We start from the raw sequence: 66,613 nt of genomic DNA, 5'->3' as shown, positions 1-66,613 counted from the left end.
GAAAAATTTCGAACTCAGGACGTATGGATGAAAACGTAACACCCATTACTTTATCTACTAGGATATTGCACCACATGCAAGACTTTGGCTCTTGTGGTTCGACACAAAAAGGATTATTCTATCTAATTTGTAGAGAAAATGTTAGCCTTGTCACTTCCTTTTAGTTTAATTGATTCACAATATATAGGAACTTCTCTTTCAAGAGGGAATGGTGACAATAAGACAAACTAATTGAATCAATTGTCCTAGTGGTTATAGCTTTCTTTTTAATTCAATTTTATATGTGTTGGAGTTTTTGTTCTCTCTTAATACAGTTTAAGTTAAAACTATCGCTTGTAAGTTGTAAATAAAAGAAAAGTAATCATTTTCTTAGGTTGATTTTTGTTTTCAAGCTTATTTTAGTTGCATCCAAGGCTGTTCATTTCATTTTATAATTAGCATTTTATGTACAAAATAATTTCCTTCTCTTCTATCTTTATGCATTGCACTTGAATAATTATAGAGGTCGATTTGCTGGTGAGTTTGTAATTGTAAACTTGTGTTGTTCCTTTTAGCATGTATAACATACTAATTATGTTTAACATGTCTCTCCTATGTACAGTTTTTATCCTTAAAAATAGTTTCACTTGATTATAAAAAATATAATATCAATTTATCAGTAATCAATTTGTTAACAGGAAATACGAGCATACTAATTTATGTGTTAGAAAATGTTGCACAATCAAGCAAAAATTAGATGTGTGTTCCCGATACTTTGAAAAATTTCTCTTATGACTGCCGCTTTGAAGAAATTACTTATTCAAAATCTGCGGAAGGAGTTAAGCAAAATGATAGAAATCATGCCAAGCTCTTAAAATAATTTAGTGTTAGATGCTCAATTATTAATGGTCAAAATCCAACTGCTAAATTGTCTTCTTCTTTTATTCATTTGGTATGTAAGATTGCTAAATTTAAACAATGTTATCCAATTTTTTTACGAAGCACTATTATACTCCAAATTATTTTAATGTACGAAAAAAAGAATTCAGACTCAGACGTAGGCATCTAAAACAAAACCCACATCAACTCATGAAGGTGTAATTGGTAAAACTAATTAGACCTAGGAAGTTTCATTGACCAACAGATTAGTGGGTGATTATAAAACCCGACATGGAGCATTTATAACTTTCAAATCAAGATATCACTAAAAAAACACTTTTGATCAACCATGTCAAAACGATGAGAATTAAAATAAGGTGTACTGCAGATTTAGTCTATAAATTATCACCTCAGTAAAAATTAGATTTTTAAATTCATTAAAAATTATTAATTTCATCTGTAATATTATATTCAAAGCTATTTTATCCAATTTCTTCGTCAACTTAAGTCACATGACACATTTTCGAGGATATTACCGTCATTTTCTTGCCTATAAGCCCTAAATGCTGCAAATAGGTTGCAAATCTAACGTCTAATTTACCTTTCAAATTTAACTTCATACACTATTTCTTCGAAAAAATAAATGTCCTTAAACTATGAAGAACTACCAATCTACTCTCTAAAGTGTATCACATGCAAGTCATATGACTTGAATTGACAAAAAATTGAACGAAACTGCTTCGAATCTAACATTAGAGAAGTAGTTGCCAAATTTTATTAAGGACTAGTTTAGGCAATAAATCGAAAATTCGCTCTTAAAATTACGTGTTTCATTAAAAATAGATCAAGAAAGATTGTCGCTGATCTTAGTTTGTTTCTCTAACAACTTGGGTTCTGTCCACGAGTAGACAGCAGAAGAATATTCTGATTCGTTTCACTATAATTAAGAGAGAGAGAGAGAGAGAAGAAGATTCTGATCATTTCATTGCACTAATCAATCTTAAGTAACTGTAACAACTACTAATTAACCACTCATATACGCACGACATGCTGGTCCCAGACAGTAAATATTGATGAGACACAATTTGAACAAATACATTAGCTTAGACTTTGAGGGTTCTCGCTTTCAACCCGCCTACGATGTTGAAAGATAAAACGTAATCAAATTCCTACAAATTATCATGGTTAATTAGGATCCACACAAATAATTAAGCATGGTATTAGGGTTCCCACATTGACACTTGTGTGTCGACCACTAACCTCTCATACCTTCGAATGTCTGTTAATCTTTTTGTAGGGGCCAAACATATCTAACAACTAGTATTAAGGAAACTTTGATATCATCCACCTAATAACGTATGTGTTTAACCAAATTTGGTTATTAGAGTTTTCAGCATGTGACAATCATTTTCTCTTCCAGGAATGCTAGGTAGACTAACTTTTAGACCACATTTGTAAATCATGTAATGTGTCACTAATAAAAAAATAAACAAATTAATTAAATATTTAAGTAATAATTCAATTATTAACAACTACGTTTTGGTTTAGACTCCCTTTCGATTGTAAATCATCAACAACACGTTAATTAACAACATTTGTAAATCAAATGATATCGCTAACATTACTCTTTCAATGAAAAATGGTATTTCGGACGCAAACGGGCAAAGTTAGTTATAGTCTATCGTAAATTAAATTGCATTAGATAGTATTTTATACTTGAAGAAAAAGTTAGACCCCCTCCTTCTCATGTGATTTTCTTTTCGTTAACATGTAGATATGATTCGTTGTTATATTACGAAATTCACATGATCGTGAAATGATTATTATTTTTTTTTTCGGTTTTTTGACAATTTATTGAATGAAATTTGAACTTAGAATTTAATTTAACAAAATCAATATGAAAATTTTAAAATGTGAATATCAAATTCAAAACTAATTGAATATAAATAAAAGAGACTTAAAATATTCAAAAATATATTTGTTTATTTGACATGTGATCCACCCTATAACGTAAAGACTTTTAGATTAAATAGTGAATAAATTTTTCAATGTGCCCAAAATATAAATTGACATACCACATATCTTTAAAAAAATGAAGAAAAACTTAAAAAGTAAAATTTTCTTTCACTTATATAACCTTGTAAAATGAATGTCTTATGCAATTGGCTCGTACAAAAGTTCGCCGTGTTTTAGCACCTCTAACCACAAGTAAAAATTAAAATAAGTAGAAGGATAAAGGAAAAAAAAAAAACAAAACTTTTGGGTGCTATTTACTATTTTGTTTGTTTTAAAATTCGACTCGGCTTACCTGCGGTGCGGACTGCGTCTGCTTTTTGGCATTTTACACATGCCAAATAACGTGTAATTTTGAAGAAGATTTTCATTGGTTTAACTTTACCTACCTAACATGTGTGCACCACATATCCTACTTAATATGGACGCTGCACATATCCTGTCATATGAAATCGCCCCTTCATATACTGTTTGGCATACGTACTGTTATATTTCCTTAACTTTCAAGCAAGAAACCCTAGCTTCGGTTCTCAGTAAAGTAATTGGTTACAGTTCCTATAAATGAGATTTTTTTTTTCTTGTTAGATCTTTGACGAATGATACAATGATCAAGATTTAATGGCTAAAAACTCCTGAGTGTACGATACCTGGCCCCAAAACACAACATAACGACAATAGTAATATTTGATTCAATTGTATAGTCAATTCAAACTAATTTTGTTTTGAGTGGAACATGAAGTAAGCTTATAACAACCAAAATAAGAACATGAAGTGAGCACATACAAGGTTTTTGCAATGGGATGGACTCAATACCTAACCGTAGGTTTACGTCACGTTTTTCATCATTGGATTGTTGACTCCCCGACCAGTGCGACCGCTTTGCAACTAGGGATGGTATTGGTACGATTACCGTACCAAAACCTATGTACCAATTACCATACCAAATTTTTGGTATGACAAAATCTATTACTATTGTCGTATCAAAATTTCGGCACGCCAAATAGTTCGGTTGACATAGTATGGTAATGGTAATTACCACTTTATTTTGAGCCATTCTTTTGGGCCAAAATTTGATTTTTTTTTTTCCAACCCAATTCAAGGCCCAAAAGTGTTTTGGCCGCTCCCCTTGGATATCTAATTTTTTTTTTTTAAATTTAATTATGAGAATTTTATAGAGATTCATTTAAGAAACAAGAAGTAAATAGATGGAAGAATTGTTGAAAGAACCCAATATCCCTAAAAAAAATAGTACAAAGATTCCTAAATTCTATTTCTACATACTTTAAAATTGTACAAAAATTAACTTGATAGACGAAGCCAAGGAGAAAGACATCCCAATTTGATGAAGGAGAAGATGAGATGGACCCCGGAGAGAGAGAGAGTCGCCGAAACTGGAGCAACAGAGATGAAGTCGGTGGCTAGATGAGTGAAAAGATAAAAAGTTGCAGCGCAAGAAGGTTTAGGTTTTTTTATTGGGAAAGTAGAGGTTAGAGGGTGAGATGATTGAATAAATGACTAGGAAAAAAATATAAAGTGCATATATAATGATAATAATACCTAATTATATATAAATGAATAAATAAATGATATAATATTAATATGAGTGGTATGGTACGGTATACCACTGGTAATTGTTTTGAATATCATTACCGTATCAAAAATGTATGGTACGGTACAAATACCGTACCATTACCAATGATACAAATTTTTTGGCACAACTTTAGTATGGTACGGTTGGTATGGTAATTTGAAAAAAAATTCCTCCCTAATTTGCAACAACCCTTGGGTCTCTTATGCCATCGTGTGGTTTTCTCTTCCATTATTTTCTTTTAATTTGGTTTTTGAGTTTCGTCAGATTTGATTGAACTTTATGATGGTCTACTAGAGAGAGAGATAGGTGTGTGCGCTATAATTTATGGGTAGAACAAGATTAAAGTTATATATGATTACAAATAATATTAATACTCTAAGTTACATTTGGAGGAAGAGTTGAATTTGGGATGCATTACATTGAAGAAAAATACTCCGTCTACTGGGACAATCCACCACTTATATTAAAACTATATATGATGAGTTCTCTAGTATAAGTGCACCAATTACAGCGAAATAATCGGATATCCATAGCAACTCCGTGAAATGAAGTGGGATTTAGGGTGCATGTTGATCGTTTACTTTTTTATACAAATTATCTATCATGAATTAATAAAATTATGGAAAGAGTAATTTAAATTTAAATGCAGATGTGAAGAGTAATTTAAATTTAAATGCAAATGAAAAACACATCGTTCTAGCTATATGGCTAGATACAGGTGTACAATCTTCAGTTTTTGATAATTAAGTAACGTGTCTATGCATATGGAATATAAAACCATATCTTAGGAGTTAGGAATGTGGAGCAAGTATATATATCTAGATAAGCATATGACCTAATTAAAAAATTTGGTTTAGCGACTAGCATCTCATGGGCATGAATCATATTGTCTCGTTATTGTCCCTACCACAACGTGTCTTCATGATTATCACCTCATATACACACGATATAATTTATATTTATATATATATATATATATATATATATTTTTTTTAAATCTCAACAGTATGATTTTTTTTTATTGATATAAAAAGAAGCTTACACTTAGTCAGAAGGGATATAAATCTAACTCTTCATAATACAAGAAAATATGATAAAAAAATACATGAATATGAAAGGGACATAAACCGAACTCCTCATAATACATGAAAAAAAGATTAAAAAATACATGAAAATGAGGGGGGATATAAACGTCACCCTTTTAGAAACAAAAACAACAAAGATACAAGAAAAAAAGGGGGGACATGAAACCTAACCCCTCTAAAGCAGAACCTAAAAGTCTAAACCTGCAAAATTGAACAAGGAACATCACAAGGTTAAGAAAGAAAAAAACAAGAAAGTGAGACAAACATGTATGCCGAGATGCATATTAATTTGAAAAACGGAAGCCATGAAAGCCAACATAGTTTGAAAACAAAGCGGCACAAACCGCCATCGAAGGGGAAGCATGACATACCAAAGTTGGAGAAGACAAGACCATGTTAGCAAAATTGTCTGCAACTACATTTCCTTGCGATATATGTGAGAGGCATAGAAAGTCATCTTCTAAATACGGTCCAATCAAATAGACCATTGCGTACGAGGAGGCCAAGAAAGATCAAAATCAGTCGATTAGAGAGCAGAAATAACACTAGAAGAGTCACTTTCCAGCCAAAGACAATGTCAGCCCCACTAATATGCAAACTCTACACCAATAATAACTGCTGATAATTCTGCATAGAAAAAGTTGCGATGACCAATCTCTTGGCAGAAACCACCAAGAAGCTGGCTATAGGAATCCTGAAAAACTCCTCCACAAACAACAAGACTAAGATTTCCTTTAGACAAACCATATGTATTAAGTTTAATCCAAGGAAACCAAGGAGAAGACCAAAGCACAGGAAGAATAGTTGGCACCTTGCGAGGGATAGGTTGGATCCCTAGAAAAGAAATGGTACAAACGTCAAAACCCTGAAAATAACTAGGAATAAACTTCCCACCATGAATGATCCCAAAATTGATAGACATGCAAAGACGATGAAAATAGATTAGGCGACCCTCAAAAAGTAAACTTATTTCGAGCTTTTCAAATAGCCCAAATAGTAGAAAGACTACAAAAATCTAGAGATTGTGCAACTGTTGGGAAAATGGCTTACATACGTAGGCATCCCAAAAAAAAAGCCAGGGAGTTTGAAAAAGACAAAAATGTACTAAATTGACATGCTAACCACCTCCAAAGCTGCCTAGATATCCGACACCCGAAGAAAAGATGAAAAGTAGATTTCTCATAACTACGTGTATATCATATGGCCACCATTTTATGTGCGTGTGTGTGTGTGTGTGTGTGTGTTGATAAGTTGATTATTGATTAGCTATGTGTATATCATATGGCCACCATTTTATCAGCTTATGCATTGCGCTGGCTACTTGAAGAAAGTAGGTATAATTGTTCAGATATCCTCTCACTTATTGATTTTAGACCCAGAATTTTTTTTCTTCATTTTTCTTATGCTAATTTTTTCTTGTATTGATGCAACTTTTGCTCTAATTTGATAACTTCTATTGCGCTAACATTTACCATAAATAAATGGTACCAAAACAGAAAACTTAAGATACCAAAACTGCCTTGCCTTCGTTTTGTTGTAGTCTTGTACGTTCTAGTATGTGCATGGACTCATGGTCAATATCGTAAGCGCGTTTCTGAGCAATGAATTTTGTGGTCCTCTCCCATATGTATCTCAATTCCATGGGAAGAAAGGGGACCATATTTGTACAAATCCTTTTCATCCATGCTTAGAAATACGTATGGACGTACTTACATATGTATGAATGGATGGTTCAATGAAATATTGTATATAATCACACCTCATACAAACTATGACTCTTTTCATTAATATTAGAGCTTGGTTCAAAGTGCTTTTAAAATAGTTGAAAATATTTTTGGTGAAAATATTTTTGAAGCAGACCTTTATCAATAAAAACGTAAGTGAATCTTAGAAAAATAATTTACCACCTTTATAATAAAATAAAAATTAAATATTCACTACATACACAATCCCTAAAACAAATTACAAATTGAAAAACTAAAAGAGCTAGGTTTCTACGAATCATTTTGTTTTCTTTTTCGTTTTTTCCCCTTAAAAATGAACTAGGTTTTCTTAAATAATTAAATAAATAAATAAATGTAAAAAGACTTATTATATTAACACCCCACAAATTGTTGAATAAACCCTACATACTTAATACACCCCACATTTACTTTTTCACTTAAAAATTATCTTAATACACCCCACATATATTTCCATTATACCCCCACGCCCCACATTCTCAATATACACCTTATATTTTGTACATACACCCCACATTTTCTATACACCCCACATTTCTCAAATCTTAATACACCCCACATTTCTCAAATCTTAATACCCCCCACATTTGCTTTTTCACTTAAAAATTATCTCAATACACCCACATACTTTTCTATAATACCCCCACACCCCACATTCTCAATATACACCTTATATTTTGTACATACATCCCACATTTTCTATACGCCCCACATTTCTCAAATCTTATAACACTCATTTTTAATTTTTAGGGACTAAATCTAACCATTTGAAAGTTTAGTTTGCCGAAAGATTACAAACATTCTGAACATTTAGTTTGCCGAATGATTTCAAAATGATGATTTGCTAGGTAGGGTAACATTAACAATGGCTTCATTGTTAGGTTTAACTTCATGGTACGCAATTTTTGTTTTGAGTTTCACGAACTTCATTTTTGCAGAGTGGAGCACTTGGAAAACATTGGTATCCATTACTTCCAAACACTGAGAAATTGGAGAAAAATTTTCTTGGACAAACAAAGGTAAGGAGATTTCATGTAAACTCTCATTGTGATCCCTAAAAGATGAATATGAATATAGAAGTTTAAATAACACAACAAATGTAAAATTAAATAATTATCGATGTCATCGAAATCACTAAAACAAAGAAAAATATGAAGTCTTACCTCATGTGGAGCTTCCGAAACATCGATTTCGTGTTCCATTTGTCAAAAATAATTTTTCTCAATCAACATGTTTGTAGTTTCATTGGTTAGGGTTGGTGGGAGGATTTTGATAGCTGAGAAGATAAATAATATGCTAAAAGTGATTTGGGGTGTATTTAAATTTTTTTTTATTTTTTTAAAACCTAATAAGATCAAAATTATCATTACATATTAGAGTAAATAAGTAATTTAATATTAAATTTTGACGTGGGGTGCTCAATTTTTTGTCTCCCACTTGATTTATGGTAATGGTTCCGTGGGTGGTTAATAGTCTTTGGTCATTATTTTGGAAGTTGACCAATATGAACATGTTCGTATATGCCATAAGCACATTGGAGTGGACTGATTGGAGTTGAGAGAATGGTGGGGTGACTTTCAGTTGTCACGTGTGAGAATAGTGATCCTGGACTATAAGATATTTTTAATTAATTATTACTTTTAGATATAACATAATGAGTATCTTCTTCAGATCATTTTTGTGATGATTCCAAAAATTTTTCAATCGTGTCTATTCATCATACATTATGGGATCAATTTTTATCAGGTATTATTTATATTTAATTTTAAATAAAAGAATTTATAATGATTTATGATCACACGATATACGATGAATGAACACAATTATTAAAAGATCTCTAGAATCCTCGAGGATTTAGAGAAAATCCTTATTCGATCCAACAATCCGATTGAAGCACTTTTTCACAAATATTATTTATGATTTGGATGGCTTGACTTTGTTAATGTTCCATTCATCTTGCATTTTATAAATAAACCTTTTTTTTTATATAATATAATGAGGAAAATTGTACTAATTGTCTCTCAACTTTAATCAAATTAAAGTAATAGTCCTTCAACTAAAAATTCATGACAATTGGTTTCTTAACTCATCAAAACGTGCAATTATGATTATTTTTATAAACTATGTTAAAATTCCGTTAAAATGAGTTATGTCTGAAGAACCATTGCTACAATCAAGTAAAAGTTGAGGAACAATTGCTCCGATTGAATTAAAGTTGAGAGACCATTTCTTCAATCGGGTTAAAGTTGGTGGACCATTGCTACAATTTTTCTGATTTGGTTTTCTATATTTGTCCCTTGATCATAACTCATTTTAGGGGAAGTTTAAACGGAGCTGACGAAAAGGACTATAGCTGAACGTTTAAATAAGTTAAGAGATCAATGATCATGAATTTTTAATTGAAGGAGCATTAGGTTAAAGTTGAGAGATTATTTCTACAATTTCCATTAATATAATTGACACGAAAATAATAGAATAAGCATTACAATTTAGATGAAAAGCAAACATGGTGCCTATGCCTAATATCAGTAACCGACTCCAAGACAGTGCTCAATTCTAACATAACATTGTGAAAATATAAGGGTAAAGTTTTAAATCGGTGACGGATCAAACCATGCAAGAGATTATAAGAGGTTGAGTTATTCTCCTATTACCAAGTAATTTTATGGTAGAACTCCAACTTTTTATAAGCTTTTTTATGAATTTGTCCGTTACCGACATAAAACTTTGTTCTCATATTCTTACAAATATCATATCAAATATGAATGCAAAACTAACATGATCGGAAGAAAATCACGCACAAGCAGCAGAAAAAAAAAAAAAAAAACAAGATTAGGGAAAATTTAATGGATACTAACAATATAGAAGGGGTGTGATACTCACACATCCCCTTTTTACTTCTCACACATTTTTTTAATTTTCGACTGTTGGATCGGATAAATTGAAGAAGATCCATGAACAGAAATCAACTAGAGATGTATAAGAAGTAAAAAGAAGTATGTGGATAGCACACAACATATAGAATTGCTCTTACAAAGTAGATCATGATTTTTAAACGCAAACAAACTGGTGCCAAGGTTTAATTTAAGTAAATCAAACTAATTTTGTCCCATGCTAACCCTAATCAAAATGTAATGTGGCATAGGTTTTCGTTGACACGTGGAGTTTGATTCTTTCCCATTTCCTCTTTTTATTAATAAGCATATTATGTGAATATTCACAAGTGAGCCGTGCATGCATTGTCTTTTCCAATATTACAAGTGATGTTCGGGCTGTATCATAATTTTACCCGCACGCACGAAGGAGCGCATGCTGATATTTTCAAGTGTTGATAACAATTTTTTTAATAATAACATCGACATCCAATGATATATTTTAGTTTTAGGAGAAATGGTAATGATACTATCTTGAAGTATAATTCTTTCTGTACTATTTGTCACCTCACAGTTTAACGTTTAATTATTGTGTCAACATTATAAAATATTATGCTAAAAACATGAGTGACAGACAGTCAATAGAAAATCTCACTTTTGAAATAATTTCTTTAGCTTTTATCTGGTTCCAATAATGTATGTTTATTTTTTACGCAGCCTAAGATTGAGTTCTATATATGCCGCGTCATTAAGTTTAAACAAAAAAACATACGGTCAAATAGATGAAGAGCCGAAATGATACGATTTTAAAACCTCAAGATATAACGTGAAGAAAATTAAATTGAAAACGGGAAAGGAGAAAGGTGTACAATATAATCGGCCAAAGATTTGATTTGATATCCCCTTATCTCTTATGAAAAAATTAAAGTTGGGCTAAAAATAAGAGGTCCATTCATGTGGACCCGATATAAGGTAATGGTCCCGTTGAAGAGTCGAGTTACGCGGAAAGGCTGCTAATGTAATTTCGCACGTCTGACTTGCCGAAACAACGACCTCCAGAAGTTGTTCCTTAAACTCCAAACCAGAAAAAGTTAGAAACTTGGGTCAGCAGAGGGAGAAAGCAATGGAGTCGCCATTCAAGGCGGAGATACTGAAGGGAAAGGTGGCCTTGCTGACCGGAGGAGCATCAGGAATCGGGTACGAGATTTCGGTTCAGCTGGGCAAACATGGAGCTTCGGTTGCCGTCATGGGCCGTCGTAAGCATGTCATTGACTCTGCCGTCCAAGCCCTTCGTTCTCAAGGCATTTCTGTAATTTTCTCACTCTTTAATTTAGCACCCATTTTTTAACTGTAATTTGCTCCAATTGTCGTAGATCTGGGTATCTGTCAGTATCTTGTGTTTGTGTTGTTTTCTTTGCTGTTGATTTTGTTTTATGGGCTTTGTTCGGTGATGCTTGTTTTCTGTTTGGTTGCTGGGAAAATTTAGGACAAAAAGAAAATTTATTTCAGCTGTTTGCTGTGTTTTCTGATCAAATATGTAACTGTGTGTGCAAAAAACATGTATATTCCCCAAATTCTCTAGTCAGAGTAGTTATTCTGTTAAATTTGAGACGGGCTGCAGTCCATCACTGATCACATCGATGCAATTAGAAGTGAAACCATTAAGTTGTGATTTATAATGTAAGATGAAGTGATTTATTTTGTAAGATGACCATGTGAGATTTTTGGCTTTGTTGAACCTGCTCCCTCACGTCCGACCACTTTGAGTTGGGCTGACGTGGAGCTACATCAATCGTGTTTGTAGGTGAACCCATTAATTTGGACGTGGATTTGAAAACACGCACTGATACTATGTTAAAGTTTTAAAGAGACGGTCACTAATAGCATCGACATTGTGTCCCCACTTCATCACTCATGCAATCAATATATGTGGGGTTTTTATGATGAAGACATCGATTCAATTATAAGTGAAACATTTTCATATAAGTTGTGATTTATTTTTTAAGATGGCTGATGAGTGATGTTGGACATTTAGCTTTATTCAACAGAAAATGCCGAATGCATATGTTTAGCTTCTAACTATTTGCTTTTACTGATTATCTGCAGTGATAAATTTAACATTCCTTACATTATATTGATTCAAATGTGCAAATTGCTCAAGTGTTTGCTGAGATATTGGGATTGTTGTATTTGTTGCTTGCAGGCTTTCGGATTTGAGGGCGACGTGCGAAAAAGAGACGATGCAGCTCGAGTTTTGGAATCGACAGTGAAGCATTTTGGTAGGCTTGACATCCTTGTGAATGCTGCAGCCGGAAATTTCCTTGTCCCGTCCGAGGATCTATCCCCGAACGGATTTCGAACAGGTTGAATCTTTACGATCATAAAAAACATAGCTTGTTTAGTTTTACTCCTGTTGAAAAGCTCTTAGACTGTTAAAACGCATTCTTATTCCGTAAATTGGTTCCTGCAGTTATAGACATAGACGCCGTTGGCACCTTCACAATGTGTCACGAAGCGCTCAAGTATCTTAAGAAAGGATCGGGGAAGAACTCGGCTGCTGGTGGATCGATAATAAACATAAGCGCGACGTTGCACTACACAGCTACTTGGTATCAGATTCATGTGTCTGCAGCAAAGGTTTGTCAAATAACCGAAAACTTTGCCATATATTCGCTCCCGTGTGTGAACTTTTGATCGGTTTGTGACTGTCCTGATTGATTCGGGTTCCTATATGTTACCAGGCAGCCGTCGACAGCATTACGAGAAGCTTGGCGTTGGAGTGGGGCACAGACTATGATATTAGAGTGAATGGCATCGCACCGGGACCTATCGAAGACACTGCCGGTTTCAGTAAACTTTTACCTCAGGAGATGCTGAGCAAACCCAAAGAGCAGGTTCTTGTATCCAAACTAGGGCAGAAATGGGATATTGCTATGGCCGCTCTATATCTTTCATCCGATGCAGGTTCGAAATCGATCTCCTTCGTTGAATTATCTGTTTCGAAAATAGTCAGTCGATGCTAGGGTTCTTTCGGATTTCTCACGTGTATGGAGACATGATCTTATTAATTTGTTTGGTGCTTGAAGGAAAATACATCAACGGAACAACATTGGTTGTAGACGGGGGAGAGTGGCTGACCAAACCGGCGTATTTTCCGAAGGAGGCAGTGAAGCAACTTTCCCGAGCTGTGGAGCGAAGGTCTAGAGACAAACCAGTTGGTGTTGCTAAGAGCAAGCTTTAAACAGTTCCATTTCGCGAGCCATGTTTTCGATCAACATCAGAATAAATTCATTGCCAAAGTGAATTCCCTGTGGAGAACTTGGCAAGATTCATGGCCACAACTTATAAATGTAACATTAGTTATAAGCAGGTGCCAGTCAAACAGTAGAGATCGAAGAGAAGAACAAACTTGATCATTTAATAATATTTATTGGGAAGGCTGGATTATTGATATGCTGATATCTCTTTGTAATCGGAAAATTTATATTATTTGCCAACAAATTCTTCAAAATAAATGCAGGTTAAGATAACCCTAAGCACAATTTCGTAATACAAGATTAAAAACTTCTACATTCCCGCGTTCTTATGGAACTCAAATCTTGATGAGAAATAAGCACAAATTGCAAATGTTAGATGGTATGTATCCACAAAGATTTCGACATATAAATGATCTTGCACACACCCCTCGATCTGTCGGTAACTGTTGTTTGCTTACATTTGCAGAATCGTACCTAGACCTATCCTAACCTAACCGATTATAGCTAACCTCTAAGGCTTCATCATAAAGCAAACCAAACCGAAAGTACAGATCTCGAATTATGGAAACTGTTTGAAAAAGATTCAAATGGAATCAAGATCCACCAGATGGTTTTAAGGAAATGTAGACAATGATGAATTGTCCCCAGGAGATATGTTTTACCTAAAGAATACTCCACCTCGGAGCCCACGACTCCCTTTTGGTCAAACACTAGTTTTCGTAAACAGAAAACATAAGCCATTCATAATCACTTGCACTCAATAAGTTTCTTCCATCTAGGAGCTTAAATTATGGAAATAAACCTACCCGTAAAGGTCTACAAGCTTACTATACTTGGTGATCATAAACATATCAGATCAAAACCTCTAACTCTAGAGACCTGGAGGTTTGATATATCGAACCTCCATAAGAGATCGCAATAGTCAATCTGTTCTGGTCCTATACAGAACTTATAACTCTCGCCATTAATTAATTTAGCGGTCCAACCGAACCAAGAACACTACTGTATAGTCAAGTGGCAATAGATATAGACTTAATTTTAGCTGTCTATGTCCATACAATAAACAGAGATACAGATCTTTTTGAATATTGGGCTAAACTTAAAACTAACAAACAATGCTACCTCGCATACGATCCAACCACAATGCAAACTGCTCAGAGAACAGGCTCCTTCTGTTAAGATGATATTAAAGTCTTTGACTTCAGTTCATATTTATATATTTCTAAACAACCTGAAGGTTTTCCAATCAGGTAAACACAACCTCACCCCTAGAACATGGCAAAGGACCAAATACAAGATAAGTAACATCACAAGATAAAGCAAACTTCATTGGCTCTAACGGTTGACTTTACTAATGAATGTTAACAATCGAATTCGGGTATCGAAGTTTAGAATTAATCTGTTGACATATAACAATGTGCAATTACATAAAAGTTTTCCGGCATTCATCACAACGCGGTAAGTATAATTCCCGGCAAACTAAAGCAATTAGACTCGATAACTAGCTCAAATGTTTATTAAGTAAAACAAAATTAACAAGCATGTATAGACTAAACTCGATTCCACAAAAGTCGTGTTTCTTATCCGTCTTTTGTTTTTTCTTTACAAGCATTTAGTACAGAGAAACTTACAAATTCAATTCAAGCAATCTTGTTCCTTTCCCGTCAGACATCCAAGTTTTCCATCTGAATGTTGCTCTTGAGAGGCACATACTCTCCGAGATACCCACCCAGATGATCGTGCAGAGCGCCCTTGTCAATCCCCTGGTGATGGTAGCTTTTGCAGACGTAGTAAAACACACTCTGCAATAGTAATCCAACCAAATTCACAATCACCAGGACGCACACCAAAAACCCACCAACCACAATCCTCACAAAAACCCCGTAATTCTCCCCGCCGTGCACCACCACCGACCCGAAAACCGCACTGATAACCCCGCAGATGGTCAAGTACCCGAAAACGAGCACGAAGGCCATCCCAACCTTCCCCTTGAGCAGCTCATAGCTCTTCTTCATGGCGGCGAACCCGTAGACGGGCTCGAGCACGGAGACCACGCTGGCCAAGTGCCAGAGCGCGGTGATGTAGACATGGACGACCAAGAAGAGGAGGAAGATGACAATGCCGGAGAAGAGGAGCAGAAAGGAATTCTGGGTATCGATGGCGAGGATGAGGAGGACGAGGAAGCCGACGAAGACGAGATTGTAGCAGAACATGAGGAGGGAGACCCAGAGGAAAGTGATGAAGAGGCGCTTGAAGACTTTTGGGATTGCGGAGAGGGTGTTGGAGAAGGAGACGGGCTTGGAGGTGTAGAGGGAGGCGGCGGTGAAGACGACGGCGGCGGTGGAGAGGAGGGAGAAGGCGAAGAGGAAGATGAGGTAGCAGAATTGGAAGAGGAGGAGCAGGGTCCATTCGTGGTGGAGCTGGGCGGTGTCGGTGGAAGGGCCTTGGAGCTGGTTGAGGAGAGGGTGGGTGAAGAGGGAGTGGGCGAGGATGGCGAAGGAGAGAGGGAAGATTAGGGTTAGGGTTATGAGGTAGAAGGTTTTGGGGGACTGTTTGGGGATGGAGGTGGATTCTCTGAGGATGTCAGGGATGGTGAGAAATTGGAGCTCCTCTGGGGCCAGATCCATTCGGATTTGGAGGGTCTGTTTGGACGAAAACAAAAGAAAAGTTGGGTTTTTGATTGATGGGGTGTTTGAGTTTTAGAGAGAGAGAGAGAGAGAGAGAGAGGTAGTGAGCTCAAGATCTTATTTTTAGGAGATGAAGAGAGAGAAAGTAGAGAGAGAGAGAGAGAGAGGAGGATGAGAGATTGGGGAAGAAGGCAGGTAGGAGGAAGAAGAAGATGTGGCGGAAAGACGGTCATTATCTTTACTAATTAATGAACCAAAATAGAGTAAAAAGATGAATTAATCTTATATTATACCAAAAAAAAAAAAAAAAGGATAATAATGTAATTTCATAAGTTCAAATTTTACTGTTTTTTTATTGATGCTTCACCTTCAGATGATGTTAAAATACCTTCAATATTAAAAATTTTAAAAAAAACAAAAAACAAAAACCTCCCGCTCTCTGCTCTCTCTCTCCCTCTTTCCTTCTCATTTTCTAAAAAAATATGTTCATACACATAAAATGTGTAGGCAAATGCTAGTTTTATTTAATTGTTGACGTGGATACGTGTAATTTAATAAGCTTATGTGGCATGTGTGTGACATATACTGAGTCACTGACAGTATCTTTATTTTATTTGTTTGTTTGTTTGTTAGTGTGATGTGAATTGTGGGATATTGGTATAGAAACAAGATCAAGATAGGTAAACCGTAAATCAACTACCAATGGGACATTTTGGATATAGACCTTAATTATCAATGTTATTTAACTCAAATTTTTATGATTTTTAGGCTTTGATCGAAATTCTTGATATTAATGTAATAATGTATTTCTATGTAGGTTATTATATTTTTAAATTAAAGTTAAAAGTTATAGATTTATATTAATAAAATTTTAAATAAAACCTATAATTTACGTGATCAAAAATATTAAAAATGAAAGACAAAAAAAAAAAAAAAAAAAAAAAATTAGGCTTAACAACATTATTAAATTTATTCTATTAAACTAGACATGTCTACATTCTCAATTCAACGAAATAGAATGTATCCATATAAGTTAAAAAAATTGATTGGAGAAAAGATTGAATGAATTTTTTTTATAAAAAATAGGTACATTTTATATTAAAAAAAGGTACATTTTTCATATAACAAATTAGTATATTTAAGAATGGGTACATATAAGATTGAAAAATTGAAATCTTTTTTTTTTTAATAAAAATTTTATGGGTACAAACTTATTCTAATTTTATTTTTTATTTTTTGAAAATGTTTGAATTGAAAGTTAATTAGGAGTTTAATAAGGGTGTAAGTATTAAAACTCTAAATCAGTTACCAACTTTTATTATAAAAATTATGCAACTCACATGTGATTCATTAATATATTAATACTCGGGACTTTGATTAAAATCTAAAAATTGATAAGGTTTTAATCAATGAACATTAGAAACTAAGGACCATATACTAATTTTTTCTTATATTAAACTTGATTTAGTAGTGTTTCCGATTATTAAAAAAAAAGAAAGAATGTAAACTTACTATTTTATTTTATGAAAGACCTCATGATATATTGTAAAGGATAGTGTTCGGGCGAAGATTTCTCTGGAAAATGATCCTTGGACCTCCTCACAACTCCCCAAGGGATTGACACTTTGGATGTGTAGTTGGGCTCTTGCTTGTTGATATGCTACAAGAAGAGAACAAAGTTAGTTCTGAAAGGTGCTTTTGTGGGGCCTTATGTGTAGGCCTTCAAGCTCGCAATCAAAACTAACTGAGTGCCACTGCTATCTCAGTATAGCAGATGTAGAACAAGAGTGTTTTAAGTCGATTACGTGTGCCCCAAGTTACTCGAACTTCTTGTTATCAAAGGATTGTCGCAGATGAGTTAAGTCTACATTAAGTTCTTTTTCTTACCTTATAAATAAGGCCTTTTAGTTCATAGTCTTGTATGTTTGAATGAAGGGAGTCCAAATCCCCTTAAGTCATTTGTTTGGTCTTAGATTGCTTTTAATGATAATATATCCATTAAACTAACTAGATCCAGATGCAAATGGAACTCTTAAGATAGGAAAACTGATGGAAATAACTTGAATACATACTGGAGAGTGCATTAAGTAATATATCTATTAACTTAGAAAACAAACAAAGAGCTTCAGGGCAAGATTTCACCTTGTCTGTCAAGGTTGAACCTTTTGCAATCACTTCTCTTTGAATTAACGGGGGTTTATATGCTAAAAAGGGATGGATGGTAAACAAGTTTACACAAGGGAATTGATACTACGCCACTAAAGGAGATAGCAGAGCTTTAAACTAGACAAGAGATAGCTTGTCGCTAAAAAAGACTGAATTTGGGTTGATTTCAACTTTTGGATGCAAATCTGGCTTGAGAGCAGAGTTTGTATATTTGTTTGTTTGATTGGTTGAGTGTCCTTGTCTCTGGGGCATCCTCCTCCTTTTATAGGCAAATTAACCCGACTGCTGTAACTTCGTTCTTGCCCGAAAGCACTTGGAGGGTAGTGAGTCATCAGCTTTTTACTTGGAATGCCACTAAAAAGTGTTATATGGCTGGTAGTAGGTTAGTCTTCATCACTTGTTACTTCAATGATAAACACGTGGCTTGCATTTTGGTTGAGAAGACTTCAATTTGTCTTTGGGCTTGATATTAGGCTTCAGGCAAGTCCTCTTTAATTTGGCACCCTTGGCTTTCCTTCATTTAGGTCCAATGTTCAAATATTAATTAACCCAAATAGATAGTGCTTTTATCTTTTTATGAGAGACTTAGTTGTTCCATCACTTACAATTAACGAACCTTTATTTGTCGAACATCAAAATTAAAACCGATCATTTTCTTTACGTTCATGGAAAGATGATATATGCAAGATATTATTCAATTTGAAAAATCGTTTAGTCATCATGGACGTAGGCACGTTAAACACACTTGAATGCCAAAAACGAGAGCAAAGATCACCCTTAGTCTTCCGAGTCCTGATCTACGGCCTCCTCCGGGTACAGGGTGTCCATCATGAAGAAATCATCGACACGCTTGATAAAACATGCACACAGCACCATAGCAACCAACGTGGCCGACACTATGACAGGTAGAAGGGTAAAAGCACTCGCTGCGCCGCCGTACAAATATAGTCCTCTAGTGAAATCAGAAGTGTGGTTGTGATTGAGAGATGCCAAGGCATAAGCAAAAGCTAATAAAGGCGAAGAAAAGATAACATTACAAAAGAACTGTAAGAGGAGAGACAGACAGTAGAAAGTAGTTTTTAAGAGAAGAGATTTCTATGTTTTTTTTTTTTTAAATGAAGATTAGTTGTGGAGTCTACACCACTTCAAATTTTGACGATCCAAACTGTCTATTTTACAAGTTGGACCACAATAGATCATTCTTGCAAAATATTGGCCAAAACGGAAATATTTGAGATATTTAATTGAGTTCAAAGAAATTGACGAATACTTTATTTTATAAGGAACAATGAAATTTCATTGTGATAATCAAATAGACAAATAGTTTTGAATTAAATTAAATTTTTGCAAGAACGATTAATAAATCGAGATTTACAAAATAGACGATTCAGATTTTTAAAATTCGACCTGAATTGGATCCTATAACTACCAAAAATGGAGATCCTTCGGATAAAGGGTCTGATATAATAGCGCAAAAGCCTTGGGTTTCTAAATGCACTTTATTACCAGATTGAGAACCCTATCATGTTTACAGACCGTTGACAAAATTACATCTACGGTTCATGTTAAATTTGGTTGTCTCTCCATTTCCCTCTTGCAATCGACATGTTAAGTATCGCGTGCTAATATTCCGAACAAGTCAAAATTTGTGCTTTGGAAGGTATGTCGACATTCTCCCTACTACTGTAAATCTATGTAAGAAGTGTATGGTGATGGACATTGCTTGTATTTTTTGCAGTTCCCCCTTAGAGTTGCCCTTGACATTTCTATGGAGAGATAACACTAAGAAGACTAAATTTGCAGACTATATGATTTGTCACCAATGGGAATAAACACGTTTATCACCACTTAAGTAATAAACCAATCATCAACTTCCATGTCCTTTAGTTTTCAAAATTAAGTTTCCCTAACATTACCCTTTCATGGAGTATCCTTCATTAAAGCTGTGCTCTATGCCTCCTCACTACTTTTTTCTTTTTTTAGGTGAAATGGTTAATGAGAAAACAGAAAATCAAGCTTCACATGAACTCTCTCTTTGTTTAATACATATGAATGGTTAAACGATTTGCAAATTGAAGGTATTTCTACAATTATATTTCTTTAGATGATGCTAGAAAATCTAAATAATTAACAAACTGCTAAGATAAGTAATAAAACCATGAACTCTAGCTGGAAATTCGAATACCACCCTTACATCCAAGTTTAAATCCAAATTAATTATTCCTTCAAAATGTTTATCAACTTTGCGAGAAAAGAAACTAGTGTGTATAAGGGCTGATGAGACGCTCCTTGCAGTATCTGAGGATAGTCCTTTAATTCTATGTTGCACACAAGAAACAAACGATATGGATGCTCAAGGTAAAAAGAATAGAACGTATTATTATGGGTTTCTTCCAATTGCTAGGCTTTGACAAGACGTCCTGTGTCTCTATGTGCAATATTTTTGTAGCAGTATCATCTTCCAAGGCTTGGACTGGTATTGTTGAAATGAAGCGTTTTTCTTCGTCGAGTTCATCCCAGAGGTACACCAAAATCGCTGCAAAGTCAGAAGCTCAAAGTAAGTGTTTTTAATCAACTGGATCTTCTTTCCACTGTAATCAGATGTGATCGACACTTCAATACATATATTATCATGTCCTTTTTGTGCGTATTTTTTTTATGTTTTATGAAGAACGAGTGCAAAATTTTTTTTTAGAGTAGCTAGCCACTGACAGTTACCTTTGGTGAAATACAATTTGTTTAATGCAATAATAATGGAAAAATTAAAAAATTTAAGCACGATCCCTGCAATAAAGACATGATAATAACCATCTTAGAATGCTACTCTTACCGTGTTTTTCATATCATATTTGCATGAAAATATGATAAGTGTAGTATTACGGTAACCATGTTAGCTAGCCTCAGTTGTACCTGCACAATGAGATGGATAAGAAAGCCTATTGGTGGCTAATGAGGGAAAAACATATCAGTGGCTAAAATAACTCCATTTGTCACTAATAGAGATCTTACACACACCTCATTCTATGCAGTTAATGTTATTTTCTATTTTCAAGTTTTCTTGATGCGAAAATTGACATGTAAATGTAAGAACGATGGATGAAAGTATATAAAAAAAGTAAAAAATAAAATAAATTATAATATCACTATATATCACAAACATAAAAGAGTATACGAACCGAAGATGGTAAGTTCAGCCCAGGGTCTGTAACCCTCGAAATGATCGGAGTCATAAAACTCAACCATAAGACACGTAAAAAGCATATGTATCAGTACTATGATTTTCAGCACAAAGGGCCTCTTTGGGTGATTGAACAAGTCATCAAAGTCTTTCATGATCCTTGTCGTCGGCTTCAAAGCATTGACATTCTTGGTTGACATGAGTCCTAGGATCCGAAACAACATCAACCATACGAGATAAAAAAGAAGAAGGGGCACTGCCACCTTTTCCATCATGCTTACGGAACATGCCATACAACTTGCAAGGACTCAATGAATGATGGAAGAGGGCAAGGATGTACTTATTCTGGATGAAGGTAATGATGTATATATGTGTGTGTGTCCGCGTGCACGTGTGTGCGCATGGGATTGCAATTGGACTTTTGATTCAAGGCCGTGTATATTGTTCATAAATGGTTGATTTTGGGCATCTTCAAATCAATAAAGGGTAGGCATTCATGCGTATCTTGTGCCTTAACTCTTTACACGTTTTTGATGGCATATTTTTTTACTTGGAACGAGAAAAGTCATGAACTAGGGAATGGAAATGGATTAATAAATCTATTCTTAGTGTGTTCAAGTAATGAGAAACTTATGAATACCGTGTGGTGGTAAACACAAAGAACTTCATGAATGAGAATAATTTCATGATGTTATTCTGTATAATACTTGCATCCATCCAAGCTGACGAATGAGTCCTTAAATATCACATAAATGCTAGATTTTGGAGAGACCATGAAAACTTAAGCGTGATTTGTGATGATCAATAAGGGTGTGCATCCCAATTTGATTTGTGAATCTTTATATCGGTTTTAATTTTTAATTATCCCTCAGGTGTATGTATATATATATATAAACACACCCATTCACAAAAAGGAGAACTGAAAGACATCCTCCTTGCCTCCAATATTCTTAAAGGTTTTTGTTTGTCAAATTAAAAGAATCAAAACACACAATGTCGGCAGTATCAGATATAATTACATGGTTCACTAGTCTCATATTGTTAGAGATGACTCTGATACGTGCAGTCAAGTTGGGTGATCGGTCAACTGACCCTGTGGTTAAGGTGTTGATGATGGGATTAGATGATTTCTTTTGCTCACATAAGCACGTTGTCGTGAAGACTATTTTAGCAACTGAGGGATTTGTGTTTTTCGTTACAACGATTGTGAAAGCTTTGACCCATGGGGTTGACAACAGGATGGTTTATGACAACCTTATTATACTTATGCTCTTAGGTAATCTTTTCATTTTTCTTATAAGGAACTTTTAGAACTATAGTTTACCAAACACTTACCAATTTTTTTTCACAACTGTTTATTCTCACAACACAACAAAAACCGTTTGGAAAAAAAAAATGCAATCCAAACTAGCCCTTAATTGGATGAGCTTACGTGCATGCATACATTTTGTATGGAGTCAACTCTTGATTTTTGTTATCAGTGACATTTTCTGAGGTTTATAGTTTCTTCTGCTAATAATTAGACATCATTAAATTTCCTCAACTGGTTATACTTATCCCTTACCCTTAAGTTTTCGAATTGCAAGACTTGTGGCAGCCCTCTATATTTTGCTGGAGAAAAACTATTTGCGCTTTGCAGCCTATCGAATGAGAAGCCAAGTTGGAACAAGATAACGCATGCTACATTATTGCACACAATACTCACAGAAGAATAATCATTTGTTAATTACATTTGAGTTAGAGACGATGTTTTTGAGGGAAATCTCGGAATAAAATAAAAAATTGGGTGTTATAATTGAGTGAAATTACAATTAGTAATGTCAAATCCATAATTCATGTTGCTCATATTAATTATTGTTCTCAGCAAAAGGCGTTCGTTATTTCGTATGCCTAATTTACCTCATGAGGAGGGTAGGGTGGGGGTAGTAGGTGTGTGGGGGTTGAGGCAAATAATAACTCATATAAATGATAATTCCACGATAGTTAGTTTGGCCGTGCAAACTACACATATATGGACTTCAAAGGAAAGGACATGGAAGAGAAGGAAGCCGGAGAAGTTCGATACCCGGGAATGCGGAAGCGGCCATTAGGCGGCAAGTAAGCAGCTCAAATTCACAACTCAAAAAGGCATGACATGAGTGTTTGGCTTGGGACTTTTAACACAGCCGAAGAGGCAGTTAGAACTTATGGTAGAGCTATGAAATCCCGTTCCTGGATTTCACTATTGTAATCTACGTATTTTGTATTCGCGGGATTTTATAGTATTTTTGCGAATTTAAATTAATTTTAGATTTTAATTACTTAATTACAAAGTTTGAATTTTTGAAAATAATTTTTAAATCCGTAGACCTTCGGGGGTCACTCTTAATGTTTTCAAATTAAGCTCAACCCCACGAGACGTAGGCGAAGGCCATTCGTGAATCGGGACGAGAAAGGAAACGTTATGGACGTTAGAAGTTTCTTTAAAAAAAGAAAAAATAAAAAGAAAAAAAAAAGAAAAATGAGAGCTGCTAGATGGCAGCAAGAGAGAAGGAAAAAAAAGATAGGTGGTGGGAGGGACGAAAAAAAAAAAAAGGGGAGGAGGATAAAAGAAAGAAAAGGAGGAAGAAAGAGAGGGTGCTGCCCAATTGAGGAGAAAGGAAAGAGAGAGTGACCAATCAGAAGAGGGAGAAATGAGGGGAAATGAGGGAGAGGAGATACACCGGATCCCTTTACCAGGTTTTCCATTTCAACCCGACCCGGCGGCGCCATTGATTCCGATGTAATTTTCGGTGGTTCTCCGGCAAATTAAAACCCTCATCACTTGGAATCATCCTAGGATCCTTCCCTCTACCTTTCTCATACAAAAATCCGAGCCAATTTGGCTCTAATTCGTGGAATTCGAACCAAGAGTCCGAAGGGTGCACGGCGGCGATCCGCCCATTTCCGAAAGGTTTTCCGTCAACCATCATCATTCACATGTGTCCCTTGAGTTCAAGAACAAAGCCCATAGGTGGGTTAAGGCGTCAGAGCTGTTTTGGTGTCGAATCACGAACACCCAAATTTAAGGGTTTCTGGTGGATCGAGACAATGTTCATGTGTTTCTAGGCCGAATTGGACTTCGGCCCAGGTATAAAAATTGCTCCCCTCACTGATATCTACATGTTCTTCCTAAAATAATTTAGAGTAGGTGGAATTTTCCAATGAATCAGGGCGATCGACCAGCGCATGGGTCGAGACCTCACCTACCCTTCCTAAACTAATTTGGATACCCTTATTCCATATGTGACATTTGATTGATGAAATCTCATCGTATGACTATAGTTTTGATAGAGACCGCCACTTGGACATTTTATGATTTGATGATCCGACCATTGGATCGTCACCAAACCTTAATACGTTATAGTATGTAATATTTAAGGACCATAGGAACTGATGGATTGGAAATCTGACGTACGGATCTTCCCAAATTGAATTTCTAAATTTGTAAAACCAAATGTCGATAGCAACCTACTTTTAGCAATTGGCGGAGATCGACCGTTGGATCGTTCCAAAATTTTAGAAGATAAATGAGACCCTTGGGAAGTTACGGATTGAAAATCCATGGGCGGATGTTCCAGATTGACTTGTATAAGTTTGTGGACCCTACTTTTGACAGAGGCTTAACTTTTGGTCAATATACTACGAATTGATCTTAAATGTGAAAACCAGTATTACTAGAGACTATGTAGGGCTTAGTGTGACATCGCACATCGTCCAGGGGAGTGATCCTTGTATGTATATTCCCATCTTTACCTAGCACGAGGCCTTTTGGGAGCTCACTGGCTTCGGGTTCCGTAGGAACTCCGAAGTTAAGCGAGAAGGGGGCTAGAGCAATCCCATGATGGGTGACCCACTGAGAAGTTGCTCGTGAGTTCCCAAAAACAAAACCGTGAGGGAATGGTAAGCCCAAAGCCGACAATATCGTGCTACGGTGATGGAGCGGGCCCGGGAAGTGATCCGCCCCGGGCCGGGATGTGATACTTAGTGGGCCTATATTGGTTAGTAAGTTATCCCAGATTATATATACATTAGTTTACGTGTATGGGACGTCATTATTGGTGAACCGGCACAATAACTAAGTTAGTGAACCGGGTGGTCGCCCTTCTCGTGGTCATACAAGCCCAAATCAGCAATGCGATCATCCCCAAAAGCACGACCCTTTTTACCGCTTCTAGCAGGCATTATCACTCCGATGATTAATACAACTCCCAGAACACCAAGCACCAGTACTGCTTTTTCTCCACTACCCACATTCATCCTGGCCAGGATAACAATGATGACGAACAAACAAAGAGCAGAAAGGATGACACCCATAGCTAACCTGTAACACAAGTAAGGGACATTTAAATTTTAGGGCCTAAATAAGATGAATCTAATTTAGGTCCTGAATCTAATTTAGGTCCTGGTTTCACAAGTCAATGCCATGCCAAGTTAAACTACACCTATGACTCCTTTTGTTTACAAACATTTACCATCTATAACTAGGAATTTCATTCCATATCCACTCCAATAAAATTCAACCATGAATAGATGATGCAACATTCAAAATTAACCAAGGGAAGTGTTATTGGCACTCCAAAAATCTCATTCTACACTCCTCACAAGTGTATTTTTCTTTCTAAATAGATAAAGTTTGGAGTGTAGAATGAGAATTTTGGAGTGCCAATAACAATTCCCTTAACCAAACTCAATATACATGGTATAACCACAAAATTGAAGAATAATTATCATAAGTACTTACACACATAGAGACTATATACCATAGGTATATTTGTTAGAAACTTAATTGGACTAAACTATCATTTAGTGAAGGACGAAATGTATTTGGTAACAATACAGTTTGACGTAAGTTGCAAATGTGGAAAAAACTGCTTCCTCTTATTAAGGAAATATGGATAACAATTGTGGAGATAACACTTACATCCCACTTATTTGATGAAACTGCTGTTAACCGACAAAAACCAACTCTCCATGATAGAGGGAAGTTGGTGAATGTTGATCTATATAAGGACTCCCTACTCGTAAAGAAAAGTTCTACGTTATTGGGTTCTATCACCTTAAGAACATTAAGTCTTTCAACGAGTAGAAGATATCATTTTTCTTGTTCTGCAATGGCTGCCTCAGGTATCATGTTAACATCTGTTAGTAATCTAGGAAACTTGTTAATATTATGTACTCCTAGTTTTCCAACATTTGGTATCAAAGCCAAATTAACAAATCCTAGATTCGAATGTATGTGTCGAACTGCATATGTTTTCAGTATGTGAATTTTTTTTTATGAAATGTGTTGAACCAAAGCACATGACAAAATCGGCAGCAGCACTCATGCTTTCCATTATTCCATCCGACAACACATGACATCACCGTTCAATAAAATGCATGAGGTAGTCTTGCCTCAGAAGTTTTTTAATGTCATGCAGCACTTACGATAATATTTTGAATTCACCAAAGTGAATGATTTGGATGTATATTCTAGCAAAGAAGGGTTTAAAGATTCATTGCATGTTCATACTCTTTTCCAAAGGAAAGAATATATAAAATGCGTAAGGTTTCAATGAATCATTCCTTGTATAATCTTGTAATTATCTTGTCCAAAGACTTGATGTATCTGTGATAAAAGATGATTGAAGTGGTCAGAATGTACATGATGACTTTGAAGGAGTGTTTATATTTCTAACCTAAAAGGGATATATAAACATGTGTAAGTGATGCATGAAATTAAAATTGTATTTAATGTTTATTTGGCTGCCTTAGCAACCTCATTTGCACTTAGCCTTTCGTCGATCGAGCCTCTCAATGGGAGAAACTTCAAAAGGTGGAAACAAGACATTGAGATTTTGATAGGCTTGATGGATCTCGATTTAGCATTGAGAGATGATGAACCTGCACTACTGACTGACACTTCAACTGCTGCGCAAAGATTGAAGCATGAAAAGTGCAGAAAGTCAACAGGATATCGCTTATGGTGATGAAAAGAACCATGAGTGAGACTCTGAGAGGTGGGATACCTGCATGTGACAAAGCTAAGGATTTTCTAGATTCAATTGGAGCAAAGTTCAAAGAGTTCGAGAAAGCTGAGATGGGTGAATTGATGACGACGCTGACCAGTTTGAAATTTGATGAAGGCAAAGGTGTAAAGGAGCACATACTGAAGCTTGTTGACACTGCAACAAAATTGAAGGACTTGGGGGTCCCAGTTGATGATGCTTTTGTTGTTCATATGACATTAACTTCTCTACCTCAATCCTTTGATCAATTGAAGATCACTTAGAGCAACTCCAGCGTTGGAGCCCTCCCCCTGGCAATGCACTATTCAATCCACCTAATGAACAGTAACTGCCCTTAATGAACAGTAAATAGCCCTGGCAATAGAATTTGCATCTCCACCGTTACACTTCAATAGCCCTGGCAATAGGCAATAAAATATTAGTATTTTATTTATTTATAAAAGAATACAAATAATAAATAATAAATAACAAATAAATAATACAAACAATAAATAATAAATTATGACGGTAACAAATAAATAATACAAACAATAAATAATAAATTTTGTACGTAACAAATAAATAATACAAACAATAAATAATAAATTTTGTACGTAACAAATAAATAATACAAACAAATAATTATAATGTAAATTTGGGTATCAAATAAATAATATATTGTTACCTGATCCGAGTAATTTTCCCCACTTCGAATATTACTACTAGCTTGTGCCAAGGCGTCTCTCCACGTACTAAACGATTGGCTAAGTAATTTCCAACGACTGGACATCGATTCTTTGGTTCTTTTCCCACCAATTTTCTCAAGAAAATTGGTATGAATAAGACTCCACATCTCTCGCAACTGCATCTCATTACCCGTAAGCGAACTATGAGTAACTTCAACCTAGCTAGTACACAACGCAACATCTTCAATAAGCGACCAATTCGTACCTGCACCAGTGGTCATTTTGTTGAAAAAAAGGGATTCAAACTTTGAGACAAAGAAAGGAATGTGATTGAAAGTAGTTGAGAAAATATGAAATTGTTGTGTAGGTAGATGATAATGAGAAGGTATTTATAGAAAAGTAAAAACAATTTTTTTTACAATTTTTTTTAGATTTTTCAGATTTTTTTTTGAATTTTTTTGAATTTTTTTTTGAATTTTTATTCAATTAATTAATCTCTGCCGTTGGATATAAAAAAATTTGAATTCCAACACTCCAGATTGTGCCACGTGTCACAATGGTAACTTTTCTTAATTTTAAAACTATTTTTCTTTTTTTATTTATTTATAAAGAATATTAATATCCACCGTTCGATCTGAGATCAACGGTGGATATTAAATCTGACTGTTTTTTTTTTTTTTACCGTTGAGATCGAACGGTCCAAATAAAGTTACCGTTGAGATCGAACGGACCGTGGGAAGCCACGTGGCTTCCCAACGGTAACTGACAGCCTTTTTTTTTCTTCTGATTTTTGTGTCGGCGACGCGCCCCCACGCGCGAGTGGGGTGCACGCGCCTGACACAAAAAAAATTAAATATTGCGCTGACGCCAGGCTGGCGTCAGCATGATGTCACGTAGCCCTTGGGCTCTTGGGCTGGCAATCCCCCATGGGCTTGGAGCTCGAGCCTCCACCTTCGGTCGGGCTAGCCCACGCTGGAGCCCTCCCACCGGCCCTCGGGCCCTTGTTTTCGACCCTGTCCCCCGAGCCAAACCCAACGCTGGGCTTGCTCTTACAACACACAGAAGCAAAAATGGTCACTAGATGAACTAATTTTCATATGTGCTCAGGAGGAAGGCAAGCTCAAAAGAAACACTAACTTTGGTGTTGTGAACTTGGTGCACAAATCTCTAGAATATGTTGAAATGTGGGAATAAGAAACTCTTATATGAATTGCATGTATGAATGTGTATTTATATGTATTTGCATGGTTGTCAGTACGCCATTACAATTATGAAGTGATGGTTTAAGACTGAGTTGTAGTAATAAATATGCATGTGCTGAATCTATATGATTATTCTGAGTTATATAGCTTATATATCACAAAGTGTTATATGATTTTTAATTCAGGGAACTGTGATTATCCAAAGATGATCCATAAAGTTGATTGAATTGATTCATAGAAAAATGAATGTTAAGTTCATTGAAAGTTTGACATCATACATATTAGAGTCAAATGATAGTGATTTTAGAATGCATGTGCCAATGAGCTGCACATGGTTTTCTAGAGTTCGACATTTGAACTGATACTGGTAGATGTGGGGAAGCAAGTTACGTGTAACTGGATGTGATCACTAAGGAGTCAATATTGTAATTGTGATAACACTTTGATTAAATGATTAGTTTACGTCCAAGTGGGAGAATGTTAGAAACTTAATTGGACTAAACTATCATTTAGTGAAGGACAAAATGTATTTGGTAACAATACAGTTTGATGTAAGTTGCAAACGTGGAAAAAAACTGCTTCCTATTATTAAGGAAATATGGATAACAATTGTGGAGATAACTTACATCCCACTTATTTGATGAAACTGCTGTTAACTGACAAAAACCAACTCTCCATGATAGAGGGAAGTTGATGAATGTTGATCTATATAAGGACTCCCTACTCGTAAGGAAAAGTTCTGCGTTATTGGGTTCTATCACCTTAAGAACATTAAGTCTTTCAACAAGTAGGAGATATTTTTTTTCTTGTTCTACAATGGCTACCTCAGGTATCATGTTAACATCTGTTAGTAATCTAGGAAACTTGTTAATATTATATACTCCTAGTTTTCCAACAATATTAACATTGGTGCAACACCATAGCCATCTTAGTACATATGTATGGATAAATCATCTTGAGTTCGATTCCCTTCGGGAATCAAAGAAAAGAAAAAGGAAGAAGAAAACACAATTTTACACTCACTACTAAAAATTTCCATAGGCTATCCTACACCAATAGAGTATCCCTACACAGCCATAGGGTTGATGACCTTTAGAGTTGATGACCTTTAAGACATCTATGCTACTATTTGGAGGCAACTGCTGCAGTTTACTATATTTATCTTTTATATATCGACCTTTATCTATTACCTCCTGTCTTGGTTGAAATGTTCTTAAGAACTAGGTGAAGAAAAATAAATGTTGTATATTATTGGACAATTAATCTGATAAACAGCCTCGTAAAGGAATTAATATGAAAACTAGCAAAATGATAAATTCCTAAAATTTTGGGAAGAAAATGACAAACAAGCCATTTTGAACATGTGGGGTATATTAGGTAATAAAATGAAAACCATAAACCATGGAGAGAAAAAGATTGAGTTGGAACATAGATGCTAACATGGACATACAATCAAAGGACTAAAATCCATAAGCTTACATCATGTTTTGATCCAAACTTCTACTTATCACGTGAATCTGAATTTTACACCAAGAAGAAGAAGAACATGCTGGCTGTTAATTAACCATTGATTTCAATCTTGCATCATATTTTGATCTACAAATTATCTAAGGATATGAATCTAACTTTTACACAAGAAGAAGAAGAAGAAGAAGAAGAAGAAGAAGAAGAAGAGGAAGAAGAAGAAAGGAGGAGAAGGAAAGAAGAATAAGGGACGGCGATGATGATGATCCCTGCATCTGGCCGCTCCTGAAGACTGAAGATGATGATAATACCTGCAACTGGCTGCTCCTGAAGATTGAAGAAGAAAATATCAAACAAGTAAGCTAATTTTGTAGTAGTTTGTATATATATACACAGTCATAGAGTACTGGCAGTCAATGCAACTAATCGTATGCCCTCTCTGATGTGTCCAATTCAAGGCAATGTACGTAACATATATTTTAATGTTATTGGCTACTGATCTATTGATTTTCTTCATTATTTTATTATTATTTCTTAGGATCGATGGGATGACGAGAAAATATCAACAAAATTTTATTTGTACTCACCTAGCTATATACATGCAATGGACGCAAGCAATGACTAATGTTGAGTGAATGAGATCCAGTTGATTTACACATAAGAAGAATCTACCAGCTGCAGGTTGTCGAATTAAAATAGTTTCTTAATTATTCAAAATGATTAAAAACGTTTTTGATCAAAGTGTTTTGGGAATCAATTCTTAAAAATGTAAGTACATTCTGAAAAAACACTTGAAGTATTTACTGTAAGAAGCACATAACTGGTGTATCTTGCATGACACACTTTAAGTGCTTTTGAAACCAAAAAAAAATTCACCAAAACGCTTATTTTAGAACAATTCCAAACGAGTCCAACATCAATTAAAACAACTTTAGAGAGAAACGATGGAGTTGAAAGATAAACAAATTAATCATGCATTCTTTTAACCCAAGAGCAGGTCAAGTCCCAAAACACCTACACATAAATGATTCAAAGCCTAAGACCACAAGATCGAAAACCCAAATCAAGAACCCCAAATTAAGTTACGTATAACCTACGTCTCTCATTTCATACTTTATTGAAGCTCTAGCCCCCTTGATTCTTTTACCGGCTCTATTTTGCTGCTGCCTTTTTAGTTCATTCCGTTTTGTAGGATGTTTAGTTTTATTTTTTTTTGGAAAAACCTAGCTTAATTACAATATTAATTAGTAATGTTGTTGACCCCTATTACATGTGTTCACATGACTTTGCAGTAGGTGTTAACTGTTGGTCTTGTATGCCCGGAACAAAATTTTGTGGATGTGAAAATAATTCCAGTCAAAATTCCACATGCATGCGCGTAGATGACAAATAATTAAACTTAATTTGTTTAATATTTGAGCCTGCGAAAGTCCATGTGAGTCTGTGAGGACTGAATCTCAGACAAAAATATCAATGATGAAGGGGACGTAAAACTATCAGTTCCATTTTAGGCAAACAACATTCTTAATTCTTCTTTCTGTATATGGCTCTCATCCGACGGTCACATTTTGAGCAATGAAGGTGGACTCCATAAACTGACCTCCCTGTCCCTGCACACCAATTTATTACAGAAGAAAAATGATTATATTCTCATTGCAGGGTGGAATATATTTCGGGGGAGGAGGTTCATGAGGAGGGTGAGGATGGTGGGGAGTGGGGGGAGGAGGGGCGGCGGGGTTTGTGGCCAATCAACATCGTTTTATTGACACTTGCTTTTCTTCCCAGCTGAATCCTAAATAGGTAGTTTATTACTAGTGTTACTTTGCTGTCACATATGTAAAAAGGTATTGAAATTCACATCCCAATTACAAGTTTAATTACAACCTCTCTCTCTATCTCACCCACACACAAATTAACTAGTAGATGCATTATTTTCATAACATTTTATAACAGAGGGCATACTAGAGTGACACAAAATCAATGGAACATTTTATCTAGTACTCTCTATTTTTCCTTCTCAAAAGATTTGAACATTTTAATCTAGCGACTTTAATATATAATTTTGAGTGTTACTGTCTCATAAATGTGGTATTACTAATCTACGTGTAATAAGTGAACGATATATTTTTTTGGTAAAAAGTGAACAATATAGTTGATATTTAATAACCTATTATATAATATTAGTACATGTAACATAAGCAGAATAGTAACACCACATCAATGTGAGCATCACACTAAAAAATTCATGGGATAAAATATCTAATTATTTGCCAACTCAACATTTTATATATAATAGGGACGTATTTCAGGTCTGTATTCCACACGGCATATCCTGGGTTCAATTCATGGCGTTGATGAATCACACGATGTTAGACAGAAAGAGACTAAAATGCCTATATAAGTCTTCTTAGCTCTCGGAAGAATGATATTGTGATCAAAACCACCAACCAGTCCCCTTTAATAGGCATATAGGTGTGCAAAACAAAAAATTAGAATAACTTCATATAATTCATCAAAGTTGTGACTCACTTATACGTGCCAAAGAAAAGGTGACTGATGACTTCAAAGGGTCAATTGCAGATTAATGGTGCGTTTGATTAGTAAGCAGAAGTTTCATATATATGATGCTTAATGACTAAGCCGAGTACATTATTAACACTAATCAATAATGCACTTATCTAAAACTCAATATGCACATATGTACATTCGTTTCATTTTCGAGGAAGCTTGGTTGGCTCTCACAACTTTAAAAAGCTTTCCAAATTTAGCATAATCCAGAGAGGTGGGTTTGCAGACAAAAGGGCAGGGTGGTTAACAGTCGCTGCATGCAATAAGACATCAAAGCTTTGAAGGGTTCTCTTGAAATGACACATATACCCCCAATAATTCAAAGCTTACATCCGTGTAGCATGCATGAATATGGGAGGTCTTCGCGTACTGATTAGGCATTAAGATTACAGACCATGGACCACTTTGCATACCTGCAATTCCATGTGCTCCGATCCCAAACCTACAGTTTTAACATGTAAGCGTTAAAATTTACCAGTATTCACAACTAGGAGCAATCGAGGACTTCTCTGCGTCCTAGGACGCGTATTAAAAGTGACCAAGATGAATATCAATGTGATTAATTGTTATTCTTTTGGGAAGAAAAAAATATGAACAGGTAATCAACAATGTAAAAGGATGAATAATTATTTATAGGGATACTTTGCATGTGGTCCTTAGTCTCTAACACTCTAAATCCTTAATGGTATTCAAAGTTTGATCAAAGTCCCTTGACTTTGTACACCTCATTATGTTACTATTAATATTTATATTTTTATAGTTTTGACATTAATTGTTTGATATTTTATGAGATTTATAATCCTATAAATTTAAAATCTCTCATTATAATAGTATTATAAACGGCTACAATAAAAAAATTCAAACATTTTGATTGAATAAATGGATAAAAACTATGTAACAATAAGAAATAATAAATGGTAAAAGAATATATCCATAGTGTTAAAAAAATTGGTACATTTCACATATAACAAAGTGGTACATTAATAAAGAAGAATGGGTACATTATAAATAAATTAGGGTCCAAAAAGATTAAAAAATTATGAGTACAAATGAAAATTTAAAATCTACGGGCGCAAAAAGAAATTAATACATGGGCACAAATAAAAACTAAAAAGAAAATACTACAAATTTAAAAAACAGTTGCAAATTAAAAGTTGGTACAAACTAAAAATATAAATATATGATACAAAGTTTAGCCATAAAACATAAATATACCATATATATGTAATTTTTCTATCATTGATTAATTATACAATGTCACATGACGGTAAACACATAGGCACAAATATAAATAAAACTTTAAAAAATATGGGCACAAAAAGAAATTAATATATGGGTACAAAAAAAAAAAATTGAAAAGAAAATTGGTACAAATTAAAAAAGGTTTGCAAATTAAAAATGGGTACAAACTAAAAATAATAATATAAGATAAAAAATTTAGTCATAAATATAAAAATACTAATTGTAACATTTTTAACACTAAGGGAATATATTTAAAAATAAAAAATATTTATGATTGAAATAATTAATGATGTTATTAATACCTAAGGACATTGATCAAAAATTGAAAAAGAATAGGTTTTAATCAATGGAGTAGCAAAAAGAATGATAGGAACCTAATTTCTCCTCATTTATAAATAATGCAGAAAAAACTCGAAAAACATACACATATATAAACGGAAATACTTGAAACGATGAGGGAAGGGGGGAATGGGGCAGGTGAGATGGGAGGAAAGGAGGAGGATTAGAGAGAGGGGTAATTAAGGACACATTTTTAATATGGGAAGTATTATTGACACTCCAAAAATCTCATTCTACACTTCTTACAAGTGTATATTTCTTTCTAAATATAGAAAGTTTGGAGTGTACAATGAGAATTTTGGAGTGTCAATAACAATTCCATGGACATATTGATTCGAATTTTCAAGTTAAGGAGGCATTTTGGTAATATAATTTGGAAAGACGGACCAATTGCCAAGCTAAGTTGTAACCAAATATAGTACGTCTCTACAAATTCATTCGCCACAGTTCATCTTGCCAAACTTGAAACCCAACAGACAAGGAGAGAAAGCAGAGGTAAAGCAGCAATCCCTCTAAGTCTTTTGCTTCCAAAGTCCTCCTTCTGCCTCTCTCTCTCTCCCTCCCTCCCTCTTTCTCTCCCTCCCTTTCTCTCTTCTACGAATGTCATCATTAGGGTTTTTAGAAAACCAGGTTCCTACTTCTGATCACACTTCTTTTGTTTATTGTAGCACTCTTTCATTTAAGAATTTTATTGGGTACAACTCTCTCATCATTTATTTTCATCTAACAAAAACAAGAACCCTTTAGTACTTATAGCATACTAATAATTAAACCATTTTTCCCATATATAATCCGCATATACATGCTTTTTTATGCTCAAATGTGTATTTTGAACTAGCTAATTGTTGGGTTTATTGGGTCTTGATCTAAATCAGGAATTTGAGCACTGGTGGAGTCAGAGTTCCATCAATTTCTTCTAGCTTTTCCTACAAACTAAAGAAGAAAACCTACATAAATATGGGAAGGGGCAAGATAACTATTTCGAGGATAGAAAACCGAACCACAAGGCAAGTGACTTTTGCGAAACGACGGGCAGGGCTGATCAAGAAGACTCATGAGCTTTCTGTGCTATGTGATGCCCAGATCGGCCTTGTCATTTTCTCAAGCACTGGCAAGATGTTTCAGTACTGCAGTGAGTCATCAAGGTGATGAACTAGCTAGCCCTCCTATTTTTTATATGTTTTATATTTTCTTGCTTTCTTGGTGTTTTTTTGGGGTTTGTTTTATTTTTTTTCTTTATTCTGATGTGTTTGCCAGATGGGTTTTATCATGATCTGGTTGCATAATTTGTGTATATTTTTCCAGTTTGGAGATTAATGGTTACACAAGTTTGATTAATGTTTCTCTTTCATTTTACAGCAGATCATATTTTGATTTCTGGGTTCGCTTTTTTTCCAAATCACTCAACTCTTCTCTCCTTTCGTTTTTCTTTTCAGTGATCTATGTGTTTTATTGTTATTGTTGCCATTTGGGTTTTCGTTTTTTCTACAGTCTTCTTGTACATGGTCTGCTCTCTCCCCCCCACCCCCCCCCCCCCCCCCCCCCCCCCAACACCACAAAAAAAAACAGTGTAAGTTATTTATTTTTCCTTTAATTTCTTTTTCTGAGCACCACAGGTTGATCTTTACACACTATGGTTTGGTTTTCAGTTTTGGCTCATTAGCCTCATCAAATTTAAATGATTTGACCAATTGAGTATGCTTGCTATTTGGTCAGATCTGTATACCTAGGGTTTTCCTAACCTATTAATTTCTCACTGAGGCACTCATGATTAACTATGTCAGCAAAAACAAATAGTAAGAAATAAATAATTCACAGTCAATAGTTATTTCTGCCACAGACTATGTCTTCCTACTACAGTTTCTACGGTTTCTACAGTCTGATCTTACTCTTTATTTTCATTTGATCGTTTCTCTCTTTTGAATTTTGGGTAAATCAGATTTTTATATTCGTTATAGAGTTGAAGTTTCTCTGAGTTTAAAAAATATATATTATAGTGCTACATTTGTTCTCTTGTAATTGGACCTGCTAGATCGTTATAACAGTGCTTTGCATGAAACGTTATAATGAATTATTTTTCCAGATCTTTACTGAGTGAAATGTAAATTAATTATGTAACATACATACGCCTATCAATTACAATGCTACACGTCCAATTAAGTTATACATGATGCAACTTTGGAAATTAAATTTATAGTAATCAGTATATATCATGAACTGCATGGTTTTGTTTGTATGTTTTATAGCATGGAGGAGCTTATTCAAAGATACCAGGTTACCAAAGGGATTCGAGTACCGCAACACAACGACACGGTATATGCACTCAATGATTATGTACTGAATTTGAATTCAAAACCAATATGGTTATTCTAAGTACTTATGTTCTGAGAATTAAGTGTGGCATACCTTGTAATTTGTGGACGAAGGAATATATGAATGCTGAGTTGAGAAAAATGAGGAGAGAAACTCAGCATCTGGAATTGAGTTTGCAACGCTACACGGGCGAGGATTTACGCTGCGTTCGATTTGATGATCTGGTGGAGCTTGAACACCAGCTGGAGGAGTCTGTTAACAGGGTTCGGGCTAGGAAGGTAATCTTCAATTGTCTCCTAATTACAATATCTTTAGGGGAGTGTTATCGACACATCCATTTTTACTTCTCACACAACCCTCTTAATTTTCTGTCATTGGATAGAATGAATTGATGAAGATCAATGTCCCAAAATTAATAAGAGTGTGAGAAAGGTAAAAAAAAGTGTGAGAAAGGTAAAAAAAAGTGTGTAAATAGTATTATCCTATCTTTATATTGATGTTATATACGTATGCCCTTTAGTTAACTATATTTCAGTGTTACACGTTTAACTTTGGTACTGTATGATTTGTAACAGTCACATTAGGATGTCCATTAACAAATAACAAAAATTCTACTATGCTCCTGTGTATCCAATAAACTAAGACTTTTAATTACCAGTAGATATTGATCAGTGAATTCTTGACCAATGATTTGATGATCAAAAGTTTGGTGTATATGATTCTCCGTAACATACTAAAGAATCCCGTATTTTAATTACCTAACCTTTTTTGTTCAAATATTTCTTGGTTTTTTTATTTTTAATTTTTTTTTTCAAATGACTAATTAATTGGAAAATTGGTGTACAGTTTGAGGTCTTGCAACAGCAGACAGACAATCTTCTTGCAACGGTAAATTTTTAAACTCATGATAGCTAGCAATATATTAACTTTTTGGTGAATGATCTGAAATACTGATGGGTTGCTTTGTCATGGAACTTAGACCAAAAGACTGGAGGAAGAAAATGAGCAATTATTCCATCTGGTGAGTATCTGCAGGGTTATATCTAACTTTTAAATTACTGAAATATCCCTGAGTCAATATATACATAACCTAAAGCTCTCCATATATATAAGATTCATTTTACACTCGAATTCATTGCTAGCATGCAGTTAATTTGATTAGTTTATCAAATATAATAGTTATCCATGTTGCGTACGTTCTTATGGAAACTTAGATTAAGGCGCATCAGGCTGCAGCATTTGGTCATGATCAGGCGCATCTTGAGGCTCATGAGCAGGTGGAGAATCTGGAGATGCTGCCGAAATCTGAAGAGCGTCGATATGTGCTCGATCAATTCCCATTTGGAGGTGAAGAACAACCAAGCAGTGTGCTTCAGCTTGCTACTTTGCAGCCTCAGCCTCAGTTCAACCCTTACCCTCACCAGCCTGATCATCATCATCCCGGCCTTCTCGATTTCAATCTGAGCGGCCCTTCTATGTACGGTATGTAGCAGCAGTTTTATATATTATATGATCACGATCACACAAAGACACAGTGTTAAGTTGTATTGGTATATAATATACATGCAGCCTAATTAACTATTCTTTTTACTTCTTTATAACAACATGTTCCTATTTACAACTATGGTATTAATTTTATCTAAATCTTATTAGTTTTGTTGTTCTGCAGAGTGACAGTTTATGAGAAGGGCAAGCTAGCTCTGGCATGCGTTAAAAAAAGATATATATGACTTGTTAAGAATATTATCTGATCAGGGTCCTTTTATGTTATGGATTTGGGGTTCCACATTTCTAATTTACTTTTGAATTTCTAGCAAAAGATGATGTTGGTTTTTGTCAATATATATCATGAATATTGATGATGAGTGATGAGTGATTACTAATATTTTACATACAATTAATATTATTGGGGTTCTGGTTACAATATTTACATTATTTAGTCTACGACGATATCAAAGAATTCAATGTAGTAACTTGTTTTGGTCTTGATTTGTTTGCCTACATTTTGAACAAATAGAAGTAATTATAAGATACACCCAAAGGTGTTAAGGTATTTATATGCATTTTGATGAGAAAGTCAACTTGGTTTTGGGCTTTGATCGAAAAAACCTTGTGGCAACCTTGGGCAAGGCCTTTGTGAAGGAAGTATCCTTGTGGCAAGCTCGATACAATTAGGAAATCTTGCATCACAAGCTTTTGTTTAGGCAAATACTTTACGTGACTGTCAAACTGTCGTCGTTGATTTCACCAATTCACTTATGTTACAATGCATGTGTATATATCAAACCTTGATCTTGGGCAAGGCATGTGTGAAGGGGATAGCCTTGGGCTCAATTGGCAAGCTCAACCTAATTAGAAAACCTTGGATCACAAGCCTTTGTTTAGTACAGATCTTTTTAATGTAATCGTCGCGATATCATTAATTGTATCAACTTTATCATACTATAACACTTAAATTAATAACGCATTATGAAAACAATCACTTGGTCGTTTTATTTGTATTGTTAAGGAGCACTCCCTAAACTTGATCTTATACTATTACCATGTCACTGTTAATCAAGCTTCTTCATTGAACCTGCCCAAACCTTTACCTTTAATATTAGGGAATTTTAACGATACATTCTCGGTACTATTCACTTTTAATGAAAAATCATATTTTTCCATTTTCTGGTACTATTCACTTACACCTTTATTTGTCATTTTTCATTAAAACTAAAGTTTTTTTTTTAATTTTCCGTTAGTTTTCCTTTAATATTAACTATCACCCCCTAAAACTTTAGCTAAAATTAATCGTCTTCGGCCTTTCTTAACAAGAATGTCATCAAGCTATCAACCATCAACACAAAATCTTGCACTAGAAATGTTTTCTTTTGCGTTTTAAGTACATTAATGATTAATGAAAACAAATAATTGCGTATTTTTTTCATTTTCCTGGGGGATAAAATGATTTTTTTTATTTGTAGGAAAGGGACAAAATGATTTAAACACTAGTAATATGACAAGGGAAATTGTTTTTTTAAGGGACCGGTTGGTGGCTTCCCACGATAGTATACTCTTCGAGGGCCAGAAAGACTCATAGATGCATTTTAACCTCCCCTTGGTACCATCGTGTGATTCACACAGCGTCAATACTCAAACCTAATACGTGTGTCGTGTGAAATACGGATCTAAAATTTGTCCTCAACCACTAGACCATCCCTAAGTGGTTTTGACAAGAGAAATTGAATATTGAATATTCATGTCAAAATCAAAGTAATGTGTTTTTTATAAATCCTTTATCTTTCACCAATCATTCTCCATCAATCGTATGTATTACAAATAAAACATGCATTGATAATTCAATGATGAAAATGAACATTCCCACACGTTATTAATTGCGTCACTATTTGATTAAAACACAATTGGAAAATCATTCACTATTTTAAGGATGCAATTCTGAAAACAATTAACGAATTCTAAGTACTCTATTTACATAGAGAAACCAACCTGTCTCCCCGTACACACCCTGGCGCACGTTAGCAGGGCCCCACCAGGCCCCCAAAACCACGGGTATGGTGAGTACTAGTAGTGAGCTCCAATCCAGCAAAGCCAACAAACCCTCCGCCCGTTCTTCCACCTCCCTCGATGCCGTCCACCGCAAAACCCTAACCCAGTTCTTCTCAGTGGCGCGAAAATCCTCGCTCCTCAAGCAATCCCTTGCCATCATCGTCGTCGTCCTCGTCCTATACGCCTTCCACAACACCTTCCACAACACCTTCCTCACGCCCGCCGCCACTTCCAAGCTCGAGAACGCCTTACCCTCCTTCTCCTCCGCCTCTTCCACTACTCAGGAAAATCAGCTTAATTTACAGGGAAAGCCTGTTAAAGTGTACCTCTACGATCTCCCTAAGCGGTTCACTTACGGAGTCATCGAGCATCATTCGCTTGCTCGCGGTGGCCGGCCCGACGACGACGTTTCGAAGCTCAAGTACCCGGGTCACCAGTACATGGGCGAGTGGTACCTGTTCCAGGACCTGCTCAAACCCGAATCGGAACGGGTCGGTTCGCCTGTTGAGAGGGTATTGGATCCGGAAGAGGCAGACTTGTTCTACGTGCCGTTCTTCTCGTCATTGAGCCTGATTGTTAACTCGGCGCAACCAGCTTCCGGGTCAGAGAAGCCGTTGTACAGCGACGAGGAGAATCAGGTGGCCTTGATTGAGTGGCTGGAGTCGCAGGAGTACTGGAAGAGGAACAATGGCCGAGACCATGTGATCATGGCTTCGGACCCCAATGCTCTACACATAGTGATTGACAAAGTCAAAAATTGTGTACTGCTTGTTTCCGATTTTGGGCGGTTGAAGGAGGACCAAGGATCGCTTGTGAAGGACGTGATCGTGCCTTACTCTCACCGCATCAACACTTACACGGGCGACATCAGCGTCGAGAATAGGAACACCCTGTTGTTCTTCATGGGAAACCGCTTTCGAAAAGACGTACATTTTCAATTTCATACTAAATTTCTTAACTTGATAATTTTTGTTGGTTATTATGATAAACTATCTTGTTGGTATGTTTGAAATACTGCATTTTTATTAAGCATTGTGTGATTGCTGCTTGCCATCTAAGTCTATGAATTACGGATTTGAATATGAAATTATGAATCAAGAAACTTTATGGGGGTAAATGTTTGATATTAGGATCAGTTATCTGCTTTCCTGAGCTAATGTATGACTTTCGGGGCTTTTTTCGTGTTCGTGCAGGGTGGAAAGATACGTGATTTACTTTTCCAATTACTTGAAAATGAAGAGGATGTTATAGTAAAGCATGGAACCCAATCCACAGAGAATCGACGGGCTGCTGCACGTGGGATGCATACGTCGAAGTTCTGTTTGAATCCGGCTGGTGATACTCCATCAGCCTGTCGACTTTTTGATTCTATAGTTAGTTTGTGTGTGCCTGTGATAATCAGTGATAGCATTGAGCTTCCATTCGAAGATGTTATAGACTACAGAAAGATAGCAATATTTGTAGAATCCAATGCAGCTTTAAAGCCAGGATTCTTAGTCTCAATGCTGAGAGGAATCCCCACTGAGAGAATTCTGGAGTACCAGACAGAGCTAAACAAGGTTAGTCCAAAATCTTTGTATTTTGGGATTTGATTTGCCTTCTCTTTCCGTTGTTTATTATTCTGCTATAATTCTTGTTCTTTTTTTTTTGAACTTATAGATTCTGTTTCAGCATTGTAAGGAAGCTAAGGTATATAAACACATGAGCATACATAGGGAAACTAATGCAAACTGGTACAGGATTTGTATCTCATCTGTTAGACCATATATATGAGTGTGTCTGAGATGTAAACCTGTACTTAGGTCCTCACTTTTTGAACTGGAATGGTTGCATCAATTTCTGTCTTTTGTTCACTTCAAAAAACAGAAGGGGGCAAAAAATAGTTGAGTTGTCGTGCCTAGGAAGGTCTTCGACACCGTAAAATCATGACATCTTACATACTCTGAATCCTCTCTGCAGCCGCGCTGAAATTCTTGGTTACTTTGTGGAAAAGTGGTGTTGATGCATAAGAGTTTTACAATTGAAGTTTTTGTGCATTTTATGTGACCGCAATTTGGTATATGAAAATGGTACAAAATTACTGTCATCTATTAAGTAATTACAGTGCACAGGTAATACCAGTGGAAATTACTATTCCTTACTAATCTGAATTTTGTGATTTAGGTGAGGCATTATTTTCAATATGGAGAACCAAATGGATCAGAGAATGAAATCTGGCGCCAGATCGCACAGAAGCTCCCCTTTATCAAATTGACAATCAACCGCGAAAGGCGACTGGTCAAGAGGGATTCAATTGTGCGAGACTGCTCTTGTCTTTGCTCAAACCAGAACGGGATTATAACTAGCCTATGATGCCACTTTCATCAATGAGAGACTATCTTAACCTGAGAACTCTCTCTGTCAGTCATGGATCTTCATATATAGATCAGAAAGCCTTGGATCGACCATTTGCCGTTAAGGATTAGCTTATGCATCTTCGGAAGAGTGATGAGCGGTCGCTACTTTGTCCTAAGCTGCAGCTTTATGCGGGTTATAGCAAGGCTGAATGACACGCAGTTCTTTATTTCACAGATGGGGGTTTTCGATACCGGAACCTTATACAATTTGTTGTACTTGTAAATACTTCTGTGGTCTTGAAGAATCAGCAGCTGGAAATTAAATTAAATTACTTGTAACTTGTAATTCATTTATACATGGTAGATAATAAAAAATCATATTTGCTTCAGGCTTGTTTTATTAACACCTCACGTTTTGTTTACTACACCCCCACATACTTAATACACTTTACATTTACTTTTTAAATTAAAATTTCTCTTAACACACCTCACGTATTTTCCAATATTACCCTCATATCTCACATCTCACACACCTCACATCTCACATCTCACACACCCCACAATCATCAACTAATTAACCACACATCAAACTCTTCGTATCTTTCAAACAAAAGAATAATCCACATTTTAAAGACAAGAAAGATGAATTAAATTGTTGTATAAAATCTCCATCTTGCCGCTTGATTTACAAACATCCGTCAAATTTTCTTGAACAATTACGTTGGATTCTAAGAAGCCTAGTGGACAAATGGTAGGAACTGCTCTTATAAGGTCATGTCAGTTTCAACCAGCCAAAAAACATTGAATTTCTTCATCATCAAACAGCCACAAGAATATTACATTTAATTACATCTTAAAATTTTCAACATTCTCCAGTTTTCTTCCTATTTCTTGGATTCCAATTAGAGCAAGGCTTTGCAAAAAGTCAAATTTTTATTCCATTATTTAAATAATTTCTTGAGTGTGAAAACCAATGAATGAACGGGGAGAAAAACTCGAATTTTTGTTCCGTTCATCAAAAGATATATTTTCATCAACTTGTGTTTTGAAAAGGACACGATCAGTACTTTGATACCGATTGTCCCTCATAACTGTCGCTATTATGGTAGCAACAGTTATGTTAAAGAATCGCTAGTTTCATACCGAACCCATCTTTTCAATTTTTTCTTTTTACTTTTTTAGTTTTTGTTTTTTGCTTATGTTTGTTTGAAATGTTGAGAAATGTGAGGGCTAGTAGGGGACCGTTACCTTAGTGTCACAAGGTTAGGTGACACCGAGTCTACATCATGTAGCAGTGGTACATGAATGGTTATGCTTGGTTAATTCACGATGGGGAACCATATTATTTATGGATCGTGCTTGGTTAATCCGCGATGGGCGATCCTTATGGCCATTTATACTTAGGAGTGATTATGCTTGGTTAATCCGCGATGGGTGATCACTGCCTAACAGTTTTGTAGGTGTGACTCTGCTTGGTTAATCTGCGATGGGGGGTCACTAGTGGTCCTGCTTGGTTAATCGGGACCATATTATTTATGGATCGTGCTTGGTTAATACACAATGAGCGATCCTTATGGCCATACATACTTTGGGGTGATCATGCTTGGTTAATCCGCGATAGGTGATCACTGCCTAACAAATTTGTGAGAGTAACTTTGCTTGGTTAATCCGTGATGGGGCTTCACTACCTACATGGTTACTCAGGGGTGGCTCTGCTTGGTTAATCCGCTATGGGGGGCCACTTCCTGTTTGGTTACTTATGTAGGCTTCGGCCGAACTACGTCCTTCTAGCCTTAGTTTTTAATGTACATTTGAACGATGGATTTTGAGAATCTTGTGGTTTGAATTAGAAAAGTCGTTGGATGTCTAGGTGACTCATTCGGAGTTTTCAACAACTTGATTATGATTTCATAAAGCATGATTCTATACTTGATGTTTATAAATTGTGATCGCTAGTTTGTTTTTATTGAATATCACGTACTTGTATTATTGTCACTCACCCGAGCTTCTCAACTTATCCAAGTTCTGATTTGCCCAGTGCACCATTTCCATGATGTAGGCACTGATTTTACATGCGACAAGTCTGGGTAGATTGCGAGAAACTGATTGATATTTTGGTTCCGTTGAGTGGTCCGGAACCCAATGTGGTTGGATTCCGTTGAGTGGTCCGGAATCCTTACTCTTGCTCATTTCCATAAGGTTAGTCTAGAACCCTAGATTCAAGTGCATGGGAATTACCCACAATGGATCATGTGAATACAAATTAGAATTACCATGTTATTATTAATAATCCAAGTAGGGAATTATATAGAGTTCATTGGTTAAATTCGTGAAATGATATGTTATCACATTGTTTGATTAACATAATTAAATGCTAAGATCATGCATCTTTGATTCATGAATTGATTAATTGACGAGATTGTGGAATGACACTGGATATGAGTGTTGTTATTATGATTATTTTAGTTGAGCAATGTTTCTAGAGAATAATATTGTGCATTGTTAATTTTTTAATATGTTACACGCTATGAATTGTGATTTTATGTGGGAAACATGATGATTTATGTGATGGATGAAGCGGAAATGTTAATCGTCATGTAGGATTGTTATGTTGGATATCATTGTTATTGTTATTTGTTGATAAATATGGGTAAAGAATATGATTGTGAAGTTTTCAGTTTCTCGAAAGAGTAAACCTTCGTGACTAATTTGTTTCTTGTTATCAACTCTGAAGTTGGTGTTGGAACCAAACTATACTAAAACAATAGGGAGTATGAAGGTTGTTGTCTTAACTTGAAAGATTCTGGTCCAAGTTGGTAGACTATTGTTGCTATGATTTATGTGTCTTAGATTGCCTTTCTTCCTTTCCAGTTTCTCTTAGGAACTACATTTATTTCTGCTATTTTGTTTGACAAGAAACTCAGGAATCACAGTATTTCGTAGGAGAAAACCAAATAGAACATATAATTTGGACATAATTTGGACACTAATTTTCCAGGTTTTTTCGTTGGATATATATTAGGCGTTCTATAAAGAATACAGCATCTGAATATGTAATGGTAAGTTTACATGTGGAATAAGGTCATGGGTAGCTTAAGCTTTTGTCTGTCGTTATTACGTCTGGATGCTTCGATCATCTCTCGCTAGATGACTTTTGAGCATTAAAGATTCGGCTTCAAAGCTGTGAAAAACTTATGGTTATGCCTTGATGTTTAATGTGTACACTTTTTTACGCAGAGTGAAAGTATGGACTTCATGAGTGCAATGTCAAAACATGTCAAACTTTAAAGTTTATTGCAAAATCTGCATTCAATTCCTGGATCGTATGCTTTCTGTCCGACTTGACTTGCTAATGCAGATTGATGTGCTTGAGGTTGATGGAGTTTATTATGGTACGTGCTTCTCACTATTCTCTAAGCTATGATTCTTCCTTACAAATCACTGGACTCCGTTCAGGACCCAATTTTTTTGTACCAGAATACTATAGCCGCACGCACATGTTTTTCAGGATCATAGCTCACGATTTGGTCATGTTTTGGTAGGTTTCTCTGGTTGTCATCGCTACGAGGCTCACCAGCGCCTTGGACTCCCCACAATACATTGCAAAATTAGACGTGGAACAAAAGAAACTCTCAGGTAATGTTGTTGCCTCGTCTTATCAGTGCTTAATTATTTAGTTTGCGGTGTTCTTTCCAATTCACATATAATTTCTCTTCATCTTATAGGCATCACCTCCGCTGACTCTCCGTGGGCAGTCCTTCGGAGTGAATTAGCGTTTACCAAGTTAATCAGCTATGGCATCGAGTATCATGTGCCTCCACTTGTTTATACAAAATCTTGTCAATAACATGTAGTGTTTACAAGGTTGACTCTCTGTGGAAGCTGCTGCTATCCATAGTGTCAATGCAAATCTTTGTTGCTTGGTTTTGTTTTCCTTCAACTGAACAGAAATTGAAATCATAGTCAATAACGACGAATGTTTAGCGTACAGGGTTTTGGAGGAGTGCTGAGTTCCAAGGAGATGAAAGAGATGTTTCCAACATTTTTTGTTTTTTCTGGTCGAGTTAAATAAGAAAAATGAAATTTGCACACCTTTTTTTCATCCCGCATTCTTATTTTTTTTGTGCGAAAATCATTTCCCTTGAATAAAGAAGCTCCAGTGCCGAGTATTGACTTGCATGGGATTGAATTTTATTTCTGTCTTAATATTATTGGGAATTTTTATACAGAAACAAAATATATAAAGATATGCAATTTGTCAAAATTTGCATGAATTAGCAAGCAAGTGATACCTTGTCATGACAATCTTTACATGCATTCAAATCACGAACAAGGGAGAAGAGAAAAATGAACTTACCGGTTAGTTTCATTCCATGAATCCAGTATAATGCCTGCAGAGAATTTTCATGTTCTCTTGAAACTCTGTATCAATCAAGAAATAAACTAAGCAGGTGAACCTAAAATTTAGAATTTGCGGTATGAAATCTCGGTTTTAGCTCAGTCCCTGAATTGGGATTTTGATTTTTCCTCCAAAGGAATCAAATTTGACGGGAAAATCCCAAGTGCTAAATTTCACAAACCCTAATTTAGAGTTCGAACCCTAAATTAAATTTCAAGCCCTAAATTAAATTTGTCTTCAACCATTAGGTCATCCCGTGGTGGTTCCGACAAGAGAAATTGAATGTTGAATATTAAAAATTCATGTCAAAATCAAAGTAATGTGTTTTTTCTAAATCCTTTATCTTTCACCCATCAACCTCCATCAATTGTATACATTACAAATAAAACATGCACTAATAATTCAATGATGAAAATAAATATTCCCACAAGTTATTAATTACGTCACTATTTTAAGGATGCAATTCTGATAACAATTAACAAATTCTAGGTACTCTATTTTTTCACAGAGAAACCAACCTGTCTCCCAGTACACACCCTGGCGCACGTTAGCATGGCACACCGAGCCCCCAAAAAAACGGGTATGATGAGTAGTGAACTCCAATTCAGCAAAGCCAACAAACCCCCCGCCCCTTCTTCCACCTCCCTCGATGCCCTCCGCCGCAAAACCCTAACCCGGTTCCTCTCAATGGCGCGAAAATCCTCGCTCCTCAAGCAATCCCTCGCCACCATCGTCGGTGTCCTCGTCCTATACGCTTTCCTCAACACCTTCCTCACTCCCGCCGCCACTTCCAAGCTCGAGAACGCCTTCCCCTCCTTATCTTCCTCCGCGTCCAATTTGATCTCCTCCGACGTGTTTGCTACCTTGGAAAATCAGCTTAATTTACCCGGAAAGCCCGTTAAAGTGTACCTATACGATCTCCCAAAGCGGTTCACTTACGGAGTCATCGAGCATCATTCGCAGGCTCGCGGTGGCCGGCCCGACGACGACGTTTCGAAGCTCAAGTACCCGGGTCACCAGCACATGGGTGAGCGGTACCTGTTCCGGGACCTGCTCAAACCCGAATCGGAACGGGTCGGTTCGCCCGTTGAGAGGGTATTGGATCCGGAAGAGGCAGACTTGTTCTACGTGCCCTTCTTCTCGTCATTGAGCCTGATTGTTAACCCGGCGCGATCGGCTTCCCGGTCGGAGAAGCCGTTGTACAGCGACGAGGAGAATCAGGTGGCCTTGATTGAGTGGCTGGAATCGCAGGAGTACTGGAAGAGGAACAATGGCCGAGACCATGTGCTCATGGCTTCGGACCCCAATGCTCTATACAAAGTGATTGACAAAGTAAAAAATTGTGTACTGCTTGTTTGCGATTTTGGGCGGTTGAAGGAGGACCAAGGATCGCTTGTGAAGGACGTGATCGTGCCTTACACTCACCGCATCAACACTTACACGGGCGACATCAGCGTCGAGAAAAGGAACACCCTTTTGTTCTTCATGGGAAACCGCTTTCGAAAAGACGTACATTTTCTTTTTCATACTAAATTTCTTAACTTGATAATTTTTGTTGGTTATTATGATGAACTATCTTGTTGGTATGTTTGAAATGCTGCATTTTTATTAAGCATTGTGTGATTGCTGCTTGCCATCTAAGTCTATGAATTACGGATTTGAATATGAAATTATGAATCAAGGAACGTTATGGGGGTAAATGTTTGATATTAGGATCAGTTATCTGCCTGCCTGAGCTAATGTATGACTTTGGGGCTTTTTTCGTGTTTGTGCAGGGCGGAAAGATACGTGATTTACTTTTCCAATTACTTGAAAATGAAGAGGATGTTATAGTAAAGCATGGAACCCAATCCAGAGAGAGTCGACGGGCTGCAACACGTGGGATGCATACGTCAAAGTTCTGTTTGAATCCGGCTGGTGATACTCCATCAGCCTGTCGACTTTTTGATTCTATAGTTAGTTTGTGTGTGCCTGTGATAATCAGTGATAGCATTGAGCTTCCATTCGAAGATGTTATAGACTACAGAAAGATAGCAATATTTGTAGAATCCAATGCAGCTTTAAAGCCAGGATTCTTAGTCTCAATGCTGAGAGAAATCCCCACTGAGAGAATTCTGGAGTACCAGACAGAGCTAAACGAGGTTAGTCCAAAATCTTTGTATTTTGGGATTTGATTTGCCTTTTCTTTCCGTTGTTTATTATTCTGCTACAATTCTTGTTTTTTTTTTTTTTTTGTAACTTATATATTCTGTTTCAGCATTGTAAGGAAGCTAAGGTATATAAACACATGAGCATACATAGGGAAACTAATGCAAACTGATACAGGATTTGCATCTCATCTGTTAGACCATATATATGAGTGTGTCTGAGATGTAAACCTGTACTTAGGTCCTCACTTTTTGAACTGGAATAGTTGCATCAATTTCTGTCTTTTGTTCACTTCAAAAAAACAGAAGGGGGCAAAAAATAGTTGAGTTGTCGTGCCTAGGAAGGTCTTCTGCACGGTAAAATCATGACATCTTACATACTCTGAATCCTCTCTGTGGCCACTCTGAAATTCTCGGATACTTTGTGGAAAAGTGTTGTTGATGCATAAGAGTTTTACAATTGAAGTTTTTGTGCATGTTATGTGACCGCAATTTGGTGTATGAAAATGGTACAAAATTACTGTCATCTATTAAGTAATTACAGTGCACAGGTAATGCCAGTGGAAATTACTTTTCCGTACTAATCTGAATTTCGTGATTTAGGTGAAGCATTATTTTCAATATGGAGAACCAAATGGAACAGTGAATGAAATCTGGCGCCAGATCGCACAGAAGCTCCCCTTTATCAAATTGACAATCAACCGTGAAAGGCGACTTGTCAAGAGGGATTCAAATGTGCGAGACTGCTCGTGTCCCTGCTCAAACCAGACCGGGATTATAACTAGCCTATGATGCCACTTTCATCAATGAGAGACTATAGTAACCTGAGAACTCACTCTGTCAGTCATATGGATCTTCATATATAGATCAGAAAGCCTTGGATCGACCATTTGCCGTTAAGGATTCGCTTATGCATCGTCGGAAGAGTGATGAGCAGGTCGCTACTTTGTTCTAAGCTGCAGCTTTATGCGGGGTATAGCAAGGCTGAATGACACACGCAGTTCTTTCTTTCACAGATGGGGGGTTTTCGATACCGGAACCTTATACAATTTGTTATACTTGCAGATACTGTTGTGGTCATGAAGAATCGGCAGCTGGAAGTTAAATTAAATTACTTGTAACTTTTAATTCATTTGTACATTGGTAGATAATAAAAATCATATTTGTTTCATCTTTTGTCTTGCCTTGCATTCGTAAACACATCGCGATCTCAGCCATTTGTGGCAACATTCATATACCGAAACAAAAGAGAACCATGTTTCCAGTTCAGTCACATTATCAAGACTCAAACAAACAATACACAAACTGAGTTTGGTAAAAGGCCTCCGGTTATCATCTCTTCTAGTCGTTTCATCTCTTCTGGTCGTTTCATCGAAGTGTTCTAACATCCTGCGTAAGGAACTCCCCACAACACGTTCATCATATCACATGAAGATTAAAATTTGTGGGTGTGCCATCAGCTTCAGATCTTCAACCAGGCGGCCATTTCAGCTGTCTTCCGCCAAGGACGTGCAAGTGGAGATGATAAACGGATTGACCTGGAGGGAGCGAGACCATGAATGATTGAACGACCAACTAAGCATTGCACAACCATGGACGGAAGGCACACAGATATGGAGATGGAAACTTACATGCTTCTGCACCATTGTTGATAACCACACGAAATCCATCAAGAATACCTTCTCTCTCAGCCACAATTTTCGCAGCATGGAGAAGTTGGCCTAGTATTTCCGTGTGCCTTAGTTCAGCCTGCAATGACAGAATGCGCAAATCAAACGAAAGCGTTTCCACTCTGCAGACTATGAACCATTTAAAAGTGCTACGCATAACACATGCTTTGAAAAATAGTGTCTTAACAGGAAAAAAGTAACTAGTAAAAACAAAGATTGATTGATGATGAAAGAAAAGGCATGTACGATGGCAAAAAAAGGCCGGAGATTACCTTTCCCAGGCCGGTTAATCCATCCCTGAACTTTGGGATGACTAAAACGTGAACAGGAGCCTGCGGATTGATATCACGGAATGCCAGGACCAGATCATCCTCATATACAATGCTTGATGGGATTTCCTTAGCTATGATCTTGTCAAATCTGCAAACAATGCGGAAAGCTTTGATAAGAAATCATTGTTTTAACTGTACTAAATTTCCATTCAGCTTTTACCCATTTCAAATTTTCAGTGCAAACTGCAAAGTAAATAACGTTTAAAAAAAAAAATAACGTTGCATATTCGACAGTAATGATTGTGATAAGTTTTTTTCCATGAAATTTTGAAAAAAAATGAGATAAAATCAATGAAGATGAAACATAAGAATATTGCCACTTTCTCACTTGGGAGAAAATTTCCCCAGTAGTTCCTTCCAACTTAGCACCAACTTCCCATGTTTTGACGGGTTAAAACTCAATAAGTTCAATTGGAAGTTCCAGACTCAAAAGGTATGCTATGAACTTGAATGTGAGATCAAACCAGTTTTACTAGGTGAAGGAATCGGATGATACATTGTTGGAGCTCCAGTGTCGGCATTCACTGCAGCTACTTTTGCAGTAGCCTCCTCGTTGTTTGTAGCGCTAACACGGCACAGGGATCTAACAAACATACGGGACAGGTAGTTATATACTTATATTCAAGTCACCAAAGGACAAGCACAACAGACATTGAAGTTGGTTTCAAATGACACATACATAACACTTTCAAACGAACAACAAATTAATATAGTAAGATTATAGAACTTCTTCAACAACCGATCACCGCGTAGGTCAATTGCAGCTAAACAAGAACACAACTGACAATTAGATTTGGCACCGGAATCAGATAAAAGTATGAGACTTTCGACCAACAAACATCTTGAAAGGCCAAAAGTTTACCAATGTCAAACAACACCCCAACAGTAATTTACTCTACAAAAAGGCTTGTGCTTGTGGCACCTCCTCAAACAAATACAAAAGAATATCCAAAGGGCCATCTTTCACTCATCCTTAATTTTTCAATTAAAAATTAACAAATACCCAGGTGAAGATTACGGTGAAAGTTGAGAATATCGCAATGAAATTTGAGAAATTTGAGAAATTTGAAAAATTTTCAATTGAGAGAGAGAGAGAGAGAGAGAGAACCTGCGAGAGTGGAGAGGAAGAAGGGAAGTTGTGAAATTGGGGTTCGAGGCTTTCACTGTCACAAAAGCTCTCACAGTTGTTGCTGCACAATTCCTGTTCCAAAATTTCAAAACCAAAAATTCTAAAAAATATAAATCCAAAACCAACATAGTGATCGAAAATTACAGATATAAACAAGAACAGCAATAAATTAAAAAGTACCTAAACAGAGAGAAGGAGGTGACTGCAGCAGTAGCCATTGGAATTTTCACTGCCTTTCGAGACTCAAGTTTTTAAGCTCACTCTGCAATGCAATACCCACAAAAGGAATTTCCCAAGTAAATAATTAATTAAAATTTAACATATAGGAAATTGGGCTGCATCTGGACCGTCCAAAAAGACCAATAAAAGTCTCATCCAACGGCTCTGATAGAGTCAAGGGACTATTCTATCACAACCCCTTTTCATTTTTTGTGGAAGATATAAATACACAGAAAAAAGATAAGAGGCTTTATTTGCAAAAGGGTGCAGAGATTACAGAAAAATGGCTCACTTTGTTATGCAAGTTCCAAACAGCTTGAGAAGCTTCACTGTTTCTGCTTCTCTTTCATCCAATGGTACCAAAATTAAACCCTCTATTAGTTTTATTAGAGTATGGATTTTATTGCTAATTGGCTAGTTAATTTGAGTCTTTCTCTTGTAAAAATGTTAACTTTGATGGGAATTAGGGGCTTGTAGTAACTTAGCTGTTTACAAGCATTCACTCTTACACTCGGAGGTACCGAGTTCGATTCTTCCCTTCCCCACTACTGTTTTGATCAAAAGAAAATACTTTGATGAAGTGTTTTGAACTGATACTTTGATGAAGATTAACATTTAATTTTTCAGGGTCTACTCCTTTGAGTTCTGGGGGGAGCAGTGGAGGTGGTGGTGGGCCAGTGATACTGGAGCTTCCCCTGGATAAGATAAGGCGGCCATTGATGAGAACCAGAAGTAACGATCCAAACAAGGTTCAAGAGCTAATGGATAGCATCCAAGAAATTGGCCTTCAAGTACCTGTAAGAACTGCTAAATGCCCCAAACATTTAAATTTACTATATTGGGTTTTGTACTTTCTGTTTGGTTTCCTAGAAAGTGAAGAGAAAATAATTTGCTTTGCATATGATTTATTTTGAAGTTTTCACTTTTGAGTACCATGCTTACCCCGCCTTTCTCAAATTTAAATATCTGGCTGTGTTCTATTAATTGTGGTATGCAATGCAATGCTTGTCCTTAGACATAGAAAATGGACTTGTTGAGATGATATCAGTATTATTATGTGCAAATACGATTATTATTTAAGTTTCCGCTCGACCAAGTATGGATGTTATAGTTAACAACGAATGAAAATGAGGATAACATGGGGCGAGTGAGCAATTGTATAGTGCGCCTCACGCTGATTAATGGAAGTTTTCAGTTCATCGAAAGAGTAAATCTTTGTGACTAATTTGTTCTTATTGTCGACTTTGAAGCTGGTGTTGGAACCAAACCATGCTAAAACATTAGGGAGTATGAAGGTAGTTGTCTTAACTTGAAAGATTCTGGTCCACGTTGGTGGAATATTGTTGCTATGATTTATCAGTCTTAGGTTGCCTTTCTTCCTTTTCCAATTTCTCTTAGGAACTACACTTATTTCTGCTATTTTATTTGACAAGAAACTCAGGGATTACAGTTATGTAGGATAAAACCAAATAGAACATATAATTTGGAGACTAATATTCCAGGTTTTTTTGTTGGAAATATATAGGCATTCTCAAGTAGGCTTTCTATAAAGAATACGATACATGAATATGTAATGATAAGTTAACATGCGGTACGAGGCCATAGGTAGCTTAAGCTTTTGTATGTTGTCATTACATCTTGATGCTTCGATCATCTCTCGCTAGATGACTTTGAGCATTAAAGATTCGGCTTAATTGCTGCAAATAACTTTTGGATATGTGTTGATGTGTAAATGTGTATACGTTTGTAGAGTGCAAGTATCTGCTTTCAATTCCTGGATCATATGCTTTTGTCTGACTTGACGTGCTAATGCAGATTGATGTGCTTGAGGTCGATGGAGTTTATTATGGTACGTGCTTATCACTATTCTAAGCTATGAAGGGTTATTTTTCTCTCTATTTCTTCCTTACAGATCATTGGACTCTGTTCAGGACCCAATTTGTTTGTACCAGAATTTTATATCCGCACGCACATGTTTTTCAGGATCATAGCTGACGATTTGGTCATGTTTTGGTAGGTTTCTCTGGTTGTCATCGCTACGAGGCTCACCAGCGCCTTGGGCTCCCCACAATACGTTGCAAAATTAGACGTGGAACAAAAGAAACTCTCAGGTAATGTTGTTGCCTAGTCTTCTTAGTGCTCAATTGTTTAGGTTTAGGTGTTCTTTCTATCAATTCACATATAATTTTTCTGCATCTTGCAGGCATCACCTCCGCTGACTCTCGGTGGGTAGTCTTTCGAAGTGAATTTGCAGCGTTTACCAAGTTAATCAGCTATGACATCGAGTATCTTGTGCCTCCACATGTTTATACAAAATCTTGTCATTAATATGTAATGTTTACAAGGTTTTTACCGTGTGGAAGCTGCTGTTATCCATGATGTCAATGCAAATCTTTGTTGCTCGGTTTTGTTTTTCTTCAACTAAACAGAAATTGAAATCATAGTAAATAACGACGAATGTTTACTCTGGTCGCCCGGAATTGGGGATGTCCACTCCGTGTGCTCGCCATAATCGTGTCTTCGCTTTTTGTTTCAGATAGAGTAGTGTACAGGGTTTTGGAGGAGAGCTGAGTTCCAAGGAGATGAAAGAGATGTTTCCAACATGTTTTGGTTTTTTCTAGTCTAGTTGAATAATAAAAGTGAATTTTACACACCTTTTTTTCACCCCGCATTCTCGTTTCTTTGTGCGAAAATCATTTCCCTTGAATAAAGAAGCCCCAGCACCGAGTAATGACTTGCATAGGATTGAATTTGATTTCTGTCTTAATATTATTGGCAATTTTTATACAGAAACAATATATATAAAGATATACAATTTGTCAAAATTTGTATGAACTAGCCCCTCTCTCTGTCTAATAACTGAGGCGTTGAAAGAATTCCAGAGTAGATAAATTACCATCCCTTTTACCCCTTAACTCGTGTTCACTTCGTTTTTTTCACTTGTAGGATATTGGACCGGATCTTGAGACAGCGAACCTCGGTAGCGGGCTGGGGCCGGTACTCCCTGAAGTTGAGCCTTCCACAAACTTGAGTTTACTACGGCTTGAGCTGTAATCTAAAGGCCCGGAACGACGAACATTCCGCAGCCTGCTTTCTGTGCTCCGTAAGCTTCCGCTGTCAGCATCATACTCCTGGCCATGGGATGATGATCCCTTGAAATAACTTGAATCATACTGAGTGGAGTCGCCGTGGGGATGTCGCACTCCAGGAGAAGAATGTGAGAGCGATGCAGCAGGTGAATGGCGGGGTGAACCACTAAGTAATGCAAGTGGTGTCGATGGAGAGTTTTCGTAATACTGGCTGTATATTGAGCGAAGAATGGCGTATGGAACATGGGATTCCAGAGAGCTTCTTGGAAGATAAGGAGAGATCTCACAAAGTTGGTCTAGGAAGATTAGCTGTGCAACAAGATGAGATCTGTGAAGAAGGTTGAAATCATTAGCAGCTTGCGCAGGTTAAGTAGGAGAATCATAGACAATGTACATGACTCATGAGCAAGCAAGTGAAATCTTGTCATGACAGTCTTTATGTGCATTCAAATCACAAACAAGTGAGAAGAGAAAAAATGAACTTACCGGTTAGTTTCATTCCATGAATCCAGTATAATGCCTGCAGAGAATTTGACGAAGAGCTGCATTGTGGATTTTATGCTTGCCTCAGCTGATGAACGACTTTGCATTTCAGTGTCCCCTGTTTCGACAGCATGACCATTTGAGACAGATTGTCTTTGTTGATGCTCACGCTCCAGTCTAACAAACTCACTTCCTGCAATTACAGCAGTAATGCACCTGCCAACAAAATTTGCCCATGACAGGCATTAATACATTTTGCAAAAATATCGATTATTTCTTAAATTAATGATCACAGAAGAACCAAGAAACTACATAAACAGATATTTTCCAATTGAACTTTACTAGTGGATTAGGTATGGGTTTGGATAATTTTCCTTTACGAACTTCAAGGACATAAGAATCCCATCTTGTATTCAGAAGATCTAGCATAAAATATAATTCTACCCAATGGTAAAAGTGAATGCAAGAGCACCTTGCCAAGCAGTGGATATTGTTGTTGAATCCCCCTGTGTCCACGTTGAAGGCAGTCGTATTCCAAATATTAGAAGTCATGAAGGTGGCAAATAAATAAGGCAAGAAGCTCCATGAACCATCGTTTGCACATCCAACCTCTTCTAAGATAAATCTCACCCACTGAGAATCATGATCGTAGACTACACCAAAGTTGTTTGCCACACCCCTCAATCTCCTGATTTCTATCTTTTCAGGTATTTCTTCAGGTATATGCTTAGCTATCCCAGTCAACAACGAATGTATCAAGGGCGCACCTTCTAAGAGCACAGCTCCAGAAGCTTCAGCTAGAAGTCTGTCAAAAGCCAAGGCCAGCCCAGCTTGAACGCAAAACCCAATCACGGTGTCTATATCGAGTATCTGCTTTATTGATGCGTCTCTTTCCCTTCGGTCACCAGAATGCAGGCTGCCAGCAACTGCCTCTAGCACTTCACGGTTCGATCTCAATGATGTGTCAATACAATTCAAAAGGGCAGCAGTGTGTTCTTTCAGCATTCTGTCTAACCTGTCAACTCCATAGCCACCAAAAATCCGAACAAAGGCCTTCAATTCTTTGATATCAGTGACTGAATCAGCAAAATATCCACCAACAGGCCTCGTGCTCTTGAAGCATTTGTGAATTGGAGCAAAAAGGATTCCAGCGCCAGATATATCCTTGATTATATTTTCAATGTACCAGTTGCAAACAGCCTCAGTGGCTGATCCTGTGTGTTGCTCTGCTGGCTTCTCAAACAAATGCAAAGAAGAAACTGGTCCTGAGAAGGCCTCTGAGAGCAGAACTTCTCGAATACCTTGAGTTAGGTCCATGCTAATATGCTGCTCTGCCAGATGGATTATGCTTAAGTGTCTCCGAATAAGTGACTCAAGAACAGAAGGCCGTTGGAGATCAGTATCAGTTTTCAGTGCCGAAAGCAATCTCCTCCTAAGGTTCCCAAGGATGCATTCTCTCATGTACTGTGAATAGAATAATTGGTACACTTCAGTGGAATGCAGGAATCGCGTAATCTTATGATTGAAGAAAGAAGAGTATGCCTTACCTCCCTTAAGACAAAAACATGGTTTAGCACACATATCGGCTCCATATCGTTCAAAACCAAGCATAAATTGGTCAGTCGCTGCACTGCAGCTTCTAACCTGCCATTACCAAGAGAAAGAAAACGCACTGTTAGCTGTGTCGAAATATTGGTGACTCTGAAAAAAGGAAAAACATTTATGCATGAAACTATGATGATTACAGACTTACATTTTGATAGAAGTATTATTTTCAGGATGACTCTCCTGACCAGGAAAAGGGAAACCAGATGCTCCCTTCGGAGATTTAGCTGAAAGATTTGATACTCTGGATGCATAATTCATATAATACGCTGCCTGCTCTGGAAGAAGCTGAAAATTTTCACAAAATTAGTTTTGTAAAACATAACCGATTCAACTGCTTCTTATTTCCTGGTATCTCAACATTAGATCAGATAAAATTGATTACCTGGATCTCAAGGGCACCGAATCCTCCTTCAGAATCAAGTATGTTGATTAATCCCTCGAGTCCTCCCATTATTGATTCAATGAGAGATTCAACATAAAGGACAGCATCCCTGCCAATTTTAGTTACCTACTTGCAGTAAAGAGATCATTTCTTGTCACATGCATCCATGTACATGCTGAAACAACTTAAGCTATACTATCGTAACATCATCATAACATGCTTGATTTTGTCTGAACAAATGAAGACTCAGTAATGAATTTTTTATGATAGCATGTTGTGACCGTAGATATTTCTAGAAAATTTTAAGGGGAGGTGGAGGAAATTGAATTTATGAATCACCTCTTCTGGAACAATGGGGGAAGCACATTCTGGGAAACTACTTGCAATGCCAAGCCATGCACAGCAATGCTGTGGGCGCCCTTCTGGGCCAAACATAGTGTTCCTGAAGACCTATTCAACAATTTTAATTGCATCAAGTAATTCTCTATGCTAAAGAGTAAAGAGGAGCTTGGCAAACCAATTACAGGTCAAGAGAGCAAGACTTACTGCTGTAAGGTGCTGATGGTAAAAATACAACTTCTTAATACTCGCATGCTTTGATAATTGAGATTCGAGTTCGTCAACACATCTGATTTGAGAAAATACAAACACGTTATTATTGTCACTTTGACACATTCAAATGCACGTGCACCCATGTGTTAATCTATCAAGAAATGTTAGAAGTTGAAAGCAATTATTTACTTCAGGAACTGCTTAACAGATATTTCCAGTGTCAACTATCAACTGAGAAACTTTTATATCTTATTTAACTTCTCGAGCAATAGCAAATTCACATTTCAGGTAAAACACTGTGCTACCCTGGCTCCTATATGTAATATAAAAAAAGTTAAAAACATCTTCACGCGTTTTCTTTAACTATCCAAGAAGACTCATACATCGTAAGACTAACACTCAAGAACAAACGGGAATCACTTAGAAATAGCTACTAGTAATCACCAATAAGGTTTTAATTATCATTTTCTCCAACTGTTCCATACATTAGCAACTCGTAAGAATGTTTAGCTGCGTCGAAGTAATTAACTAATTGCAATGATGGACTACAAATTCACATAATGGCCAAAACCAAGTCAGAAGGAGCACCTGGACCAATTGTATGCAGCATTTCCTTCCGATAATAAGCCTTCTTTCCCAGTAGAAACTGTAGCTTTCTCCAAATGTCTTATGTTTATAGATGATCGGGAAGATGTGACTATCATCAATATTGATAACCAATCCTTTCGGAATTCCTGCTTAGGAATCACAACATTAGCGCTCATTTAAAATGTACAACAAAATAAAAAACCTAAATAATTTAAGAACTAAGATACTAGAGTGAAGAGGACAATATTCAAAACGATAATTTAAATAGAGCGATACCATGAGGGATGAGTTAGAATATGCTAAGAAATAAAAGTAAAAACGACTAAAAGTGAATAGACTTTTATAGTCCTTACAGTCTTTTAATTCATACCAACCAACAAGTAGTCTACACCTATTTCAGCACTTAGATGTGTATTAAAGTGATGAAATAATAAATGGGAAACTTTATCTCCAAGTGAGGTGCCAAATAAACATAAGCAAGGATATATCAGAATCTACAAGAAATATCTATTCGGCATGCAAAAACCAGGAGAGATTAATTATAAAGATAATTGAGCATAGTATGCAGATGTCTTACAGTTAGATCACATGTAATGGCAGATACATTTTCACCCTGTGGTTTTGGTATGTTTTCAAGGTGCTGAACAATCTGCTGAAAAAGACCTTTCAAGCTTGAATCTAAGTCAAGAGCCACCATCCCAGGGGTATTCAACAAAGACCGGATTCTAACAGCACAAGAAGAAAGGTATGATAATGCATAACCTCGAATCGCTGCACAAGAAGAAATACCTTAATACAGTAAGTACATATAGAAATTATCATATTTCCTCCATTGAGAATAAATTATTAAATATACACATGAAGAATTCTTAATATAGAAATTATCACATTTACTCTATTCAGAAAAATGGCACGGCAGACAAAGTTCAAACTAACCTGCAATGTACTTGCGTACTAAACAGCATAGATGGTCCATTCCATCTAATAAGAACCCAATAGTTGGATCACTGGGGTCCTGCAAACGGAATCGCAAAAGTTAAAGTCAAGCAAATCATTATCAGGTTAAAATATAAAAGACTGATCATGATGGATCTCAATAGATACGGGAAAATATGGCTTACTATGTCAACAGGTACCATTCGAGTGGTTTTTGATTTTGATGACACAATCCCAATATGTTGGAAATACCAGACGACCTCACATTGAGCAAAAGCCAAGGCAGAGAATACCATCTGTAGAATACATCAAATCATCATAATAATCAACAAGTACTAGAGTGTATCATTGTGCAAAATTTTTAGCTTAAATTTTAAAAAGATGCAGTTTAGCATACCGTTTCAAAAAGCACATTAATAGAATCCTGCAATGAAAACGTACTTGTATGTTTGGAGCCAACAAGCTAGGCTGATCAGTGAAGAAAAGCGCCATTCTTCCAATCTCTTGCTTTAGCAATATTCTCCTCTCATGATGAATGGCATCACACGAGAGTAATGCTTGCTCATGCACTTCACTGCATGAAGTAACCATTTTAATATATTCAATGTACATGGTACCACAAACATCGTCAATCATAAAGAAAGTTCTTTTGATGGGAACTAAGAGCTACTTATGCATATTTGAAACATGAATATGGATATCACAACATGGGATCCATCCAAATGAGAACTTGTATAGGACAATTACAAGAGTGCTTTCATAGTTCCACAGGTTACTATGATGCATGGATTGACATAGGACACCATACGGATACATGAACATTATATAGGAAAGCATTGATTGATATATGGTCCATCCAAATGTACCTTATCATTTTCTCAACTTGCTTAGCTACACTATACTCCAGATCTGCTTCTTTTTGCTTCGTACGACCAGACTTTGCCATCTTCTTTGATTCTAAAATCAGTGGCAGGACATATAGCTGATAATCCTCATGCAAAAGTATATACTGCATGTTCAAGTTACAACACTTAACTACTGAAAATGGTGAAAGTATTTCAATGACAGAAAACTGACAGCAAAAATCACCTCATCCCTGAACAAAGTAAGAACCAGATTTTCTTTTAATACGACCTGAAATCCACAAAAGTGAAATAAAAATAAGGAATAAGACGCATTATGCATGATAATATAACAACAAGCACATACTGTCTAAAGAAAATTCCTAAAACAAATGCCCAAATATGCATATCTTCCCTTTCACTTAAGATATGCTCAATTCTATTGAATATTAATATTGGCAAGAAAAATTAGAAATGAAACAGTGTAAGGTTTACCAGAGCAATGTCAATGCTAGTAACTCGAAGAAGCTCATCAGGACAAACAAGATACCCAAATAATACCCATTCACGAAAAGAGGTGACATTTGCTAGATCCTGAGCTCTCTGGAAATGGAACATAACATTAACCATATAATGCAGTTTGCAATACCAATACTCTAAGAAAACATTCAGGTTGTCAATGTCTTACCATTGGGTGAGCAGAATTTGTAAGTATGTCTGGATATCGAGGATGATATGGACTTAAAAAACCTTCATTTCTGAGCTTTCTTGTATCTGTTGACAGAAAAATAATAGGTCCCACAGCCTCTAGCACCTGGAAAGGAAAAGTGAAATTTAATGGCAATAAAATCGTTTGTGCTAGACTTATTAATTACACCTTTTTGTTATACATTATGACGTTTGGGAAGGGGGGAAATGTGGGACCTCCTCTTTCTTCCCCGGTCACAAAAACATAATTATCGAAACCAGTGATAAATTAAAGAAGAAACTAACCTCTCCAATACGTGGGCTCACAAAATTTAGGTCTTCTTTTAATCCTTTCAGCGGTGGATCATAACTGTCTATAAACTGAACCAACCTATTATCATCAGAAAAAAACATGAGGCCTGAAGTTTTAAGCATGAACAATAAGAACAGAGATTTCCCATTAAGATAACTATCATATTGGGGGTAGAGCTGCAATCAAGCTGAGTCAACAATGAGCTCAATAGAGCCCAAGCTTGCCATGAGCCTTCATGTTGAGCCTCAGATCAACTGACTCATGAACAGGTGGCCAATCACTCGGTTCATTTACAAGCCTAATTGGGGGGCAAATAAAAGATGTGCTACAGCTACAAGTGAAGCACAAGTTCTAAGAATAAAAAAGAAAGAGTTTTGTTCTCTGGTTATGTAATGATACATGGTATACCAGATCTACCTATTCATGCCTAAATATAACAATGTAATACTCTGAAGTTCCATATACTCGGTTATGCAGAAGACCCCATAATCACTAACCACGGGTTCATGGAGTCATTTCAAGAATTCCTTTTAAACATTTTCTGATACTCTAACAGAGGAAGTAGAATAATCATTAAACAAAATGAATGATAACGATATGCAACAAAAACAAGTAACTTGTAACTAAAAATAGTTCCTACCGATGATAAAAATCACAATCTCGGTCTCTTGACATGGAATGCAAAAGGTTATACATTTGTAGCATCATTTTCCTTGGCATCTGTTATAAGCATAGTGTTAGCAAAACAGCAAATATATGTATGTAATATGTATACACGTATTTCTAACTATACGCATGTCCAGTTAAGATAAACCAATTAAGACTCAAAAAATGGACAGTAAACAATACTGAGAAAAAAAAAAAGGAAGAAGAATGGAAATTAGCTAACCTTCTCTGAGAAAAGGTTCACGCGGACAAAGGAACAAAAGAGATCCATAAATGCATGTAGTATAAGTGAGTTCTGATGGGGCTGCAAAATACTGCGCAAAGTTATTAGAGATACCATGTAAAATCCTTTTCATCCAAGGAATAATGCAAGCATTGAGTTTATTTTGTCAAACTCCTATGTAAAATGTGAGATGTGACCTTAATTTACTTGTTCACTTGTTAAAAAACTCAAATGCATATAGTGGGAAGCTTTTTGTCAATTCATATCCTTACTGCATGTCATCAAATCAGTTACATGAAACATTGCATTTGTTAGCCAAAAAGGTGTAAGATAGACATTGAGGAGCAGAACTTAAATATTTCTGACTACAAACCTATATTTACATACGGCTACTTCTAACAAGCACTATGCATCTGTTTCCACAGGAATCGTGACACTTACTAATTAGACTACCCTGCTGTACACTACACACTCCCATTTGCTTACATAACAAGAAACAAGGTTTGTTCAACTTTTTCAATCTTCAACGTGTATCAGTGAGGGTATGAGACAGAGATATCAGAAAACCATAACTATTTAGCATCAATCCTATCCTTCTGGAGATCAATTTGTTTGGCACGGTGTATAGGGTTAAAACTTGAAAGGGAAAACAATGTCAATATCATTGTTCCACCCAAAGCCTATAATTCATAGAGGTAAAATAAGTGATAATGAGACTCACCAACAAGATAATAACTGTGCTGCTCAGATCCAATATGAGTCGTAGAGCTTGTTCTCGAAATGCCATCAAATCAACAAGCAGCTGATTCATGAAAAAGAAAAACTATTATTTTATTGCATCTAACATGTGGTCGAAGTAAATCTATAATAGGAAGCAAGCCAGCGATTTGCAGACCATCTCTCAAATCAAAAGCACCACCACCCAACAAGAATAAATGATTTCAACTGTTTGTGCAATAGCTCCTGCACTAACCATTCATGAAACTGTTGTTGATAAACTTGCAACAAATTAAGAATTAGGTTTTAGCCTTTCAGCATCAATAATTGTTGATACCTAACTCCTTTGTGGTGATACCTACCATCAACTTAGTCAATCGCCAAAAACATAAGCACTGGAAACTAATAGTTCTGCAAAAGCTTTTTATAGAATATGGAGGAATTGAAGCAAATAAAAATACTAAATTCATACCTGGATCCATGGTTCCAAGCTTTGTAAATGAAGTTCTGCATTGTCTTGCAAGGCATCCCAAGAAACCTTATCAACCTGCATCAATATTTTTCTATATTATCAATATTCAATTAGCGAAGTAACACTAACTAACAAAAGAATATCTAATATTTAAATGAAAACAAATCCACTCTTACGCGTTCAAGCTGTAGTTTGCTATAATGTTCAGGGAACTTCTTTGAGAGTAACAAGCAAATTCTTGGATGGTTGGGGAACACACCGGCTTTCCAAAATGCTTCTGAAAATACATGGCCAACTGGATCCGGGTAATCCAAAATTTGGTTCAGCCTATACATTTTAGCCATAAGACCTTCTGCCACTTCAGTTACTTGAACTACCCACTGCATGTTCAAGCCTTTGTGGGACCCGCCTGAACTATGGACCTGTTCATCAGGACCTGAATTCCTGGAGCTCCTCGAATTCATTGGAGAAGTTGTCTCTGGACCCAAATATTCAGTCCATCTTGATGGACCCTCCCATTCTTGGGATCGCACAGAAGTTGGGGACAGTGATGAATCTTGGCTAGAGAAATGTTGCCTTGATTTTGCCATTGGTGAGTAATCAGAACAAAACTGCATTTCATGTTTTGGTTTAAAGTCAAAATATTATAAAGAATAAGAAAGGATTTAAACTTGATATCTATGTTAAATTAGTCAGGTAAAACTACAAATAATTAGTTCATAGAATACATTTAAGATAACCAAATTTAATTTGTTTGATATGTATTTGAAATGAGTATATGAATTGACAAAAATAAACAAATGGACCGTGAAATATGGGGATAGAAAGAGTAACCAAATAATTTAACTAAGCAATGTTAACTAAATCCTAACTTTGGAATCAATCTCTCCAAATGGACCGTGAAACTACTATTTGTTTCTTAGAATTTCTCCTGCTCTACATATCCTTTCATGAATTGACAAAAATAAACAAATAAAGTAACAAAATTTGAAAAAGAAACTTAACATTCATTTTCATTCATTTTCTTCGTACGTTCCGGGCAACAAAATGAGGGGCAGAATCTTCCTTTCATTTCAAACAATACGGCTTTCCAGCTCCTTAGTACTAAAGCATTAAATTTTTGTTCACCACAAAGCTTTATTGCTTGCTCGTGCAGAATGGTTCCATTCCATATTTCATTTTGCAACGAATAAAAGCTCCGATTGAAGGATTAACAGACTTCAACAAAATAAGAAAACCTCTAGCACTCGACTATTTCCTTTTCGATACACCAGCAGCCAAAACCCTCTAAATAATTGAGTTTAAGCTAGCAAATTAGTAAAGCGACAACAATTTCCCGAAATGTAGAACATTTAGCCATTGTAACCAAACAGACACTATATCAAGCACATGAATCACAAAACTGCAAATGAAAAATTCCCCTTTTGGCCTGCTCGGAAAATGAGAGGAGATCGCACACTCAACTCAAGGGCATTGTCAATGCACTTGTAGTTTGCAGACTGTGTTCCCCTTTTTTCTTTCCAGCATTTTCTCGGCAGCCAAACAGAGCAAATACAGAGAGAGAGAGAGAGAGAGAGAGAGAGTAGCATACTAGCATACAAGTTAAAGCTGCGAACTTGAAAGGCGGAGCAGGTGGAGGAAGGCGAAGATCATCGGGAGCTCAGATCTGACCGTCTCTCTGCTGTGAATTGCGATTTGAGAAGGAGCTCTCCTCCGCTACGAGACTGAATGCATTTGAGAGAGAGAGGAGTGGTTGGTCTAGTGGGAGAGGGAGAGGGAGAGCTGGGAATTTGGTTTAATATATTTATTTAATTAAAAAATGATTAATTTTTTAATTACCAAGTAATTATTTATTTAAGACAGGCGTGGTCGGTTTCTTTTCTTTCCTCTTCTCCTTTTTTTGTTGTCAAAAATAGAATTTCTTTAGCTAGAATAATAAAAAAGAAATCAAGATTTACACAATCTCATTTATGCACTCTTCCTACGGATTGAACGAAAGATGTCATAGCATACGCTGCTCAATTATTCTCCTTATGAGAAAACATGAACTTCACAAATTCCTTAC

General features: G+C 36.2%; 8 protein-coding genes across 18 annotated transcripts; 5 read left to right on the top strand and 3 right to left on the bottom strand.

Annotated features, from left to right (window-relative positions):
- The first annotated feature begins 11,166 nt into the window (after positions 1-11,166).
- Positions 11,167-13,615, top strand: LOC137725734 (peroxisomal 2,4-dienoyl-CoA reductase [(3E)-enoyl-CoA-producing]). The gene is made up of 5 exons (XM_068464504.2): positions 11,167-11,471; positions 12,366-12,525; positions 12,633-12,799; positions 12,904-13,126; positions 13,249-13,615. Exons 1-5 carry the CDS (start codon positions 11,286-11,288, stop codon positions 13,401-13,403), a joined length of 891 nt encoding a protein of 296 aa, XP_068320605.2. The 5' UTR covers positions 11,167-11,285; the 3' UTR covers positions 13,404-13,615.
- A 1,292-nt stretch (positions 13,616-14,907) lies between these two features.
- Positions 14,908-22,137, bottom strand: LOC137725732 (polyadenylate-binding protein 1-B-binding protein). The gene has a single exon (XM_088694011.1). The coding sequence runs from the start codon at positions 16,044-16,046 to the stop codon at positions 15,084-15,086; it is 963 nt and encodes a 320-aa protein (XP_088550137.1). The 5' UTR covers positions 16,047-22,137; the 3' UTR covers positions 14,908-15,083.
- Positions 22,138-35,316: 13,179 nt separating this feature from the next.
- On the top strand, positions 35,317-39,140 carry GOA (MADS-box domain-containing protein GORDITA). Of its 3 annotated transcripts, none has more exons than XM_088693243.1 (8): positions 35,317-35,394; positions 35,775-36,044; positions 37,146-37,212; positions 37,326-37,490; positions 38,059-38,100; positions 38,192-38,233; positions 38,427-38,694; positions 38,882-39,140. In XM_088693243.1, exons 2-8 carry the CDS (start codon positions 35,857-35,859, stop codon positions 38,884-38,886), a joined length of 777 nt encoding a protein of 258 aa, XP_088549369.1. In that variant the 5' UTR covers positions 35,317-35,394; positions 35,775-35,856; the 3' UTR covers positions 38,887-39,140. The 3 variants fall into 3 exon arrangements, with proteins under 3 accessions (XP_088549369.1, XP_088549370.1, XP_088549368.1); XM_088693244.1 differs by having other exon boundaries at positions 35,362-35,529; positions 38,442-38,694; XM_088693242.1 differs by having other exon boundaries at positions 35,362-35,529.
- Positions 39,141-40,635: 1,495 nt separating this feature from the next.
- LOC137725401 (putative arabinosyltransferase ARAD1) lies at positions 40,636-43,483 on the top strand. Of its 4 annotated transcripts, none has more exons than XR_015962447.1 (5): positions 40,658-41,684; positions 41,952-42,317; positions 42,430-42,491; positions 42,718-42,814; positions 42,922-43,061. XR_015962447.1 is itself a non-coding variant. In XM_068464068.2 (3 exons), the coding sequence occupies exons 1-3, from the start codon at positions 40,764-40,766 to the stop codon at positions 43,108-43,110; spliced, it is 1,476 nt and encodes a 491-aa protein (XP_068320169.2). In that variant the 5' UTR covers positions 40,636-40,763; the 3' UTR covers positions 43,111-43,483. The 4 variants fall into 4 exon arrangements, 1 of the variants encoding a protein (XP_068320169.2); XR_015962446.1 differs by having other exon boundaries at positions 42,718-42,827; positions 42,922-43,058; XR_011067518.2 differs by lacking the exon at positions 42,430-42,491 and having other exon boundaries at positions 40,659-41,684; positions 42,718-42,827; positions 42,922-43,483.
- A 4,517-nt stretch (positions 43,484-48,000) lies between these two features.
- LOC137725400 (putative arabinosyltransferase ARAD1) lies at positions 48,001-50,811 on the top strand. The gene is made up of 3 exons (XM_068464067.2): positions 48,001-49,002; positions 49,269-49,634; positions 50,244-50,811. The coding sequence occupies exons 1-3, from the start codon at positions 48,046-48,048 to the stop codon at positions 50,430-50,432; spliced, it is 1,512 nt and encodes a 503-aa protein (XP_068320168.2). The 5' UTR covers positions 48,001-48,045; the 3' UTR covers positions 50,433-50,811.
- LOC137725402 (HISTIDINE TRIAD NUCLEOTIDE-BINDING 2) lies at positions 50,789-53,184 on the bottom strand. Its single transcript, XM_068464069.2, has 6 exons — positions 52,952-53,184; positions 52,751-52,843; positions 52,139-52,225; positions 51,583-51,730; positions 51,272-51,389; positions 50,789-51,178 (listed from the first exon to the last, which is right to left on the bottom strand). The coding sequence occupies exons 1-6, from the start codon at positions 52,987-52,989 to the stop codon at positions 51,111-51,113; spliced, it is 552 nt and encodes a 183-aa protein (XP_068320170.2). The 5' UTR covers positions 52,990-53,184; the 3' UTR covers positions 50,789-51,110.
- Positions 53,185-53,215: 31 nt separating this feature from the next.
- Positions 53,216-55,483, top strand: SRX (sulfiredoxin). Of its 2 annotated transcripts, XM_088694010.1 has the most exons (6): positions 53,216-53,346; positions 53,618-53,787; positions 54,241-54,285; positions 54,806-54,839; positions 55,008-55,101; positions 55,194-55,483. In XM_088694010.1, exons 1-6 carry the CDS (start codon positions 53,274-53,276, stop codon positions 55,207-55,209), a joined length of 432 nt encoding a protein of 143 aa, XP_088550136.1. In that variant the 5' UTR covers positions 53,216-53,273; the 3' UTR covers positions 55,210-55,483. The 2 variants fall into 2 exon arrangements, with proteins under 2 accessions (XP_088550136.1, XP_068319881.2); XM_068463780.2 differs by lacking the exon at positions 54,241-54,285.
- A 238-nt stretch (positions 55,484-55,721) lies between these two features.
- LOC137725181 (protein NAP1) lies at positions 55,722-66,324 on the bottom strand. 5 transcript variants are annotated; one of them, XM_068463779.2, is made up of 24 exons: positions 66,140-66,324; positions 64,725-65,159; positions 64,549-64,623; positions 64,081-64,161; positions 63,360-63,440; positions 63,111-63,190; positions 62,464-62,548; positions 62,159-62,284; positions 61,966-62,073; positions 61,718-61,762; positions 61,495-61,637; positions 61,070-61,202; positions 60,814-60,924; positions 60,629-60,707; positions 60,270-60,463; positions 59,693-59,838; positions 59,099-59,180; positions 58,892-59,002; positions 58,553-58,678; positions 58,316-58,455; positions 58,110-58,206; positions 57,035-58,026; positions 56,566-56,778; positions 55,722-56,407 (listed from the first exon to the last, which is right to left on the bottom strand). In XM_068463779.2, the coding sequence occupies exons 1-24, from the start codon at positions 66,143-66,145 to the stop codon at positions 55,927-55,929; spliced, it is 4,170 nt and encodes a 1,389-aa protein (XP_068319880.2). In that variant the 5' UTR covers positions 66,146-66,324; the 3' UTR covers positions 55,722-55,926. The 5 variants fall into 5 exon arrangements, with proteins under 5 accessions (XP_068319880.2, XP_088550134.1, XP_088550132.1 ...); XM_088694008.1 differs by having other exon boundaries at positions 63,360-63,450; positions 66,140-66,316; XM_088694006.1 differs by having other exon boundaries at positions 66,148-66,287.
- Positions 66,325-66,613: the final 289 nt, after the last annotated feature.

Source organism: Pyrus communis, chromosome 5 (genome assembly GCF_041283825.1).
Source record: "Pyrus communis isolate YQ-2024b chromosome 5, ASM4128382v1, whole genome shotgun sequence".
Classification (NCBI taxonomy): domain Eukaryota; kingdom Viridiplantae; phylum Streptophyta; class Magnoliopsida; order Rosales; family Rosaceae; genus Pyrus; species Pyrus communis.
This window is presented reverse-complemented; position numbering and strand designations above follow the sequence as displayed.

Excerpts from the sequence above, each read along its gene's own strand:
- LOC137725734 (XM_068464504.2), top strand. The coding sequence starts at position 11,286 with ATGGAGTCGCCATTCAAGGCGGAGATACTGAAGGGAAAGGTGGCCTTG. Across the intron at positions 11,472-12,365 it reads TTCGTTCTCAAGGCATTTCT|GCTTTCGGATTTGAGGGCGA; the intron begins GTAATTTTCTCA and ends TGTTGCTTGCAG. Across the intron at positions 13,127-13,248 it reads ATATCTTTCATCCGATGCAG|GAAAATACATCAACGGAACA; the intron begins GTTCGAAATCGA and ends TGGTGCTTGAAG.
- LOC137725732 (XM_088694011.1), bottom strand. The coding sequence starts at position 16,046 with ATGGATCTGGCCCCAGAGGAGCTCCAATTTCTCACCATCCCTGACATC.
- GOA (XM_088693243.1), top strand. The coding sequence starts at position 35,857 with ATGGGAAGGGGCAAGATAACTATTTCGAGGATAGAAAACCGAACCACA. Across the intron at positions 36,045-37,145 it reads TACTGCAGTGAGTCATCAAG|CATGGAGGAGCTTATTCAAA; the intron begins GTGATGAACTAG and ends TATGTTTTATAG. Across the intron at positions 38,101-38,191 it reads CAGACAATCTTCTTGCAACG|ACCAAAAGACTGGAGGAAGA; the intron begins GTAAATTTTTAA and ends CATGGAACTTAG.
- LOC137725401 (XM_068464068.2), top strand. The coding sequence starts at position 40,764 with ATGGTGAGTACTAGTAGTGAGCTCCAATCCAGCAAAGCCAACAAACCC. Across the intron at positions 41,685-41,951 it reads GAAACCGCTTTCGAAAAGAC|GGTGGAAAGATACGTGATTT; the intron begins GTACATTTTCAA and ends GTGTTCGTGCAG. Across the intron at positions 42,318-42,921 it reads ACCAGACAGAGCTAAACAAG|GTGAGGCATTATTTTCAATA; the intron begins GTTAGTCCAAAA and ends TTTGTGATTTAG.
- LOC137725400 (XM_068464067.2), top strand. The coding sequence starts at position 48,046 with ATGGCACACCGAGCCCCCAAAAAAACGGGTATGATGAGTAGTGAACTC. Across the intron at positions 49,003-49,268 it reads GAAACCGCTTTCGAAAAGAC|GGCGGAAAGATACGTGATTT; the intron begins GTACATTTTCTT and ends GTGTTTGTGCAG. Across the intron at positions 49,635-50,243 it reads ACCAGACAGAGCTAAACGAG|GTGAAGCATTATTTTCAATA; the intron begins GTTAGTCCAAAA and ends TTCGTGATTTAG.
- LOC137725402 (XM_068464069.2), bottom strand. The coding sequence starts at position 52,989 with ATGGCTACTGCTGCAGTCACCTCCTTCTCTCTGTTTAG. Across the intron at positions 52,844-52,951 it reads ACCTCCTTCTCTCTGTTTAG|GAATTGTGCAGCAACAACTG; the intron begins GTACTTTTTAAT and ends ATTTTGGAACAG. Across the intron at positions 51,731-52,138 it reads GACACTGGAGCTCCAACAAT|ATTTGACAAGATCATAGCTA; the intron begins GTATCATCCGAT and ends CATTGTTTGCAG.
- SRX (XM_088694010.1), top strand. The coding sequence starts at position 53,274 with ATGGCTCACTTTGTTATGCAAGTTCCAAACAGCTTGAGAAGCTTCACT. Across the intron at positions 53,788-54,240 it reads AAATTGGCCTTCAAGTACCT|CTGGTGTTGGAACCAAACCA; the intron begins GTAAGAACTGCT and ends TCGACTTTGAAG. Across the intron at positions 54,286-54,805 it reads AAACATTAGGGAGTATGAAG|ATTGATGTGCTTGAGGTCGA; the intron begins GTAGTTGTCTTA and ends GTGCTAATGCAG.
- LOC137725181 (XM_068463779.2), bottom strand. Across the intron at positions 64,162-64,548 it reads GCTTGGAACCATGGATCCAG|CTGCTTGTTGATTTGATGGC; the intron begins GTATGAATTTAG and ends TTCATGAATCAG. Across the intron at positions 62,074-62,158 it reads CAAATTCTGCTCACCCAATG|AGAGCTCAGGATCTAGCAAA; the intron begins GTAAGACATTGA and ends TTCCATTTCCAG.